The sequence below is a fragment of the Humulus lupulus genome, chromosome 3 (assembly GCF_963169125.1).
Source record: "Humulus lupulus chromosome 3, drHumLupu1.1, whole genome shotgun sequence".
NCBI classification, from domain to species: domain Eukaryota; kingdom Viridiplantae; phylum Streptophyta; class Magnoliopsida; order Rosales; family Cannabaceae; genus Humulus; species Humulus lupulus.
In genome coordinates, this window is record NC_084795.1 from 31,962,086 (window position 1) to 32,034,174 (window position 72,089).

General features: G+C 37.2%; 4 protein-coding genes across 4 annotated transcripts; all 4 read left to right on the forward strand.

Moving 5' to 3' along the window:
* Window positions 1–26,031: 26,031 nt before the first annotated feature.
* LOC133823864 (protein FAR1-RELATED SEQUENCE 5-like) lies at window positions 26,032–26,931 on the forward strand. Its single transcript, XM_062256716.1, has one exon. The coding sequence runs from the start codon at window positions 26,032–26,034 to the stop codon at window positions 26,929–26,931; it is 900 nt and encodes a 299-aa protein (XP_062112700.1).
* Window positions 26,932–27,026: 95 nt separating this feature from the next.
* LOC133823865 (protein FAR1-RELATED SEQUENCE 9-like) lies at window positions 27,027–28,229 on the forward strand. The gene has a single exon (XM_062256717.1). It carries the CDS (start codon window positions 27,027–27,029, stop codon window positions 28,227–28,229), a length of 1,203 nt encoding a protein of 400 aa, XP_062112701.1.
* Window positions 28,230–46,869: 18,640 nt separating this feature from the next.
* Window positions 46,870–47,986, forward strand: LOC133822463 (uncharacterized). The gene is made up of 2 exons (XM_062254804.1): window positions 46,870–47,078; window positions 47,257–47,986. The coding sequence occupies exons 1-2, from the start codon at window positions 46,950–46,952 to the stop codon at window positions 47,749–47,751; spliced, it is 624 nt and encodes a 207-aa protein (XP_062110788.1). The 5' UTR covers window positions 46,870–46,949; the 3' UTR covers window positions 47,752–47,986.
* Window positions 47,987–52,907: 4,921 nt separating this feature from the next.
* On the forward strand, window positions 52,908–54,753 carry LOC133822464 (uncharacterized). The gene is made up of 2 exons (XM_062254805.1): window positions 52,908–53,245; window positions 53,777–54,753. Exons 1-2 carry the CDS (start codon window positions 52,922–52,924, stop codon window positions 54,299–54,301), a joined length of 849 nt encoding a protein of 282 aa, XP_062110789.1. The 5' UTR covers window positions 52,908–52,921; the 3' UTR covers window positions 54,302–54,753.
* Window positions 54,754–72,089: the final 17,336 nt, after the last annotated feature.

Genomic DNA, 72,089 nt, shown 5'->3' on the forward strand with positions numbered 1-72,089 from the left:
AACGAGACCGAATAGGGGGCAAGCATAATCCTAATAACCCTATCAGGAAACATATTTCACTCAACCTTAAGGTTTGGCTTCAAGGCTAGAAATAACGAAGTTGAATATGAGGCACTGTTAGCAGGACTCTGAATAGCTTTCGAGCTAAAAGCTAAGGCCATACATTACTATACTGATTCTCAGTTGGTAGTCAACCAAGTATTAGGGGAATACCATGCTCGGGGGATTAAGATGGCAGCATACCTGGAAAAAGTCAAAAAGGCATTTAAACAATTCGAGTTCTGCGTGATCAAGCAGGTTTCACAAGAACAGAACTCAAATGCAGACACCCTAGCTTGACTCGCCACAACCAGGGAGGTTGACACGCTCAATGTGGTACGAGTGGAATTCTTGCCGGAACCAAGCATAACCGAGCCTGACGAGGTTGAAGTTGACAGATAGATTCACAGCCTACTTGGATGACACCTATAATAGACTACCTCTAAACTGGGAACGAGGCCCAAAAACTAATGTACAAAGTACCAAGGTACACTATCTTAGAAAGGAAATTGTACAGAAGAGGATATTCCATGTCGTTACTACAATGTGTAACCCATCCCGAAGCTAAGAAAATTTTAGAAGAAGTCCATGAAGTATTTTGTGGAGATCACGCTGGGGGGCACAGCCTCTCAAAGAAATTAATAAGACAAGGATACTTCTGTCCAATGGTAAAGGGATACTCGTTTGAATACGTAAAACGTTGCTATAAGTTTCAGCGATTCGCCTCGATACCACGAGCTCCTCCAACCAAGCTCACCAAGATGAGTTCCCCTTGGTCATTCGCAGTATGGGGAATTGATCTCATTGGATCCCTAACAGCGGAAAAAGGTGGGGTCAAATATGCAGTAGTCGTCGTGGACTACTTCACAAAATGGACTGAGGCTAAACCTCTAGCCACAATCACCTCAAAGAAGGTTCTGGATTTTGTGGTAAAAATCATCATTTTCAGGTATAAGATGCCAAGGAAGATAGATTTGGACAATGGAACCCAATTCAACAGCAAGTTGTTCACACAGTTCTGCAAGAAAAATGAGATTATTAAAAGCTTCTCCTCAGCAGCCCATCCCAAGTAAAATGGTCAAGTCGAAGTCGTAAACAAGACTCTCAAGAGTTCTATGAAGAAAAGGCTTGAAGAAGCTAAAGGCAAATGGCTCGAAGAACTACCACAAGTCCTATGGGCCTATAGGACAACCACTCAAACCTCAACTGGACACACACCATTCTCCCTGGCCTACGACTGCGAGGTGATGTTACCAGTTGAGGTCAAAATTCCCACTATAAGGCATGAAGCATATACTGAAGATTCAAACCAATCCCAATGCGAAGAATCCCTAGATCTAATTGAAGAAAAGTGAGATGAAGCCCAACTTAAAAATGTTGCATACCAGCAAAGGGCTACAAGATATTTCTGTTGGGAAAACTTATACAGGGTCTTATTTATTTTCATGTAAATCATATATTAAACACATTAATATAGGACAACCTAGAACATGTTTCTACAATTGAATTTGAACAAAGATAATGATAAGAACACTTACATTATACGCAACGGAATGAATAAGTCCTTCCTTCAGTTTCACTAACCCTTGTATCCTTTCTGCCGCAGGGTATCACCAAGAAACTGAACAAATCTTCAATTTTCTTCATAGCCTTCCAAAGTATCCTTAGAATCACCTAGACAAGAGTGGAAAATTCTCAACAAATGAGACAGATACAGAGAGAAGAAGAGAAAAGAATATTGAGGCTTATAAAATGTTGTAGATAGAATCTAAAACCTAGAGCATCAAGAATAGATCTTCTGATCTTCTCAATCATATGTTTTCAACTCTCACTTAACATTCATTTAATAGACTCAATTAGGTCATTTATTTTAATTAAAATCCAATATAATAATAGATAATATCAGCCATTAGGTCGAAATTATCATGGGCTTTAGGCTCGTGATATTTCCCATTTAATTATAAGCCCGCTGGACTTAAAATCAAGGCATGTATTATTTTCTATTGATTAATTAATTAAATAATTATTTAAATCCTGTATAAAATTAATTATTTATAATTTGAACCTTGATTTAAACTTATCTATTAATTTAGACACCAATATTTCTTAATTAATAAATTTTCCCTAAAATATATTTTCTTCTCTAAATTGTATAACTCTGTGAAACTATCCAAAATTGACCTAGTCAACTTTGATAATTCTAATTGATAATTAAATCAATTAATTGAGACTATCTAGATGGTTTTATCCAAGGTACAGTGGGGACCATGGGCCTATGAAATCAAGCTCCAATAAGTTATCATAAATTTAACAAATAAATTTACTAACTTATTAATTTCTCATGCTCCACTAAAGACTCAGAATTGCACTCTTGAATTCATAGAACGCTCTATAAGTAATATAGATACGTTATTAATAATCCATTGTTACAACTATAATTATCACTAATTGTTACAACCATAATAGACGGTCTATAATGAGATGAGACTAAAATACTGTTTTACCCCTCATTGTATTTTATCCCTAAAACAATAAGTTCCTTGTAAATGATATTTCAATAAACTAATATTAGTTATTGAAATGAGATCTCTATCATTTAGCACCTTGAACCAAACTAAAAGGAAACCATCGTTTTACTTCTTTATCAGAAGTTATAGATGTTCATATCTATGATTAACACTCCCACTCAATTATATTACTGAGTTCCCAAGATGTAAGTGTGGGCTAGTCCGTAGGGTAAGCTAGTAACGAACAAGTCAAAGAACTCAAATAATACAATCAGTTAGAATACTAATCACTCAGAATTGGGATTGAATTGACCTATGGTCAACTATATGATATGACTAGAATAGATAATAACAGTATGTTTACTTATCATTTCTACTGTCAATATCGTTCCAGTCTGATGTAACAAATACATCTGATCTTATCTACTTTGCTAATGTTCTGGAAAGAACATAATACTGCAATGTGTAAGTAGATCATATCGTAGATTGGCAAGTCAGTGTAAATCCTATGCACTGACTAATCTTAGGACTAACTGATGTTTGAACATATAATCATATTTATATTCTACTGTGATTACGTCACTATAAATACAATTAGCTATATGCTCGGGATTTAATAGAAGTTTATATTAAACAAATAGTCATGAAAATAAAACATGTGAGCAAAGTGATTGACCAAGTCAAAAAATGATTTCTATTCTTTTATTGATAATAAAATGAGATTACAGAGAAATTGGATTTTAATTAGGGCATAAAACCCCAACAATTTCAATAAAAGGGTTCGAGATAGACATTTTGGATTGGGAGACTTGGTGCTGAGGAGCGCATTTTCAACCACACGAGACCCCTCTGCAAGTGTGCTCGAACCTAATTGGGAAGGACCTTACCAAATTGAATTTTTCATTCGACCTGGAATCTATAAACTAGCTCAATTGAATGGAGAACTGGTCCCACGAGCTTGGAACGTTGAACATCTACGACCATATTATCATTAAATTATGGAATGATGTTTATTTGGTTATAACCCAGCTTGTATTTTCCCAAAGGCACTCTTTTCCCTTCTTGAGATTTTCCCACAGGGTTTGCTCTTGAAGGTTTTAACGAGGCCTATTATAAATATAATGTTAATTCATTATCATTATTTTTATTTGTTTTTTTCACAAGCTCTCAATGTTCAATAACCTAATATCTCTCAATCATAGGAATTTAATGGGGGCATAAGTGCTACACAATCATACCATAAGCTCGAAAAAATATAGCAAAAATAAAAATAAATATTAAGTGTGTGGATCAATAACCAAGCACAAGTTTAATTTCATTACGAGTCTAGATCAACCAGTACAGAAAAATTGATACGGGGATAAAGTTGTAATTCTAGATTAACTAACAATATTCGTAAACCGAAACAGTACTGGAATTTTTTGTAAAAAGTTTCGTCCTAGCAACCTCGAGACCATACACGAGGATGAGGAAAGCTAATATTATTTAGCAAGAAATAGCTAGACTAACGAGGCTACACGCCAATAAGTGTTTTTAAAACGTATGGTACAAGTAGTATTCAACCATGAAAATAACAAGGTCGAAAATGAGCAGTCAGATAAGATATGTACAAATTACATGGAAATTCAAACTTAAGCTCGAACGTGTACTTGTGTGAGTAAACAAGTATAAAAGAAAGCCCTTAGTAATAGGCTCGAAATATTTCGATATTGAAATATGATGCATAATACTAAGGAAAAAAGTTAAAGGTTGATGATGTGCATAAATATTTTTGAGCCAGAAAATTAAATGAATAAAACTACCATTAAAGGAAAGCATTCACAAGATAATAAAATAGCTCAAGCTCGAGCTATAAATTGTCTTTGCCCTAAGGGCATCAAACATGATTATTACAAAAAAAAAAAAATACCATGGGTCACAGCCCATGTTTGAATCCTCAAGGATTGGAAGCTCTGACATCTCCTAATCCAGCTTGTTCCTTGGCCTTTGCAACCTCTTCGGCTACGAGCTTGGCCTTCTCTGCCTCCAGATGAGCCTGCCAATTCTCCAGATATTCCTCCTCTTTGCCAGAAAGAAAGCTAGTGTCGAGATCAGGATTCATGGCCCAAATTTTTTACATGGCGAGGTTGATGGCACTATCTTTTTTGCCCTTGAACTTCTCCAGAAGACGAGCCTTGTCACCCTCCATGACCTCGAAAGTGGAAGCCTTTTCTTCCTCAAGTTTGGCTTTGAGCTTCTGAACCTTTTTGAGCTCAACTGTCTTGGAGGACAACTCTAGTGTTTTAGCCTCCAGCTCGGACGCCTTCGCTTCTCGCTCCTTCTTGATTTCCTCGACTTCATTTCTCGCCTCCTTAAGAGCATCTTCATCTTGGGTTTGGGTGGATTTGGCCTCATGTACGTGCCAGATTCTGGTGAGTGCTTCATGGCTCAATATTTGGAACTGGTGAATGAAGGCTAAAAGGCTCTGCATAAAGAAAAAGAAAAACACTTTAGGCAAGCAAAGACGAATAAAATTAATTCTGAACTTGATAGACAATGATACTTACTAAGGTGAACAACTCCTCGACCTTATCAAAAAGAGTGGTGGTGTCATCACAACCCCTCAAAAACTCCCAATGGGGACCTTGAAGATTGTTGTAAGCGCGACCCAGGCGGGTGAAGGCCTCAGAACCGAGCTCGACACTAGAGGTGCCAGCCTCGTTGTCAACATCGAATTCAAGCTTGTGGGGGGGGGGGGGGGGGAATGGTATATTTCTGGGCTGTTATTGGAGTGTGAGCGAAGGGGGCTTTCTTCCCTCTGCTGGGAGCTCTACTCGGAGCAGGAAGAGAAGGATGAGTGGAGCTGGGGATAGTCAGAGCCATAATATGTGGCAGAGGAGGGGCCGCCAATGGAACAGCAGCAAGACCCGAGAAGATCCGAGGTTGCAGAGGCAGTCTTAGATTTCTTAAGTATCTTTGAAGCCCTGGTGGTCTTTGAAGATACTCTGCCCCATTTTGAACCCTTCAAGACAGTGGGTTGGCTGAAAAGATTCTCTAGATCGTAGTCCATCTCGCCTGAAAAAAGGAGAACAAACATTAGTATGTAATCATATTTGAGAAAAGATTTGAACATACTTCTAAGCAAATAAACCTAACTGGAAGATCACCTCTGGTTCGAGCTTGGGAACCAAGAAATTCTTCTATCTTTGGAAGAGTCTAAGGGAGTTCCTTCTCAATAAGTAGGGGACATTCTTGACAAATCCCTATAGTTATCAGTCCCGTACTGGACAGCTATACCTTCCCAAACCTCATTTATACTCTACATGGTTTGTTATCTACCTAACCAACTATCGTCCCTATCTACCTTAAGATCTACCACCGACCAGGTCATAAAATTATTATGGGGATCATTAAAAAGGACTACGATGTTGGGCTCTTGTTTTAAAAGGGTCGGAGACCACATAGACAGGTCTAGCACGATTTTACCTCCATCCGACGGGCTAAGAGAAGCCTTTTCCTGTGCTTCAGTCCTCGAGCCTGAAGGTTCAACTAAGCGAGGGACAGAGCTCAAATGCTTCCTTTTAGAGGGGAGCTTGGCAGTTGGAACAGGTACGTCTTCACACTTCACATACTTACGAGTCCCAACATCATCTATAGACTCGCCGACACCCAAGAGACCGCATAAACAGAGCTTATCCTCGTGTAGGAGGTAATTGAGGGACCGTTGACGGTACAGAAGCTTTAGTATTTTCTCCTTATGATCCTTCATGGCCTCGATGGGCTTTAGACGGTGGTAATTGGTTGCACAAGTAACTTGGATGAGCATTTCAAGCTCGAAAGGAAAGAATTCGAGGAAAGTGGGAAAAGATACTTACGGATTCGTTGGAAGAAGTAGAATCTGGACGGATGGAGCCCATATTTCCAGAAGAAGATTGTCTTGAAGTTCAGAGGATGGTTAGGTATGTCCTCAAACAAATTCTCTCCCTAGGATAGCTCGAAAAGTAGTAGAAGCCATCCCCACCATGAGCTCGGGAAGGGTTTCCTTTCAGGCAAAAGAGATATAAAATCCCATGTGTCAAGGGTCCATTTCACTTCTTCTCATGGTAGAGCGACTTCAATGTCGCAAGGACCCTGTAAGAGTTGGACTGGAGCTACAAGGGGACGATACTGACGTAGTCCGTGAAATTCTTGAAATACTCTTTTAAGCGCAGTAGCACCCTAGCTCGCATATGCTCGCGACTCCAAGCCGCGAGCTTGACTTTCCTCTTTGAGTCATCTTTACCCGAAGCAAAACAGCTTCTTTCATCGGAGCTGGCGGGTCGACACACCAATTTTCTAAACAATTTTAATCCATGGCAAGACAGAATGTTCGAAATCTATCTTGTAGAAGTGACGGAACTCCAGTAGCGTTCAGACTCGAAGAATTAACTCTCTGAGGCCGGGACAGAAGGAACTTCGGGAGTTATTTGATTGGATGGTTGGTTTGATGTACCCTCCATGAATTCAAGGGAGAGATCGCCTGGGGGAAATGCTACTGTGACCCTACACTTGGGATCTTGGGGTTAGACGAACCTCGGGATCTGGGTTAGGATACACAGAAAATCGCAATCTCCTCATTTTCCCCTCTTCGACCTCATCAATCTGATGTCGGAAGTGGGCTCGTATGTCTTCCCATTCGAGGCGCTCTTCATGCTCCTCAATCAAACGTTGGTTTTGAGTGAATGGAGACTCAACTCGAGGAGACGGTGGGTGGTAAAGGATCGGAAGCTTAGGCCCCCACTGATTCTCTGAAGACTGGATCATTTAACAAGAAAGAAAAGAGTGAATGTCCATTACTTAGAAAAAATAGGAAGGAAAAATCTTGATGACTCGAGCTCGCAATCTCGAGGTAACAAGATAGAATAAACTGAGCCTGAGGGCTCAAAATAGCGAGACTACTCGAATGTCATAACCGAGTTGTTATAAGCTCGAGGCACCAAGAGTAGATCTACGCATGAGCGGGACAGTCACTTCCAATTTGGGATATCCCAAATTTCTATGAAGAAACAAGCAGTTACCCAAAAATGGGATTTCATCAAATTATGTGCGTTAAAACCCTATTTCTTGTACCACAAGAAACCTAGAACCTATTAACCTATTATTCCATAACCTAAATAAAGATGCCATTGTTACCAATTTTCCACTGAACTTTAGCCTAAATAGATCCTTATCCATCAAGGTTATTCACCCACATAAATCGAAAACCCCCTTTTTACAAGGAAAATCTCAAGAACACATCACGAACCAGGAAAAGTTTTTCTTTCTTTCCTGTGCTTGAAAAGGAAAAGTATGACATACAGAAAAAAGCAAGGTTTAAAAACTTACATAAGGTTGATCGTGGGAATGAATGAATCGTCAATTGAAAGATCGGAAGCAGGAACGATCCTACGAAACCAAGCAATTGAAGATTGCTTTGTTTTTTCGGCTTGGAGAACATATGAGGGTTCAGAGCTTTGGTTCGTGAATATTTTTTGAAAGGTGATGAAATGAAAAGTGAAGATGAAGGAGATGAGAAAAGGGTTTAAATAGGCAAAAAGGTCGCATTCGGGGGGGGGGGGGGGGGGGGATGCTTAGCCCTTCAATCGGATTGGACGTGATCTGATGGACCATGTTTGATCTTGAAACTGGGTGGGAAAAAAGGGGAATAGGAAAAGACGTGTGCAGAAAGAGAGTACTCGAATACTCTTAGCATCCATCCCTGTGATGACACGTTCCCTCACTCAAGTGTGGTAGGTGGGCACGTTTTTCGAAAGTGTAGTTCAAAAGTTTCCTTCTCATAGGATTCAAACCAACACTTTTGAGAGGGCAATTACACCCAAATTTCGAGGATAAATAAACAGCCTTGAAATGTAGGCTCGTAAAATGTAAGCTCAGGATTAACAAGTGGTACCATTGCACTTGTATAATTTGTCACGAAGTTCCAGAGCTACGCCATCAGCGTTCGAGCATGAGTGGCAGGCTCGAAGGCAATAAGGGTCTTCTCCGAAAGATGAGTCTGAAAGACCAACCAAGCAAGGAGGTAGCGACAACTGGAATGATGAGCTTGAAGCTAAGTGAGATCTCGAAAGCGCGTTGGAGTAGCGTTCAAGCTCGAAGACGCGTTAGAATTAATGCATGGAGTTGTTATTGCAAAATTCCTACAATAAGGAGATTTTGTCCAAACCGTGTAATTAACCCTATTGTTTAGGAGTGTTTATTCACAATAAATGCGATCGATTGTGTTTTTACTATGGGATTTGTTATCCCAATTTAGACATGATATGTATCTTGTAATATCCCTAAGATTAAGGGAGAATTCTTGTAACCATGCCTATAAATAGTCTGGGGATAGTCATTTGTAGGGACACGCCATTTTGTACTGAGAAACACTCTGTGAAATTGCTCTTCCTTGAAGCTTTCACGCAAATTTCAATAATAGTGACTCATGGACGTAGGCAGATTTTAACTGCTGAACCATGTTAAAATCTTTGTTATTCTTTTCTTACTATATTATATATTTTCTTAATTGTTCTTATTTTTAGTTGACGAAAAATATCGTCAACAAAAACATACCTCAAAATAAAAAATATATATTTGTTATATATTAATTGCATACAATAAATACTTTCATTTTAATTGTTTCAGTTATACATAATAACTTACATTATATACTATATATTATGCAACAATGTTCAAACAAGAATTGAAATAAACTAATATAGCTAATTGCCACAAAAAAAAAAAAAAAACTAATACAACTAATATTACATAATTAACTAGCCCACGTCCCATGGTGGACAAAAACCATTCGCCCATTTTCAAATTTTAATTTTTTTTTCTTATATACATCATAAATATAATGTGCAAACCTGAATATGAAAGGAGACAAGTTAATTTTTTTTTAAAAAAAGAAGTAATTATATTGTTTAATGTGCAAATCCAAATATCACGTCAAGTCTTGTCAACTTACTTTTTCAATAAATTTTTTTAAAAAAAAATTTGAAAAAAATCACAATAATCATTAATTTATTAAAATTAAACACAAAACAAAGGGGACTTCTTTAGTCCCTCAGTTCCCATTTTCAGGACTTAGTCCAACATTGATTATTAGCCATAAGATATGTTAGTTTTTAGAGTGAATGGTTGGATTTGAATGTGTTGATTTAATGATACAAAAATACACATATACCCTTAGGAACCCCCTTTAACCGGGTACCGATTTCCATTTACCCTTAAGCAAACAAGAAAAAAAAATTATTCCTCTTCAACCGAGTATTACTGAGTAACGTCCTGCTTCTTTCTGCCATTGCAATATCGTTGGAGTGGGTTGTGGGTGGAGCGTGGTTACCTACTGTTTAAAGTGTTCGGCTACGTGAGTTTCAGCTTTTGCAGTGTCGGAGTTGGAGAAAAGAGGTGTTCTGTTACTGGTAAGTTGTTATCTCTCTCAGTGTTGTTTTGTTTTTTTGTCAAAAATCCTCTTTTTGTAATTACTAGTTAAGATATTTGCATGAAAGTTGAGTTTGGGTATTTATGAAACTTTTGATGTTTGGAATTTATTCGGGCAATTTTTTTTCTTGAAATGTAGAAATTAGTGAAATTTGCAGTGGGCATTGGTTCAATTTATGAAATTTTTTGAGTTGTAAAGTTTGAGATGCATTTTCGGAGTTCGATAATGCTAAGATTGTAGGGCTCAATTAAGAACTTCACCACAGAAAACCAACCTCCAAGAATCACAACTAAACAACCAAGTTAAAAGTCACAATAACTCACAAACCAATCAGTAAAACAGAGGTGGAAAAACACTGCAAAACACAATCTTTTACGTGGTTCGAATTAGAGGCAAGACAACTGTAACCTACATCTAGGGGCAGTCACTTTTATTAGAACTTGATCTTCAACTTTATTTGAGTACAGATGTCACTACTCTCTCTTCTAGTATAGAATGTCTCAAATTACAAGTTTTTTCTCTGTTTCTGGACTATATAATAAAAGCTATATATATAGTAATAGCAACTGACTATTAAATGTCAAAAAAGATATAGTAATAGCAAATGATAGAAGGGTGTTATAACAGAATGTTGAGTGAGCCAAATAAGTAACAAATCTCCACCTTGGATCAGTAACACTTCCAGATTTAGTGACTGCACTTCAAGCCCCCTAAAGGGCTTAATCTCCTTTCAGCTGAATCAGATCCAAGTAGTGAAAGAACTTACTGCTTGGAAGAAGTTTGGTGATCATATCTGAAGGGTTATGATAAATAGAAATCTTCTGAACTATAATTGATCCACGAGCTATAACTTCCGTGACAAAGTGTAGTTTAATGTGTACCTGGTTTGTCCTTTCATGATAGACTTGGTTGTTGGAGTGAATGGCACTTTGGTTATCACAATAAACTGTGATGACTTGGTTTTGCAGCTTCAATTCTCTAGCAATGCCTCCTAACCATAGAGCTTCCTTAACAACTTTGGTGAGTGCCATGTATTCTGCCTCAGTGGTAGATAAGGCTACAACCTTTTGCAAGTTTGCTTTCCAGCTGATAGCAGTGCCAAAAGCAGTAAAAACATAGCCAGTGAGTGACTTCCTTGTATCAAGACAGGCAGCATAGTCTGAGTCGACAAACCCTTCAATAACAGTTGTTCTGCTCTTCTCTGTAGCTCCACCATAAAGTAAAACTCTTCCAAGTGATCCTTTGATATACCTAAGAATCCACTTTAGAGCTTGCCAATGAGAGTTTCCAGGGTTTGACATAAATCTACTGACAATACTCACTGCATAAGCTATGTCTGGATGAGTACAAACCATAGCATACATTAGAGATCCCACAATATTTGCATATGGTATACTATCCATATATTCCTTATCTTCATTGGTCTTTGGTGCTTGATACACACTCAGTTTATACTGTTGAGATATTGGAGTTATTGCAGGTTTGGAATTAAACATACCAAACTTACTAAGGATCTTCTTGAGATATATTTCCTGAGACAAATACAGTAGTTTCCTTTCCCTATCTCGACTAATCTCAATTCCAAGATCTTCTTTGCAGCTCGAAGATCCTTCATCTCAAACTCCCTTCTTAGATTTTCTTTTACCTTTTCTATCTCATACTTACTATCACTTGTTATTAGAATATCATCAACATATAACAGTAATATAACAAAATCATTGTTAGAAAGGAACTTGAAATATACACAATTATCATACCTGCTTCTCTGAAACCTGATTTTGGTGATGAAGTCATCAAATCTCCTATTCCACTATCTAAGGGATTGGTTTAATCCATATAAGGACTTATTTAACTTGCATACATGATCTTCTTTTCCTCTGACCTTAAATCCTTCAGGTTGAGCCATTAAAATGTTTTCATCAAGCTCACCATATAAGAATGCAGTTTTTACTTCCATCTGTTCCAATTGTAGATTAAATTCTGCTACCATTGCCAAAATAATTCATATTGATCTATGATTAGCCACAGGTGAAAAAACATCATTAAAATCGATACCCTCTATTTTAGTGAAGCCACAACCAACAAGTCTTGGTTTAAACTGAGCTGGTTCAACTCCATGAATCCATTCCTTCCTTTTGAAAATCCACTTGCAGCTTTCTATTCTAAAGTTTGTAGGGTTTACAATCAAGTCCCAATTATGGTTGTCATGAAGGGACTTTATTTCTTCATTCATAGCCTTAAGCCATTCATGCCCCTCCTTACTAGCTAAAGCTGCCTTCAAACTTCTTGATTCTTCTTCTAGCACTTCACTTGCAGCAATCAAAGAGAATGCAATTAAATCTGCATATCCATATCTTTCAGGAGGCTTAATCTCTCTTCTGCTTCTATCACGTGCTAACCAATAGCTATCAGTTCTTTGCTGCTCTTTATCTGGTTCCTCCTCTCCAAGTAACCAACTTCTAGTTTGTTCTTCTTCAAGTTTTCCATTACGCTCCACCTCAAACTGTACACTTTCAATACTATGAACTTTCTAGGATTTAAACTGGACTGAGTCTTACTTGTAGGATTTAAAAACATCTAGTCGTTCTTACTTGTGGGATTTCATGGAATGAAGCATTGATATAGTTGAATGACTGTATTTGTCCATATTAATCTATTACTTTTATTTTCAACCTTGTTATCTATCGAAGTGGACTGGTTACTTGTACACTAGTCATTGTTACTTGAGAAGGACTGTGTTTGTCTGTAAGAATCTATTACTTGATTACTTGTATATTAGTAAGTATTACGTGAGATTGAAATTAAATATTTGATTGCCATAGTTGTTATATTTTTCAATGTTTGAAATATATATACACAAGTTAATGATAACCAATTGCAGTACCTGAGTTTGAATTAATTTCCACTGTAGATCATTGGTACTTTGTGTATTTATTTTTTTTCCCCATTAATTGAAAAGAATTTTGTTGCCCTATTTCATTGTGTTCTCTTTTATTATTTTAATGGCAGGTGAACATTTTCTTCTAAAGTGGATTTCAAAATGGCTGAACCTGATAAATTAGACTATAGATGCTCTCCTCATAGGATCTTCAGCCTTATTTCCCATATGAATGGGGGTCAAAAAGAGATGCTGAAAGAGTTGGGATTCGGGGCACTATTAGGGTTGAAAGATTGTAACTTGAGAAGAAATCTTATATTTTGGTTGTTGAGTAGGTTCAACGTAGATGATGGATCTTTGGATGTTCATGGGAAGCACTTCAAACTGGACAGTAAAGTTTTTAGTGCTACCATGGGTGTTAATGATGGTGTCGAAGATTTACAAAGATATGGTAAGCCTATTGAACAACCTTTTTACAATAAAGGTGAGAAGAATACTGTTAGTTTGTTGGAGGAGAAATTGAGGCGTCGTGAATTGGCCGACATGTCCTTTGTTCGGCAATTTTTGTTATTTTTGGTTAGTGTTTTTTTGTTGCCTAATACGTCTCTCCATGTTGCTCGAGAGGTTGAGGGTCCTATAATGTCCTTAACTGACGTTGCCGCTGTTTGTCGTGTTAATTGGGCGTCAATGGCATATACGCATCTATGGAAAAGCATAAGACGGTATCATGGCAAAGCATCCAAGTTCGTTGGAGGATGCGTGTATTTTTTACAGGTACTTTTTTCTTTTTAGTTTTTTGCAATAATGTTGGCATTGGTGAATGGTGCATAATAATTTTGTATGTCTTTGCATTTTGTAGGTATTTTACTGTCACCATATTATTTGGAAGGAAGGGTATGTAGATAGGTCCCTATGCCCTATTGGTGTTTGGTGTGACGATAATACTAATGCTTTGCTTGAGTGGGTTGAAGAGGAAGGGGGGTTTGAGTCGAATACAGTAAGCATGGGTTAAAATTTAGTCATTTTTTTCTTTGTTATTATGATGGCAAAGTCTATAATATGTCGGAGTTAATAATATTATGTAAAAAAAATTCAGATCCCCATGTTAGAATTGCAAGAAGGGGTCGATCAATTGAAGTTACCCGCCACGATATCGTCTTTGTGTGTAATGGTTGAATCTTTGGAGAAGAAATTTTTTGCTAAGGAGAATGAAATGGATAAATTTAAAGAGGAGATGAAGATTGAACTGGAAATGGGATTGCAATGCTTACAACAAAGTTTGAGTACTCCAAATCATCACGTCATTCAAATGGACAATTTTAAAGAGGAGATGAAATTGTATTTTGACAAAGGATTTGAACGATTACATCAAAGTTTCAATACTGCGATAGGTTCAATGGTTCCCGGGAATGCTTCCCTCCATATTAGCAAGGAAGAGGCTGCTAAGTGTGTGCAGTTTGGGAAGTTGACTAAAGACCCAATCGAGCCAACCATTTACTTACATGAGAAAACAAAGTTGAGCCAACATAAGATGACAATTGACCCGATGCTTTTGGAGTGCAGCATAGGTCGTCCAAATGAGTTTGAAGATTCTTATAGAAAGGGTTCAATTTCTAATATCGAGAGGGAAAAAGGGGCAATAGAAAATGATTTCAATGATTATGAACCAACTGTTTTACCCTCAGACAAGTACAATGTTGATGTTGGGCCTTACAATGCTATCCAGAATGTTGATGGTGTACTATCATGTTCAGGGAATGAGAAGATAGATGTTGAGAATGAGATTGGTTTGGAAGATGATGCTTCTAAATTTCGCATGGAAGGGAAGGAGAAGGAGAAGGAGGACTTGGGTATTTTGAATTTTGAAGTTATACCAGAAGATGTCATTCCATACGAAGCCAGTGTGTATGGTACCATAGACACTCCTGTTATTCACGAAATAGAGGACGATGACACCGTGAAGATCGATCCTACTATTTTAAGGAGAGACAAAGAGCTTTGCAAAATGGACAAATCATTTCAGGATATGATTCTTAAGTATAACAAAAGCAAAGGCAGGCAGATTGGTGCATTCAATTTGAAAGTAGCCCTACCACAGTCCAAGTTTGAACTTGGACTTTTCCTATTTGACTTTAGTTTGTCGTTGCGGTAGGTGATAAATTCTTATGTGAATAATTTTTTTGGCTATTGACATCACCATTTTTCCTGTGTTTCAATCATGTTAGGACACTTATTTCATTAATGAAGTCAATAATTTTCAGAGACGTGTTGGTCGATAATGTAATGGGACAGTTGGAGCGGTGGTACTTCAGAAGCCTTAGACCTGAAGCTGAGGTGGACATGAAGGTAAATACTGTTCTATTTAAAGTTCACCTTTGTTGAAGTAACAAAATTATGATCTTGTAGCACATTGCCCAAATCTTTTTTTCTTCAATATGAAGAAGTTGAGAAAAATATTTGACACTTCATACTGCTTTGCAGATTATTGATGTTTTTGGGTGTGTATTAAGATATAGAGACAACCCTGATGGTGTAATAGATGACGATGCTCAAACTTTGATTTTCCCAACCTATTGGCCCGGCCTGGTATGTTGTAATACAAATTTGAATTTCCTGGGTTCAATATTCCATTTTTTTGTTTTGAATTTAAAAAGTTATTTCAATAAAATAACTTGAAACAGCGATGTCATAATGGTGCATATTTTTGGGACACTGGCAACACTGCCTTTCTTGGTACCAATGTGAATCTTGATATGCTGCTCAAGAAAGTGCAGAAGGTAGTTATATTAGATTTATTTTACTACTTAGTGCCTTCTCAAAGTGAATTAGCTAATTGAGTTTTATTGTCTTCTTGTTAGATCCTAGTGCCAATGAAGGATGTCGAAAACAATCATTGGATACTAGCTGTTATACACTGCCAAAAAGGTTGTGCAAGCATGTGGGACTCAGTGTCTGGTCGATATAGGACACGGGTCAGGACACATATACTAAGCGAACTGGTATGGGTGTCTCCTGAGTATACTAATAGTGTTGTGACATGTCGTTTTTCATTATATTAAATCTATTTATACTTCTTTGATATAGTTAAAGAAGCTTGACGTGTTGCTTCATACGACCATGGGTAGTGCTCGTGTTGGTGGTCCCGTTTTTTTCCCTTTTTAGTGTAGTGCCCTCTGGTCAAGTACCTCAGCAAGAAAATGGTCACGACTGTGGTATTTTTTTCATGAAGTTTATGGAGTGGATTGTGGATGGGGAATCACCCCCGAAGTCCTATGTAAGTTTTTACTAGTTAATTAATATTTTATAAACACTTTATTAAATAAGTCCTAAAATAGCAGTTTTAGATTTTCGTTTTTCAGCACCTTGTTCTGATTTTGCAGAAAGTTGAGGATGCTGCTAGACTCGACATTGCAATCGATATCTTGACCTGTGAGTCCAATAGGCTTCGATTGGGAGTGAAAGATAACACAGCAACTTATTATAAAGCTTGTTTAAGTAGCGTTGAGAAATCCCCTGACTTAAAAGAACGGTCTTGTTATCCTCCAAAAGCTTCAGCTGTACCTCCCATGCTATCAACGAAAAAGGCTAGAGACAAACACTGGTCCAAGTTGGGTAAGAGAAAGAGGAAGAACTGATTGAACTTAACCACCATCCGCCTGCCTTGTACAATTTTGGCACTACTTTCATTTACCATTAAATTAACTATATTTCGTAGGTGCAACCATCAAAATTAAAACTTTATTACTTTAGTATTTGTTTACAAACAATTTACTCTTTCCTGCACATATTTTTCCTTCACAAATCTGGGAGGGATAATGAGCATAAAGCAGAATGTCACAATATTTGAATTGAGGTCATCAACAAAAACTAACAATATAGGTGACCTCCTTTGACTCCTACAATGCCTATAGTTGAAGAAATGGCCCAGATTGGGGTTATGTGATGATAATATGGAACTTCTTGGAAATTATAATGCCAAGGCATTCGTCTCTTTAACTTTTAATAATGGTAATGTTTGCATTTTAATTTTTGAAGTCAAAACAAACCAATTCTTTAGTTAAGGTTATATGAATGAACAATAATGAAATTTAATAAAAAACAGTTATTATTGGTTCCATTCGAAACACAAGAGTTTGTAAGATTTTATACCAGATAATATAACCAAATTGAGGGTTCAATCTCTGACTCAAAATTGATATCTTAAAATTTCTTATTTTTTATTTTTTTTTTGACATGGTAAACGTGTAGTATGAAGGATTTGTCCTTCAATTGTACTTCACTTTGGTGGCCCCCATAGAAGAATATGAAAATGTTAGATTTGCACCCAAATCCATTGATTTGCCAATGTATCCCACAAAATCAGGTACACCATGAAGAGTAAATATATTCCTGACATTAAGTAAAAACCCTTGTTATTTTGTGTTAGGTCCACCCACTACTACAATAGCCTCCTAATGTATTGATATGTGCTACGAATTGGAACAGTACAAGGTAAGGTGGCAAATGAACTACTCAAAAAAAAAATTAATTTCTAAAAAAAAATCTCATCTTCAATAAGTTATGACCTAGCCAAAATCTAATTTTTGTCTTCCTAATAAAAAATATAGCTCATTATCGTACTCTGACCACTTCAAGACCGGCCTATAGTAGTCATAAAACTCCATGTTGTAGACTAATTTATAATTTACAATAACTTAGTTACAACATCTAACTTAAAGCAAGGAGTTAACAAACAACAATAAGATTACCAAGTATTTCTAATTACCTCAATATTAAAAAAGTAATCGTCCCGAGGTAGATAATATTTGTGGTTATCCCCTTCCATTATCCATGGACACCTCATGGCCGACAAAGTTATTTACTCTTTGCTCTAGGTATTCTTGGTATCGATTTATAGGCTCCTCCATCAGGTGGTGGATCACTTGCAAAAGTTGTTCATATACGATCTTCCACTCCTCATATGAGTACACTGCATCATGGATCAATTCTTGTAGCTTGTTCGTCTTCTCACCAAGCTTTGCCTCCAACTGCAATATCTTCTCTTTGACTGACTTGTTGTGTTCCTCCAATAGGTGCTTGTCCTGGTTGATTGAGAAAATCTCGTGCTCCTTCTCGTGTAATGTCTTCTTTAGATTATTAATGTATCTGATTGGGTCAGGTGGGAGGGTTGTGAGTTTGTACTCACTTGAATGTTCCAAATCCGGGAGATATGCTTCTCCCCATCGTAAGTCGGCTACCACCTTCACATTGCAGGAATTGACAGTAGAGTAAGAATCTATAAGCAATTCCTGCAACCAAAACAAAAAAATAATATTGATATTTGGTTCTGAAATTAAATTATTTTTATCAAGTGAGAAATGTTCAATAAAGGGTCTACTCCAACTACCTGCTCTATATCTTGTAATGATGAATCTGATGACACATCTCAATTATATCCATTATGTGGGCCCTTGTGTACTATTGAACTTCTTCTTATAGCACACGTAACTTGTAAAGGGGGAGAAAGATACAACACATAGAACCATATTAGTTAATTGGCTGGGTGGACCCAACTATGTCTGCCTCCATGTGGTATTATTGAGAATTTAGTTTAATGATGGAAGAGAAGAGATTTAACCACCATTTTTATATATATTGGGCCCATAAGGGGAGCCTTTTATATAAGAAAAAAAAAACTTAACGGTGTGCTAATTACTTTAACTGTACATATTAAAATTTAAATGGCAATCAACGTTTGACTCACTCCCATAACAGGTTACGTGTTTCAGAATTTTTTTGTCAAGTAATGTCATACCTTATGGAAGTAAGTAAGACATACGGACAAGTCAATATGTTAAATATTCAAGTAACTGACTTATTACTTGTGTGTTATCATCTAATTTAGATCATATGCAATCTGTAGTGCCTCGTTTACTGATAAATCAAATATCACTACCAAGTATAACTTGTACACACATTACCATATACTAGCATGCACTACATCAACTCCGTAAGCCACAAGTTATATATATACGTGTAGCCCTTGTGTTATGCTCACCTTTTATCTGAATCATATTACCCTCTCCTCTTTTCAATTTTAGTTTTCTATCTACCATGGATCATGTAGCACCCACATTATTTTGATATAATATAGCCAATAATCACATGATTGCATTGCATTACATATCATACAATATGTATAATTTGAGCATATGCATATTCTTATAAGTGTTTTCATGTATAAGTATAAAAGTTGTGTATGTGATGTCTGTATGTATGCTCAATATTATTAACCTTGTGGCATTTGAGTTGTCTTTTATGGGTGTTTGATGTGCTCAAGATATAAGAAAGTATGAAAAATATGGACAAGGCATGGAATTAAGTGATGAAAGTGAGATATAGAAGGCGAAATAGGTTAAGTAGTGAAAAATAGTACAATGTCGATTACTAGTATTTCGGTATAAAATTGAGTATTTATGGATTTACCAAATGTAATCGAGGTATGATTAAGGTCTCATTGATGATGTAAAAATGGTTTTAGAACCATTAGATCAATTCTTGATGGGAGGTATACATAATCAGTGGTATTGATGCAAAGTCCAAACGAGCTTAGCATAAGTGCGCTACGCTCGATCGGGTAAGCATAACTACTGGGTATGAAGTCATATGGACCTAAGGTTTGGTGTGAGTGTTTTACACATAAGGATAATAGGCCTAGCAGATGATTAAGTCGAAATTATTGAAGTGATAAGGTTTTCATAAGTCAAAAGGTGAAATGATGAGATGAAAGGTGTCAAATTTTGATACAATAAGGCTAAATCATTGAAAATAAGGAATTTTCATCAACCTTATCACTTTGCACGACCATTATTCTGAAAAACAGAGAGAAAAGAAAATCAAAAACCATTTCTTGGCTGGTTTGAAGAAATTCTAAGGAGATCCAAGTGAAAGCAAAGCCAAAGAAGTAGATTAAGCTTAGTTCTAGCCTTTTTATGGTAAGTTCTTGTACTTGGAAGTTAAACTATGTTTTTGAATTTTTCTGAGAGCTTATATATGGTGTTTTATCCTTTTTAAGATATTTCTTGGGGTTTCCAAGTGGTTTGAGGTTTAGAAAAGCTTGAAGAGATTGTTTTCGCCGAAAAGTTGCTCGGTAAGTGAAATTTTGTGTTTTATGAGGTTTTTGGGGTTCTTGGAGTACAAGATGATTTTTGGTTATTTGATTGAGTTTATAAGAGAGTATATATGTTTATAAATGTTTGAATATATGTGGAGACTCATTTAATTTGGGTGATGATCTAGGAGATAAGAATTTTATCAAAATCGGTATATGATAACTTTATGATGAATCATGTTGGTATTTGGGATATATGGTTATGGCAGGTTATTTGATGTTGATTATTGGTTGATTTTGATATTTGAGGATAGCTAAAATTAAGGGGAAACTCTGTCAAAATTTCTCCAAATGTCTAAGATAAATCTAATGCTCGATCTAGGTGGTTTAAGGCATTTTAGGCATGTTTTGGGTATGAAATTTGATATGATGTTTTATGGGTATTTTTAAATGAGAGTTCAATGTATTACTGCCATCATTATGATGAGAAATCCATGCCATTTTCAGGATAAGCACATCAATACCTAAGACACCACTTGTTACACGGTGAACTATATTTTGGACAAAAAGGTAAGTAAAGTACTCAACTGCAACACAAGAATTATGTGTTATGTGAAAGTATGCATTATATGAATATTTTGTGAGTAAGTGGTATTAACATACATTGACACTTCATCATAGATTTGTATGCATGGCATAATAGTGATATGGTAAATTATTATATGATATAAGACCATGCATGATATTATGATGATTAATTATATGATGCATTTGCAAGTTTTGTGCAACATAAAAGAAAGTTGTAATAAGAAGTTTAAGTTCAGTGCCACTGTTTTGAAAAGGCAAATGAAAGTGTTAATAAGTGTAAACGGAGGCCTATAGTAGGCTTATAGTGGCTGCCCAATAATTTGGGCTAGGTTTTAGTGAACCAATAATATTGTTTGCCATGTTTCCATTTTATTTCTCCTCCATATGAGTTATTGTTATATGTATTGACACCATAGTGTGTGGCCGCCTTAACTCTTGAGCCCGACGGGGCAACGATGGAATAAGGTTTTTAATGTGCCCTACTGTGGTGATGGCTAGCCGGAGGAGAACCCATGGGATTTTGTATTATATGTGTAACAAGCCCTGCAGGCATTGACCAATTCAAACAGTGTGCACAATATTAAGGGGCCCAAAATTTAAAAAGAAGTTGTATATGTCCATTGATATTGGGTAATCATTAGCATTGCATGCATTACTTTGCTTACTGAGCTTTAGGCTCACAGTTGTCTTGTGTTACAAGTAGAGAAAGAAATGTCCTGACCCTGATTTGTACATATGAACATATCGACCTTTTTGTGGGTTATTTCAGTTATCAGTGAGATGTTTGTAATAAAGTGTGAAGTTAACAAATTGGGTTATTTAATACTTATGTATAATATGTTTGAGACCCACTTTATGTTTAATGTAAATAATGTGCAATAAGTTTTCAAGTTTAAAAAAAAAATGTCCAGACTTTTGTAGTAATAAATTATGATATAGTTTTAAAACGTAACACCTCAAATATGGTTTTAACTAAAATAAGTGAGGGTGTTACAGATCATACACCCCGTGGAGATGGTAATGTATTTGGGTGCCCATACTTTGATGAATTACGACTTGAGCAAATGGAATACATCAACTACATATTTTTGGAGAACTTGAGGTTGGCAACCGAGCGGAGTGAGTTGGAGAATATGTACAACGCCACAAACATGCAGTACTCTACACTAAATTCAGAGATACATGGGCTAGAAATGGCTTTAGGGATGATGCAGAAGAAGTCCATGGAAATGGCAAGTGAATGGAGAAAAGACCTCCAAGCCATGGTTGCCACGATCGAGGAGCTCCGTACCGGGTACATGGCAAAGAACACAACTATCGTCCCAAGTCAGAAGCCACCCATGCAGTAGTTACATATTTATAATTTTATACTACGTACATTGTAGTGGTGTGTATGTGTTATATTTGATTTTGGGTCCATGGCTCGAACAACCACACTAGTAGAATGTTCTTTTTGGGTTCGCAACTCCTAGTGTTGCTGGTCTGTTTTAATGAGTTCCGAAGACTCTTTTCCTTGATGTGTAAGACCATTGCAACCCTTGTCCATGGTCAATGTTTACTTCTTCCTAATATATGATGTCATGTAACTACTATAAGTATTTAATGTGACTGTTTGTTATGAAGAATCAAGTTTTTTTTTCATGTTTACTTACTCAAAATAGCATCTAACACAATTTATATAAATTACTTAGAATACATTTTTCAACTTATTTACTTAAATAAATGCACTCAATACATCAGTCTGTCCAATTCAATGAATTATTAATGCCACATAACAGGTCACAACAAACAATAACCATCTCATTAAATGACGAAGATAAATTGTATATATAGGTGTCACATGCGTGAACTCAATCTCAAAAAACACTAGCTTAACCCATTGCTCTGATTTTGTTGATGCAGTGTGATAGGAAGCCCCATTGTTTTTTATTCTTCAGTTTTACTTGTAAGTTGTTGAAGATAAATTAAGAGGTATATGTCACCAACTTTCATCAAAAAACATTGCTGCATAAAACACTTACTTATGTTGGCTTCGCTTTTTTTTTTCAAACCTTACACTTTCGCTAGCTCTTATACTTTTCCATTTTTTAGTTATCATATTTTTAATTTAAGCTAACTAAATGTATGATGAAAATGCCATTTTCATTGCGGTTTTTCTAAGTAAACCTATGGTTTGATCTTGAGCATATGCAAAAAATTTAAGGTACGAGGAGGACGTATTAATGACACAAGTGCATTGAACTACTCTCTTAGTTTTTTATACATAAAATCACCTCCTCTCTTGTTGCAGGATGTTCTCAAACTCTATTTCCATGATTTACCGTACACCCTCCACTAAGTGTTAAGGCGCCAAATTATAGCCTCAGTTTGTAATAGTGTCGCCGATATCCACATTGAAGATTGCATGGGGCCACATTGAGATACAGGTCAGAGTTTCTCTTACTGTTCCCATACTTTTATTCAATCATGACCTAGGTGACAAATGAGGTGTCCACTTGATAATGTGCGAAACCATTACAAATTTTCATCTGTTTTGCATATAACATCTTTAAAAACAATTCATTAGTAGAGTTAATTTAAGAATCGGCCATTATTAAGGGTTAATCAAATTATTCTCATTCACTGTTTCCTAGATCCATAGGTAGTGTTTTGGCGGGAATTTAGTGAACACACTGGATCTTTCACAATGCTTACTATATATATGTGTATATATGTATTTATAAGTTGCTTAAGTGAACCAGTGTAAGAGAAAATATACCCCCACGTACTACTATCTTCATTCCTACCATTACCAAACCATGTCACCCTCTAAGTTATGCGTGAATCTATTCCCTGGTGATGTTAAAGTGAAAACAGAGATTGAATCACCAACCAACGACGTGAGAACGTCAAATACGACAAACCTTCAAGAGAAATAAAAACGACACAAACGGTTTTAAACAGGAAAAGTAAATAACACAGAAGATTTTTATAGTGGTTCAGCCCCGATTGTCGGTAATAGCCTAATCCACTTAGAGTTGTGATTTATAGAACTATACTCAAGATCAGATGGAATGAGCCAACTGAGTTTCTTCAGTACAGATTGCAAAAATACAGGAATTCTCTCAAATGCCAGCACTTTCTCTCTCTAGAATACTCAGACCCAATTTTCTCTCTCTAGAAAGAAGAAGCAGAAGAAGTCCCCCTTTCATCCCATAAGCCCTCTATTTATAGGCTTAGAGTCATACATACGGTATCCCCTAGAACCGGGATATTTCATTATATTTATTACATTTAAATTACAAAGAAACATTCAAAATTCAAAATGTAACAAACCCCTCATTTGTGGGAAGAATGAGAGATTCCCGCATATCTTGTTGAAGTTGTTTCTGGGAATCTTGACTTAGTCTCCCCTAACATGTTGATCCACCTCCTACTGACCACCCATGCAAGTGCTGGTCGAACATGTGCATGGTGGTTGGACATGCACTTCTCTCCTCTAACATGGCACTCTCCTCTAGCATGCCATGTTTCTCCTCGGACCAAATCCTTGGGGTCTCCTAGGACCACCCTCTTGGGGTCTCCTAGGACCAAGGTCTCTTGGGCTCTCCTCCTCGGACCTCATCCTTGGGGTCTCCTAGGATCACTCTCTTGGGGTCTCCTAGGACCACATCCTCCTTGGGGTCTCCTAGGACCACTTCCTTGAGTTCTCCTCGGACCTCATCCTTGGGGTCTCCTAGGATCACTCTCTTGGGGTCTCCTAGGACCACACCCTCCTTAGCTCTCCTAGGATGCATTCTCCTTAGCTCTCCTAGAATGCATCTTTTTTAGCCTCCTAGGATGCATTCTCCTTAGCCTCCTCGGACCAAGGTGCACTTGGCTTGGTTATGACATCTTTCAGGCAGTCCAAATTCTTCGTCAGTCTACTGGGTCCCTTTATCACAACTCTGAGGAGTCAATGTATTAATTGACTATTAATGTGTCTTTTACTAACCATGCACTGCCACTTGTCTCCTTTATTACCACGTCATTGATCTCCAATTTTTGGGTATAACACCTTCCTTGTTAATTCCATACCCACTCCACTTCCATCCACACAAACTACTGAAATCACACCCCACCAAAATCAGTCCTCAGTAAGTCTGGGGGACACAATCTCACCAACTCATGCAGGGAAGAAAACACCAAGGGCCGGGTTTAGAGGGAAGTGCAAAAACTGCTTCAAAAAGGACTTAAAGATTGAGAAGCTAACAACTTTAAAAAATGTAGTTGCTAAGAAAGGCAACACTTTAAGGATGGATTCAATGGACATTAGTTCTTTCCTTTTTCAGCAGCGCCAAATCATAGACCATGTTGATTCTATGGTGAAACGCCAACAGGCACTAAGTAGTGAGTTATGTGTTGAAGCTAATAATCAGTCACCAAACGACATAGACATCATCTTCTTGGACTAATCTTTTCTACATGTACTGCATTTTGTTATGTGTTAGTACCTTAGTACATTGGACTACTATGAGTCCCATCTTCATGTTGTAGTATGTTTAAGTCCATTTCCCCTTTCTTATTAATGCTTGTAAGCATTTTCACGTAAGCTTAAGTATCTATCACCTCCAGGTACTGAGATTACCATAATCAATGGTTTTCGGTAATGGAAGTACCCATTGAAGGTCTTTTGAAGTCGGTGCCTTAATTATATGGTCGTACTGATCAATGCCCTTAAAATTTTGATGAATGTATATTTCATATTATGCATTTTGTACATGGCTCAACTATGTTATTGAACTATCTTTTTCAAACCCCTTGTTTTTATTTTACGTGACATAACTAAGAATGGGGTCCGCCTATATAGATCAACTAAATGACCACCGAAAATGGTCATTTTTATAAAAATTAGAAGGACCTTTATTTCTATTGTTTTACAATAACTTTACACTAAGGTCAAGTAAAAGATATGTTTGCCTTGTAAACATAAGGACAACTTTCCAATAAAATAAGTACACAGTATATTTACCTCATCCACCATATTAAGTTGAATGTTAATTAATGTACACTTAAATAACTCTTTCTTTGAGGCAGTGAAATGGTAGGTCAAACCCTTGAATTATAATATTGTATATAACATGTCCCATGATGCAATTAAATAAAATAAGTTATTTGGCCAAAATATACGAAGATGAAAATAAAAATTTCGTCAGTGTATTCATTTACATATTTTTGGTTTTTTATTAATTATTAAGAAAAAAAAAAGTAACCACCTAATGCAGCTTGATGCTTGTTGTATTTACCACCCCAAAAATTCTAACTGATTACCATATCAATTAATTTTTTGAATTACTCAGGTAGACAAATACAAATGTAAGACATGGAGAATAAAATGGTCACAACACTTGTAGAACTTCAAATTTACAATAAGCAGCCACATGATCTGTCAAAAGAAGACATCATAGGCAAACACCTCGAAAGTCTCGATAAATGGGAATAATTTTTTTTCGAATACTCGAAATGGATGGGGTTTAGTGTTCGCAAGGAAGATGCTCAACGTGACCATGAAAACAACCCATGGCAACGTAATTGGGTTTTCTCAAACCAAGGTTTTCGACGCGACAAGTGGACAAACCTTCTAAACCGTAAGAAAAAACCAAGACCTATCACAAGAATGGGGTGTCTCGCACTTCTACGCGTGAACTTGGACAGGACAAAAAACACTTGGGTGGCGAAAGACTTCAATCCGAAACATAATCATGAATTAGCTTCAAAAAGGGAATTGCACTTCTTGCGATCTAATCGAGCCATACCAGAGTCAATCGGAGCCCAGGTAATGTCGATGCGACGATCAGGTATACACACTTGCCACATATTCAACCACCTAGCACAAGAAAGAGGAGGACGTGAGTATGTACCCTTCTTGAAAAAGGATCTTTACAATTGGATTGGTCGGCAAAGACTAGTTCAACACGAAGAAGAAACTGACGCTGAAGGAGCATTGGGGTACTTGGCATGTATGGGCCGCTCTGATGCTGACTTTTTTGAGACACACATAATTGATGTAGAAAATAGGTTGGCAGACCTATTTTGGGCTGATGGAATTTCCCGTCGTGATTATGCTTGTTTTGGGGACATTATGGCTTTTGACTCCACCTACAAGAAGAACTCATACAATAAGCCCCTGCTTATCTTTGTCGGGTTGAATCACCATTACAGGACAATAGTCTTTGCAGTTGCTTTGCTATATGACGAGACCGAGGAGACATATACTTGGGTTTTAGAGGAATTTCTAGAGTGCATGAAAAACAAACCACCTCCTGTGGTGGTCACCGACGGTGATCATGCTATGGCGAAAGCAATACAAAAGTTTTCCCAACTTCTGTTCACCGGTTGTGTGCTTGGCATCTTCAGAATAATGTAACTATTAATGCGCCTCATCCTGTATTCAAGTCCAAGTTCAATGAACTACTTTATCAATACTGTACCGAGGAAGATTTTGAGGATACATGGAATAGAATGGTTTCAGAATTCGAATTTGAGGATAGTCGATGGGCAACAACTACCTACAATAGTAGGAGGAGTTGGGCAGAATGTTTCCTACGAGGGCATTTCTTTGGGGGACTAAGAACTACTCAAAGATCAGAGTCAATTAATTCCTACTTGTCCCACTTCCTGACGAGCAAACTCAAACTTAGAGATCTGGTTGGCCAAGTAGATAAGGCCATACAAAGTATTCTTCACACAGAACGGGAAGACGAATTCATCAGCAACCATAGTACGCCACAATTACCATCGAACATCCTCCGACAGTACTATGAACAGGTGGCTTCGATTTTGACAAGGAACATGTACAAAAAAGTTGAGGAACAGATCATGAGTGCCCTGGCTTACTCAGTGGACTCCACCAACGTATCCATTGACTTCAGGTTCTACTCACTGACGCGGTTTCCAAAGGGACTTGTACGAAGTAGGGTGCGCTACCATATTGTCGATGGTCATATAAACTGTACGTGTATGTTGTTCGAGTCGGATGGAATTCCATGTCGACATATATTTGCAGTTATGAAGCACCTCAACATACCATGCATTCCTGAATCTCTTTATAAGGACCGATGGAAGAAGGATGCGAAAAACAAGATTGGGTTAAAAAAATTATCCCACTCAACGGTGCCACTGGATGTGCTAGTTTGTACAAGATGGGGATCTTTAACTTCGCGTTTCAATGCAATGGGATACTATGCCACAAAACATAATGAAAATTTTGAAGAGGCAATGAATGAAATGTCACGTATGGAACAAAAATTTAAGTCAATGTCAGTGGAGGTCCAATCTATAGACCAAGTTTCAAATGTGGCTCCTACTAACAGCCGCGATCACCCTGCCAACAGAGGAAGCCGAGACCCAACTATGGTAAGAACGAAAGGGAGGGAAACAAACAAGTCAAAATCAAAAGAGAAGGACACAGAAAATGGGAGATCCAGGAAAAATAGGTGTCGCAATTGCAACCAGTTAGGGCATAATAAGGCTACTTGCAAATCTAATCCCGCAGCTCACACAATAGAAAAAGATTACGAACCTTCTTGTAATAGTCCAACCACTGAAGCAGAACCGTGGCTATACCTCATGCCGTCTCAATTGAGCTTCACCGGAGACAAAAATCTTCAATTCCATCAGTGGTATAGTGATATTCCCACTAGTTCTAATATTGGGCCTAACTAGGATGATAGTAGTCACTTCATGTCAGCATGTGAATTAAATCATATATGAAAAAGAGTATGTTATATGTTTCAATGTTTAATAGTAACCTAACGCGATTACCCGTTGGTTGCCCATATTTTTAGACAAAGAACTCTATCACTCCTCACACACTTTCAGTGATTGAGTAATTGTTTTTTGGCATTTAACTTACATTATCGTACCACCCACTATTCATCTATGAAATCAGCTCCATTAACAGTTAATATTTAAAATTGCGCCACACGATGTTTATGTAAGTTTTCAATTAATTATGTAACTTCTACAGACCTATGGACAGTAGGGTCGTAATAGGTGTTCATTTACCTCAAACTAGCGATGTGTCTATTAAGCTAATCCAAGTTTATTTCGACTACAGATATTTTGTACTGAATACCAAAACTAAAAATACTACATAAAAAAATACTCATTGGTCAATATTAAGGATGTATTTGCGATAACTAAAGTCTCTGGAACACATAATTAAAAATTATTAATAAGGGTAGTATCTTCAATAATTAAGTCATTAACATAGATTCCTCATTCACTTTCACTGGAAGTTGAAATGAAAAAATAAACGAGTCCACTACCCTCGTTCTCAATCTTCAACAAAGAGTCACCAACCTAGACGCTCTACAATTTCTCTCGAATAGCTTCAGCATGTTCGTTGATCCACTGGCACATCACATCCCACTATATTCTTCACTTTCATGTGAAGATACTGTTCGTATTTACTAACCGCTTCCTTCTTAAGCTCCTCCACTGCTCGGCATATCTGTTGATACTCGGGCATGAGAAGACCCGACCGTAGTTCCTCTAATTTTTTTGTCTTAACTTCCACCTCTGCTTCCAATTCTGTGATCCTCTCTTCCAGGAAATTGTTTCTTTGTTCCAACATACGATTATCGAAATTTATAAATAAAAAATTCGCTTTCCCTTTGCTCCAATTTCTGATGCAGATCATTGATGTACTGTATAGGCTCTGGGGGGCAGGTTTGTTACTCTGTTGTGACTGAATTCTTCCCACTCCGGCGGGTCTAGACGTTGTCGGTTGAGCTCGGGGAACACCTCAATATTACATGAGTCAATTGATGAATCGGAATCCATTGCCAACGTCTGCAAAGAGAGTTGAAGGTAAATATGTTAAACTAACTGAGAAATCAATATGGAGGAGGTGAGATTTTGAAGAATGGAGTACATGATCATTTATTGTCCAATACGTAGGGTATTGAAGATGTGGGCCCGCAATATCTTCAGGGTATGGACAAGTGATACTTCAATCTTTGGTATTTCCATAATTTTGTTGTATCTGAAGTGAAGAAATTGGTCCCCACCCATTATTTGGCTATTTGGTTGGAGTACTCACTACACTTAATAAGTTCACCCATAATAATGGGTGGAATATTCGGAATTCCATAAGAAAGTGAAAATCGAACACTGAAACAAAAATCTTTTGTTCACCTAACACTTCCCTTTAATAAACTAGTTCACTATCATATACTTGATTATAATGCGACCATATGAACTATTTAACCTTACATATATATTTTCAGTATCTATATGATGGGACGTACTCCAAACTAGTGGTTAACATAATATATATATTTAAGACTATATGGCACATCCGTTTAAATCAAAATTAAGTTGCTAAGCTAAAAATTACTTTCCAAGCACCAATAATTTGAAATGAAAAGGTGGTGGCACGTGTTTTTCCATGATTCGGAATTGTTTTTATTAACAAAGTTATTCTTTGGCGATGTACTCTATATAATGCCCAAAGAACTTGCAATCCCCACTAACTGCACGTACGTAAACAACACAAGCATCCCATTCCAATTTTGTTTCTGACTCTGAGAGGTTAATATAAGATTTTCCCATTGGAGAACGTCATGGCGAGCTCCAACAAAGATTCAACTGAGGTGAAGGATGTCAACATGTCTGAATTCGTCTCAAAGGCCGATGAACGTGTGAAATCAATCTGGGATAGTAGCAGGAATGCCTACCTTCTTCATGTACCCGAGTCATTGAAACTTCAAGTGACCGAAGTGGCACCAGGAATGAAGTTAACTACCCTGGGTCCCCGGGAGGTTGTTCCTAAACCAGCGCACAAAGAACCAGAGAAGAAAGAAGCATTGGACGTTGATCATTTCATTCGTGAGGAGATTCAGAAGTTTGATGAGGCTATGAAGAACGCATAATTCGTCCGTCAAAAAATTGAAAAGAAAGGATTGAACTATAAGAACATTGGTCGAATGCAGGATGCATTAGACACTATGAGTCTTTGCTTCCAAGAGTTTGAGGACATCGAGTTCTGACAACAGGGAAGAAGCCAAAGCTTAAGATGTATCACCTAGTAGTTGAATGTTGTGTATGTGGGTTATCACCTTTTCTCTTTTAGTTGACCTTAGTATGTCATTATCCAATATTTTTGGTATGTCACCTTCTGTATCCTCTCTATTTTCCCAATACTAATGCATGTGTGGTAGCACTTTATTGGAGTTGGCATTATTTGACAAATTTTCCTTGTAAACATAGCGTAATGGTTTAACCGAAGCCGATTTAAATTAATCCTGCTACTAAACCATTTTTGATAGACCACCAACATCAGCAAAAGATATAGACTAAAATGCAACTACCATACTTAAGGGTCAACATCCAACTCCATTCTCTGTCTAGTCGGCTGTCAGTTCATTGGGCAGTGTATGGTATAGTGATGCTTCTGCATTAGGTGGCTTGTAGATGTAACGCCCCAACTCCAGAGGCCGCTACAGTGCACATTGCAAACAGTGCTAACCTCGCTAATCGAGTTGTTTGGCCATAAACGTGTAACTAAGTGTGATTAGTGGTTTAGGGTTTAGAAATTTCGATTGAGGTGTAACGTTTCACTAGAACGTTTAATATTTACATTGGGATCCCAAAAATATAATTTTAGAGTCTACTACAAAAGAATATTTACAACAGGCCGTTCTAAGCGGCAAAACAGGGTTTAACCCTAGTTCCTCTTTCAAACCTCGCCCAAGTATTGGTCGAGCAGCTGCATATGTACACGTCATCACCTAAGCTCTCCAACTCAAGGATGGTTCAGCTTCCTTTTTCCTTTACCTGCACCACATAGCACCCGTGAGCCAAAGCCCAGCAAGAAAACTCATATGCTCATAAACAGTCATATCATGATATCAATTCATATCTGGCATGCCTAGCAATCATAGGTCTATTCAGCATGCAAATGAATTTAAACAGATGCTGGGGTATCCAGGATAAGAAAACCTGGCCTTCTGATTGGAGGACTATCAAGTCAAACCTAATCAGATGAGTGTCGTAACACTAGAGGTTCCGATAAACCATGCTGAGTGACCAACAAGCAAGTCACTGGGGCCTTAGTGCCCAAGCCATGCATATGATGATCAAAATGATCATGCAGAGCTCATAGCTCTGATCAGATGAGTGAATATCACTTGAGGTTCTAGTAAACCATACTGAGTGACTGACAACCAAGTCACTAGGGGCCCAGTGCCCATTTCCCGCAATGGCTCTACATGGCTAGCCCTTGGCTAGATAAATGCTTGTTTATATTCATCAAACTTGAGGTCGGTCCTGCATTAATGCTCTTTGAGTCATTCAATGCAGAGGGTCGATTAGGTCTAATCGACATAGCTTGCACTACACACTAGGGTTGTCATGACTAGTGAGTTAGCACAGTGTGACCAGTGCCCAGCACCACTGCCGAACCTGACTAGTGAGTCACGGCTTCACAGTTGATACTAACACCTTTGCCAAACCTGACTAATTAGTCAGTGCGTGACCAGTGCCCAGCACCACTGCCGAACCTGACTAGTGAGTCACGGCTTCACAGTTGATACTAACACCTTTGCCAAACCTGACTAATTAGTCAGTGCGTGACCAGTGCCCAGCACCACTGCCGAACCTGACTAGTGAGTCACGGCTTCACAGTTGGTACTAGCACCTTTGCCAATTCTGACTAATTAGTCAGAGCCATGCATGAGTAAGCAATGCTACCAATGTGTATCATATGCCAATTATCCAAGAATAGGGCATTCAGCATGCTTACTAAACAGTTGCTAGCATAATTATAATCATGCACAAACACAGAGACTCAAGCTCTGACCAATCTCATATTCATCATTCATGGTATACCCTAATCACATGTTTCTCGTGCATCACATGCATCACACTTAATCATCCAGCATGCCTCAATAATAATCATATGCAAATGGGCAAGATTGCCAAGCATTCATTATGCTATCAATGTTCACATTCAACATCCAACATGCATCAATCATAGCCATGCATGTCACATATGGGGTGCAGTTTTCTTACCTTGGGTCCGAGCGTGAATTAATAAAAGAAACGACCTTTGAGAACGATCAGCTTTTAGTCCTTTAGCGGTCACCTAGTCATAACCAAACATATGGGATACCATTAATAAAAAGAATAATAAAATGTTCCCAAACCAAAACCTAACCTCCGGGACCTCAAATACTACTCAACTAGGAAGTAGGTTCAACCCCGAGGACTAAGGCTTGAATCCCCAAGCTAAAAACCCCATTCTGGCAAAAATGACCTTAAGGGCCGCGGCCCTCCTTGGCCATGCCGCGGCCCGCCCCTCAGACAGAGGCGCCCAAACCCAGTTTACTCCAAGGGCTGCGACTCTCCCTGGCCATGCTGCGGCGCAACCCCCAGTTCAGCCAAAACCCCTGTTTTTCTTCCCCTACGATTTCTCTTGGAACCAACCCATCAAACCCAGTTTAAACACCACTCAAACCTCCAATATAATCCATAAACTTGTTCTATATCACACCCTTAGCAAAACCCAAGACAAACCCCAATTAAAACTTCCTCAAATCCAAACAAGCCACCATAAAACACAAGCTGAAATCTAACACAAAAACAGGGTATAACCAGCAAGTTAGTGGATAAAGCTCACCTTAAACCCAAGCTTGAACCTCCTTTAATGGCTGACACAAGTTCCCTAGCTGCCACCTTGATTATCTAGCTTGTTCCCTCAAGTTGGCTCTCAAAATTTGGAAGAGAATTGGAGGAGAGGCCTTGTACGGGAGAGGAAGGGAGGAAGATAAAGATAGGCTCTGTTTTGGTTCTGTTTTTCCACAGCCTTCCTATGTTATATATATATATCCAAAACCCAAAATGACCAAAATACCCTTAAGCCAACAAAAGCCTCTAAACCATTTCAAGGGTAAAATTGGTACTTTCCGCCTATCCCGTTAATCATAATTAACGCTTCTCGTTTCCCACTAATCTCCTTATTCTCAAATACCAATAAATCACATCCCATTACCCTTTATTTCCCGGTAATGCTCTAATCATTAATATCACCCCGAGACTCACCCCGAGCCCCGAACTTAAGCCCGTTATGACTAGACCGAACACTTACATCTCATGATCGTCTCATGTTGAAAAGCTCGAACCAATCCACATACAATGTGGTAAGATTATAATTAATCTCAACCATGCACCCAAAATATACAATTACGCCCACAGTGGCCAAATTACCTAAATGCCCTTGCATTTAAAATATGAGCCCATATGCATGCATTCACCATCATATAATAATATAACTCACATAAACATGCATATAATCATTAAATATCATAATAAATCAATTATGGCCCTCCCAGCCTCCTAATCAAGGTCCTAAACCTTATTAGGAAATTTGGGGCATTACAGTAGACTCCTACGTTTAGTAGGCTGGTAGTAGCTACTCATTTGGTTAAAAATAAATGTATTCACATGAACCTGAGCAATGAACAAGTATAAGAACAATTACTTACACTTTGTTTAAGTAACTAAAATAAAGTTTATTAAATTAAGATAAATATGTTACAATAGAGTCGATCATCAACATGGGTAGAACTAATAAGATAAATATGTTACAAAATCGTAGTCAACTGAATAGATTATGATTTACAACAAGTTTTGATATAATCGGTCGCGTGAACCTGCCAACTGCATCTGAACGCACATCTAACTTGAACAAGGAAGAACCACATGTACATGAAACAACAGAGTCCTCTCTTTAGCACGGACATCCATCCATTATCACATCACCACCCATGATTTTCTTCACTTTCAGATCCAGAAACTCTTGGTATCTGGTAATGGCTTCTGTCTTAAGTACTTCAATAGCCTGGGATATCCGTTGATAATCAGCCATGATACAACCCGACCTATGATCTTCAAATTCCTTGGTCTTCTCTTCCACCTGGGCTTCCAATTGCGATATCCTATCTTTCAATGAACGGGTCCTTTGTTCCAACCTAAAATTCTCTAAATTTATAAAGAATATTTCGCTTGCCTTCACCTCCAATTTCTCATGAAGATCGTTGATGTATTGTATAGGTTCCGCTGGCAGGGTTGTTATCCTATAATGAGTGAACTCTTCCCACTCCGGCGGGTGTGGTTGGGGTCGTTGTACGTCAGGGATAACTGAGGGATTACACGAGTCTGTTGATGAATCACAATCCATTATATTGCACATGCAACAATAGATAAATAGGAATATATGAGATTTAAAACAAAAATATTCATGCAAATAGCTTTGGCCGAAATTTGCAAGTACTGAACTTCATTTTATGAGTATGAGGGTTTGATGAAGAGAGGTAGGATGACGGTACCAATATGTACCCTATGCGTAGGGTCTATTTAAAATAGTATATTGATAGTATAGGATGAACATGTGGCATAGTTATTGAGTACAACAATAGGATAACTGAATTTTTTAAGTTTATCATGAACATTTTCCAGCTGCAATCTTTTGCTCACCTAACATCCCACAAAATGTGTTGTGTTGACCAATGACCTCAACAATTAAAACAAGTGATAGGATATGATATATTTAGTCTGCCATGCTATTCTATACTTACTCACTACAAGAAAAATAATTTTTACCTACTATAGCTACCAAATATATGTGGTAGCAATTAGTTATATTTTGCTACTAAATTATGGTAGCAAAAGAATTCAGTTGCAAAATCTAAAAATAGAACACCAACTATTTTTACTACCAAAATTATTAGTAGCTAATGAATAATTTTAGCTACTAATTTCTTTTGGTAGCTAAATGTATGGGTGCCAAAATATAAATTTTTTAACTTTATATATTAATTGCTTCCATTTTATTTTGGTAGCAAAACTCAAATTTTTAGCTACTAGTTTTTTGGTAGAAAAAAATAATTTTTTTAATTATATTTTGCTACTAATTATTTTGTAGCAATATAAGTATTTCAACCACTAATATTATTCTACTAAAATATCGATAGTTAAAAGTATAGAATATAAAATCTTAATAAATCATATTTATTTTGAACATATTAATAATTAATTTTTTATAAGATAATTATATATCCATATTTTAATCATCTAAATTTATATATAATAATACATCTATACGTATCCATGTAAAAATTTGTATTCGTATAACATCAAATAAATTAACTATGTATAAAATAAATTAAATAATTTTAAATATATATTACTATTAATATAAATACTTTACTATGTTAATAAAACATAACTAACCATAAAACTATCAATTACTTGCACACTCTCTCTCACACACACTTTATTTCTACTAACACTATCTAACAAACCGCTTGCATATATAAATATATATGTTGGGAATTAATTATAGGATTATCACTGCACCTTAGTTTTTTTTTCTCTCTCTCTCTATTATCATTTCCTGCAATGTTTCTTTCTTTCTCTCTCTCTCTCTCTCTCCCTCTCTTTCATTTATTCATTTGATACTTAATAAATGAATTTGTTTTTTCTTTCTCTTTTACAGGTTTCGCACAGAACTTGGTTGAGCCATTGGAGTTTAGAAGAGATATCTGTTTTACACTTAGGAGTAAAGCCTAAACTGTGTACCATCTTGTACTTTTGTATCAATAAAGCAATTTTAGTTTGAATCTTCAAAGGTGAACACGTGAAATTAAGACTTTAATCACAAATTAAACACCTATTTCCTATTTTCTCATCAACAACCATAAAGTGGACACATTAAACATATGTCTACCATACTAATAACCTTTTGCTGATTATGAACATAAATCATACCACTGAAGTTCCAAAAAAAAAAAATTCCCTTCGATGAAGTGTACGAGTACATTTACTAACTAAAAGTCACTAATAAATATTCACTAACGGAATGCCTGGAAATCCCTAATTACGTCTAAGGGTCAGATTAGTAGGCCGTGAGGGCCGTAACTGATTTATTAACTCATTTAACTATTACATGCATGTTTATGTGAAATATATTCTAAGATGATGTTAAATGCATGCATGGGGGTCAAAATTTCCTCTCAGGGGTATTTTTGTAATTTGCCCCGTTGAGAGCATAATTGTACAATTGTATTCACGTAGGTGAACTGTTGATGAGACCACATTATAATGTGGATTTTTTTAAGCTATTCGGCATGAGACGATCTTCGAATTCAGATTATCGGTTTGGTCATAACAGGGTTGAGTTCGGGGCTCGGGGTGCATGTCGGGGTGATTTGATGATTAGAGAGCTACCGGGAATAAAAGGGTAATGGATATAATTTTATTAGTATTTCATAATAACAGGAATTTGAGAGTATTAATTATGATTAAAGAGATAGGTGGAAAATGACTGTTTTGCCCTTCGGGGTCTTTAAGGATGAATTAAGCATGGATGGTATTTTGGTCATTTGACCTAGCCTATATATAGGTTGAAGGCTGTACAAATAGAACCAAAAACTAAATTTTTAATCATCATTATGAACAAAATTGAGACATTAGTCACAAAATAGAGACATTACTCACAACATAAATTGTATGATTACGCCTTTCATGTACAAAATTAATAATTGTACCACTCAATTATCAACAAATTGACTTTTATGGGTCAACAAACATGAAATCAACCATCAATTTGTTACCTTCTCATTATCTTACATCATTTCTTACAATCCATGATTGTCCATTTTTGACAGTCAAATGCACACTCAGGAGCACGAGTAATAGAACTATTAGGGGACATTTTTTCTGGTTACTGCGCATTCACCCCTACCTGATCCCACAAATGGGGATACCATTTCTTGAGCTTCATGCCCTACGACACTCTCACTCCATGTGTAACGACCCAAAATTGGTAATAGGGTTTAGCACCTTCATTAGCGTGCCGGGAGGGCATAATTGGTTTATGTATGTGTTTATTTGGTTAAATGTGTGACATTGATGGCATGTATGATTAATATGATTATGTGAGTATATTAAATGAATGTTTATGGTTATTAAATATGCATGTGGGCCCTCTACTGTTCATACGGGCATACTTGTAATTTTGGCCCGTTAAGGGAATAAATGCAGTTATATGTGATAAATGGTTGAGACCATATTATTATGTGGATATATTTGCAGTACATGGCTCGAGGGAACACAATGGAGCAGATTAGCAAAGGAGTCACAGCGAGGTTTACTACCCGCCTCTCCCACAAAGGGAAAACAATCTTTGTCTCCCATTTCGCACTAATCCTGAAAAAGTCCTATAAATTCCCAATTAATCCCGACATACCAAAATAATCACTAAATAATTACCCGTTACCTGTTGAATCTCAAATGTACACAAAGTTCCCCAAAATACCACTACGCTCACCCTGATACTACATCAGACCAGCATCTAACTATTCCGCTAATCCACTCTGTAGGATTGCTCTAATGCCTTGAAATCCTTAATGCGGTTTGATGGTTAGATTAGTAGACCGAGGGCCATAATTGATTTATTATGCCATTAAATGATTTCGTGCATATTTATCTCAATTATATTATAATATGATGTTAAATGGATGCATGTGGGTCCACATATCTTGATAGGGGCATTTTTGTAATTTGACCTGTGGAGGGCGTAATTGTGTATTTTCATGCATGTTGGTGAACTATTATTGATGCCACATCACAATGTGGATTTTTTTGAGCCATTTGGCATGACACGATATTTGAATATAAATTAACGGTTTGGTCATAACAGGTTTGAATTCGGGGCTCGGGGTGAGTCTCGGGGTGGTTCGATGATTAGAGCATTTTCGGGAATTAAAGGGTAAAGGGATATGATTTTATTGGTATTTGAGAATAGTGGGAATTGGAGAGTGTTAATTATGATTAACGAGATAAGTGTAAAAGTACGATTTTGCCCTTGGGGCGTGTGAAGAGGTTTTGAAATGAGTTCGAAGGGGGAAAATGGGGATTTTTGCCTGAGTTTCAAGTGGGGCCGCGGATTTGTTCTCGAGCGCCACGACCCAACCTCATTGAAGAGGGAGGGAGAAGCTGCTGGGTCGTTGGGCCACGGCATGAAGAAGGACGGCCACGCCCCGTGTTGGGGAAATGGATTTGTGGCCGTCTCTGTTTGGGGAGGCGGGCCGCGGCATGGTTTTCCACCTTAACCTATTAATAAAAGCTACAACCACGTTTATAGCCAAATAGCTCGATTAGCGAGTTAAGCACGATTCAAAGTTCACAGTAGCGGTCCTGGAGTAACCAGGGCGTTACAATCGCCTCAAGCCAACATCACAAATGCATTCACAAAATAATCAGATCCTCAATCATTGAACACATATACTCAAATTTATACCCTCAACAAGTCAAAATTACAAACATGGCCTTATTAACAATAACGAACCCACATGCATATGTAATACACGTAAACATGCACATATCCACATATTGAACCACGTAAATCATGTATGTGACGTACTCACACATTTATTCAATTAATTCCACATAATTAATCTAATTATTCTCTCCAGCACCGTAAACAAGGCACTCGGCCTTAATACTAAATTCGAGACGTTACAGACTTACTCACTAATTCCTTTTACCAGTACGATACCCAAAGAAACTCTTACCAACACCTCACACCCTTCTCTCTCGTTTATCTATCCTGAACTTGGAGCTTTTGGGATTTGGTTTGGAGCAACTTAAAGCTTCACTTACACAATTGAGGTAAGGTTATGCTCTGTTTATTTTTTTTATATGAATTACATGCAGTTGTTTAAGTTTTAGCAGAGTTTTAAACCAATGGCTAGGTTTTTATTTGGGTTAGAGATTGGGTTTGGTTTTTAAATAATTTTTTAATTAAATTTACTATAATATATGTTAATTTATTTTATTTTATCAATCATTTAGTAATATCTTTGTGGGGAACTCATTTACTAATCTATATTTTCAACAATTGAGGAAAATATATTAATTTATATATTCAATGGGACCTATGTATTTTTTTATAAAATATTATCATATAAATTTAGCGAATTATTAATTTACGACACAGTCCCCGACTCGGGACCAGACAATAGTATAATTTAAGCGAGTTGATTAATTAATCGGGTATGAATTTGTAGATATTTTACTATATATATAAAACAATATATACATGCTAATAAATTATAATAATTTTTCATGTCGCCATTTAGAAAATTAAATTATACATCGTAATAATTGAAATCATAATCAAAATATTTAGTTTATTTAACTTTGATATTAATCCTTCTACTAATTTATGTTAAATGTTGTTCGAAGTGGTATTTTTGAAATGCAAAAATATTTTTTCGGTATACCATATTGGGTCCATTACAAAAAAATAAATAAATGTATATCATATTAGGCCCATTAAAGCCCAAACTCTTCCTAAGCCTCCAAACTCCAACAATGAAAGCATCAGCACTCTCCCATATGACTTCAACATTCAAGATAATTTAATGCAAAAAACGTGTGTTGCAAGCAATACATTTCTTATGCCAGGGCAATGCTGTCACATACATTATAAAGAGGTATGTGATTCGACAGCTCCACAGAGTAGCCATCATTCCCTAGGGTCTTACATCTAAGACCAACTATTCCATTTGTAAACACCTCAGGCAATTCATTAAGTTTAGTTCAGTTATCCATTTCAAAAGGCTTCCCATTTCATATTCTCCATCTTCAGAAATAGTTATTCCGACAAAAAAAAAATATGCGCTTTAAGACCTTCGCTAACCACCGACGAACAAATGTCGGTGAACGGCGGGAGGAGGAAGGTGACTCGTATCCGCCTGCGTCGGTGGTCTGTGAAACGTTGGAACAGAAGAAGCCTCGTCGAAGGCCAGGAAAAAAAGTGGTTCCTCCACTACCGAAAGCTCAACCATCGGAAGGTGACTGTATGACTCAACCTTTGCCCAAGCGAGGTCATAAGTTTATTCTTTTTTTAAAAAAACCAAAAAATGTAGTTTTAGGTGTAATAAGTAGTGATTTGGTGTTTAAGTGGCCTTTTCACAGTGCTATTTAAGTCTCTTCGTTTAGTCACTACTTTTTTTGTTTTAATTATTTCGGTGTAATGAAGGACGACCAAGAAGAAATGAACATGTTGCATTCGAAGGACCATCTGCTCCAAGGACCAAACGAAATGCGTCGCCGGTGACCATATCGTCTTCCGACTTGGAGGTTTCAGATGCAGAGATAATCATGAGCCGAACCACTTTCCAAAATCTGACTTTCAGCATGTTGTTTAATCTACGTACTGATGTGGAGGAAATCAAAAACAAAGGGTGTTGCCATTGTTGTACTGACAAATCAAAGGAGCCTCATACCGAAGTTCTTTCTCCATCTCCACCACATCGCCCCTCTAAGACCAAGTAAGCCATGTCCAGAGAAGACTGCTTTTGTGTATAGTCTAGTGATGTTTAATCAAGTGAAATCCTTTTACCTTATGTCTGTTTTTGAAAAGGAAAAAAATATCTAGTTTATATCTTATATCAGGTTGTAATGTAAACATGTATTACAGACAACATCCTTATGTGAAACTCTTTAAATCGGTTCAAATTATAAAAGTAAAGTAATTTTGTGTTGTTTATGATTTCGATTGCATGCTTCAATTAACACCTTATACAATTTTTATTTCGTATTTAAAAACAAAATGAATTCATATTAATATTATTCACATGAACATATCCTTAATTGAATCAACCCTAAATTTCACCCTAAGAAACATGGTTATGAAACGAGACAGAAAATATTTGTTTTCATAAAATATGATAGTGAAAATGAATTTGAATTAAATTTATGTTCAACTTTATCAACTTATGCATCTGGAGTTTAGGGAGGATGACATACGACATACACGTTCCTACATAGAATGCATGAGCAAATATTTGGTTCCCACCGTCCCATGGGATTAAACTTTGGAGGATGCAAGACAAACTTAATACCAAATACATATACCAACTTTTAATATCAGCCAAGAATCAACTTTAAATTGTACAAATATATTGTTATTTCTATGGGGGCATAAATTAACTTAGTATGCTGGATCTTTCCTATATTACTTATGAATGAGGCAGGCCACTAAAACAAAATTTGGGCCAACAAAAATTAATTGCTATGTGCTAGTAGAGGTTCTGCACTCCAACTTATTTAAAGCTCCCAATTTGTAAAGAACAAGTTGCACACAACATACTTCTTCCATAAATATTAGCAAAGCAATAAGAAAACAAAATCCTCTCCATTGGGGTAAGATTGAGCTGCATATGGTCATGTTGATGGTCCAACAACCATCCATTGAAACTGAATCAATTGGGCTCATTTCTGAAGGAAGCTAAGCGACCACTCCAAATACAAAAGGTAATTTCAAAATAACTACCCATATCTACTACATTCAACCTTGGTCAGTACTTTACACTTTCATCTCACCTCATTTCCCAATTTCAAAATCTTATATTTCATTTCATTTTATTTCTCATTTGCAAAATCTCAATCTTCGTTGTATTTTTCCAACTCCAAATTTTATTTAGTGTCATCAAAAAATTATGAAAAAAAAACTTTTCAGAAAAGGACTTGATTAATCACTGTACTATTAATTTCAAAATGGGTATTACTTTGGTAGCCCATATATATATATATTCCAAAGTTGTTCACAATAAAAGCAAAATAAGTAGCCTTCCTGGTCTGGGCTAAGAAAAAAAAGGCATTTTCTAAACAAATTTCGTGTGGTAGATCATACTCATCAATTGAATCCAAAAACTTTTTTTTGTTACACTGCAATACGTTATTCCCCTCCTTATGAGATAATTTTAATCGATTTATAGGTCCTAATAATTTTTTTCTTTGCCTGACAATATTAATGCATCACTAATTTATTCAAGTTAGAGTAAGTACGAACATTCCAATCTCAACAAGATTAAATAATGTCCAAAGACGAAACAAATTTTCAGGACATTAAACCAATTCAATTAATTGATAGTATAAAAATAGAGAATTGAGCTTATGACCCACAAAAGGACAAGATCCCAACACACCTATTGCGACATGTCTCACTTGCAAAGTGTCACACAGAGCCATGTCCGCTGCCATTTCCAACTGCGAGATGCTCAAGATTTAGAAATGCTAACGGAAGACATGCAAATTTTTGTATTTGACGAAGGACAATGTGGTGTATATGATATTGTTACAAATTCGGTAAGTTGCTAAACTCACCCCTTAATATTCAAATTATTAATTGTCATTCACATTTTCAACAACATTTTATCTAGCTATTCAATAATTTACTTTATGATAAATGGCCTTGCAGGTGAAACTCTCTGTGTTCAAAAAAAGTTTTTGAGAAGGTATTCTACGAAAAAACTCCTACCATCTGCTATATCGAATGGAGTAGCCATCACAACGACAGGATGCTCTGATCAATATGAAACTATAACTATGTACACAAATGGCTTCCACAAAATTGCTGGATTTGCAAGCTGGGAAGACCACCCATTCTCATGCCTATTCACATATGTGCACAAAAATTGTACAGATCAAAACCAACCTCAACAGGAGACGTACCACTGCCACGCGACCAGTCGGAACCTTTTGTTGTACGGAAACATCGAAGATAAATTCATAAAATTTATTGATCTAAGAAATGGGGATATTAAAATGCACAACGATGTTGGACTTCCCATACAACCAATCCAATTCTCAAAACCAATTACATGGAGTACCAATGAATGTGTTATACTACACTGTAGCCACGGATTACGAATATGGGACTTGTTTTGTAATAGGGTCGTACAAATAAGACATCTTCCATCAGTGGGAAACACAATTAAGGCATTCACAACCATTAAAGACTTCAACGACAACCAAATCCATCTTCATAACAGGTACTACTTTTTTCTTAACCTAATCTTCGATATTCATCATTACTCTCTTCGAGTTTTATATTGTTCAACTAACTTGACTTGAAATTGTGTACATTGTGAAATTGTCTTTTGGGTCTTTGTAGAGTGTGAACTAATGAACAGTTTTGATGTACAAAAACTACAAATTAGATGTATTATGCATTCCTCGACATCAACTGATTGGACTAAAACTCTCATCATTGTATCATGTAAGGTTAAAATCTCTTGACCTACTATTTGCTCCCGAACTTTCTAAAATTGGACTTAAGCACAGTTCAACTGTCACAATACAAAGTAGTAATAACTGCAGTTTCAATATTTGCCAATTTTAGTGGTTCAAAACGATCTTTACACTCAAGCTAGTAAATAGACTCATCTTAGACGTCATCTTCTATTCAACATTGACAAATGTTGTTCTGGGTTCTTGTATTATGTTGGTGAGAGTTTGATAATTAAAAACAAACTTCTTATTCAAATTATATAACTTTGTATTCATCTAGATTTGTGCTTACTAAAGAGTGTTAGTCCCATCCACTTGATTTAGGTCATACTTGTTTGAACCAAGTAAATTTCTTATGTTGTTAACATGAGTATCATTTATCTAATTCTCATTTTGTCTAAAAATGTATTACTACTGCACTATTGTCAACATGAGTAATGAAGTGAATAAAGCTCTCTATGATGATCATGAGACAACTAAGGCTCATGAGGTGTGCTCATTCAATTCCATTCATTGTTGGATATTTTTTACTCTTTTACTTTTAGCTAAAACATTATTACTCACCACTCAATTAAATATTACTTACTAGCATACAAATGTTACTTATACGCAAAAAAAAAAACAAAATTACTTCAAGGTTTTTTACTTTTTCATAAAACGTTATTACTGACCATTTCATTATACATTACTTAGCCGCATAAAAAAATTACTTACCCAATATAATAAATAAGTTCAAACACAATATATATTTTATCTTATTGCCCTCGATTGTACAATTTTTGGACTGCAAATTACTTTATTGTCCTTACTTTTTATAGTCATGCCAGCACAACTTCTTTCATCCCGTTTACATAACCAGTTCATCAAGTATAAAGTTTAAAAAAGAAAAACACCAAAATTGTTCAAAACTTGACAATTGGAAAATTAATTGGGTCCTACTATAATTTTGTAAGTTCAAAGCTTAGATTACACAACCGTGATTGGGGATGTTCTACTATAACACATATTCGTACAATCGACACATCCCAATTACTTGACTCCATCTTCCATGCAATCAATAACAAATTATTAATTTCCTCGTCAACTAAGCCGCCAATGTGGTTTGCAATTTAAACCTATGTACTTCACCGTACAAGTCAAATGAAGTTACAAAAGTATAGTATGAATGATTCATCCATTGATCATCTTTTTATATTGTATGAGATTAAATTTTTAGTCTCCATTTATGATAGAAATATTTTAATCACACTTTTTTTAACGAAGTAGTGACTCCTAATCGAGCAACCATACAAATATTATAACTTAAATATGGTACGTTTAGTGGTATTATTATTATTATACTCTAATTGTGTTACACATCAGGAGATTATAAAATAACTTATGCAAAGGGAAAGTCTTACATACCAAATACCATATAATGGCCAAAATTCATTCTAAATTAACTATACAACCTAAAGCTACATAATCAATGGTAATTCATTCTTCTAACCATTAAACAAAGTCAAACAAAACTGAGATATTCACTAAGACAATTCATTTGTTACTCACAAAAAAACAAACAATAATTACTTTCAGTTTTTTTACTTTAAGCTATTATGTTATTACTAACCACTCTATTTAATATTACTTACTGACATCAAAATGTTACTTATATGCAGATAAGTTACTGGAAATTCATTACTTTTACATGCAATATTATTCCTGACTACTCCTTTAAAAATTACTAAGTGACTCTTAAACATTACTTTCCCAATTTCGTAAATATGTTTGAACACAATACTAATTTTACATTATTGCCCTCCACTGTAGACTTTTTATACCTGCAAATTACTATTTTGCCCATACTTTTCAGACCATGATTCAATATTTTTTTACAACTGGTTTACATCACCGGCTCATCAAGTAAAATCATGTAATAATAAAAACACCAAATAATTCAATAGCTTGACACTTGACAATTTTTTTGGGTCCCACTTTGTTGGACTAAGTCCGGTGAGGGACTTAATAACTTGCCCAAAACAAATATAAAATTATAGGGAATTTTTCATATAGGGACTTCACTTTAAGTCCTACCGGTGGGTGGGGCTCTCAGTATTCTTGACCTTTGAATAGTTTTCGGCGCGATTTTTTTTTTATGATCGTGTATATTGTAGCTATTTAGAACATCAATACGATTTTTAAAAAATTCTGAATAGTTTACAGTATCGAAAACTAGGTTCAAACATGTTGTTGCACGCGTAACTATTTTTTTTATGTGTGTGAGAATCAACATGTTTGAACCTAGTTTTCGGTACTGTAATCTATTCGGAATTTTATGAAAATTTGCAGGATGCTCTAAACAACTATAATATACACGGTCATAAAAAAAATCGCGCCGAAAACTGTTCACGAGTCGAAAACACTAAAGAGCCCCACCGATAGGGCTTAAAGTGAAGCCCCAGTAGGAAAATTGTCCTAAAATTATATACTACAATATATATAAAACAATTCTTCTATAGAGGCTTCACTTTAAGCCCTACCGGTGGGGCTCTCAGTGTTCTCGACCCGTGAATAGTTTTCGGAAAAAAAAAATTATGACCGTGTATATTGTAGCTATTTAGAGCATCCTGCGAATTTTCAAAAAATTCCGAATAGTTTACAGTACCGAAAATTATGTTCAAACATGTTGATTTCTATGCGCATAAAAAAAATTAGTCACGCGTGCAATGACATGTTTGAATCTAGTTTTCGGTACTGTAAAAAAGTGAAGCCCCTATAGGAGAATTCCTAGGCTTCACTTTAAGCCCTACTGGTGGGGCTCTTAATGTTCTCCACCCGTGAACAGTTTTCTGCATAATTCTTTTTATGACCGTGTATATTGTAGCTATTTAGAGCATCCTACAACTTTTCAGAAAATTTTGAATAGTTTACAGTACTGAAAACTAGGTTTAAACATATCATTGCACGCGTAACTAATATTTTTTTTTTCACGTACGCGAATCCTGATGTTATACAGCTAAAAATAAGTTATGGAGGTCGCCTTTTGAGTTTCCGTTTAAGAAATTTCCATACATACTTTATTTTGTGAAAAGGAAAGTGAATATTGTCCTTGTCTAATAATGGAAGAGACGAAAGAAGATAAATGGGAGTGATGAGTACACGTGGATTTTGATCTTAATCAATACCATGTGTCCAGCTGTAAACAAGCCACGTGGTACCTATAAAGAACCATGCCTGGCTCTCATCTGAAATTCATTACTGAAACTGAAACGCACACAGAAAGAAAAATCCAAAATTTTCTGAGAGCAAACCAGAGCTATGGATTCAGAAGATCCCAACTTGGAGCTCGTCAATGTTGCCATCCAGAAGCTCAAGGAGGAGAGACGAATCAAAGAAATCGCTCGAGACGACGACGATGAGCTCTTGCTCTCCCGATTGCTCTCTCAGGTGTTTCCATTCAAATACACTTTTTTTTTTAATTTATATATATATGTATGCATGTATATTCTTGCTATAAAGGTTTTGAATTTAAACTCAATCGTTATTGTTTTTTAATCGAATAATTAATCGGGTATTGGCTTGGTTAAACTTAACTCTAATCTCTTGTTTATTTGTTTATTAACAGTTGGAATCACTAAAAGGAGAAAGCAATCTAGAGCAACAAGAGGCTTTAAAGGAATTAGGAGAAGGTGATAATGATATAGATGAAGAGATAAAGAGTGAGACTTCAAATGAATCGGATAGTAATGGCTCCTCTGATATTATGGATAAAGAGGAGATTGTAAAAGAACTTAAGAAGGTCAAGAAACAGAACCGTGTCACTCACTGGCTTCTTTCAACCATGATTGTTCTCACAATTGCTTGGCAAATATCTGAGTTGTCTATCCTTTTGAAAATTAAAGAGGGATTTAACCACCCTTTTAAGTCCTTGGGTGGTATGTTGACATGGGTGTTGAAAGGCCCAGGTGGTACAATTGGGAATAATAATGGCAAAGATGAAGAAAACCACAACAACCAGACTGAATTTGAAGCTCCCTCACTCCCTCCTCTCAAAATTCCTGAGCTTCCCCATGTGGAACTACCGGATTTAACTACTACTTCTAACCATGAAGAACATTGAATCCTTATTATTTGTTTCACTTCTTTATCTATATATATATATATATGCAGTTGTCTTGTTGTGAACCCCTTTTTATTGTTCCATCTATTGAAAAAAAATCGAGACCCATTATTCTAGTTTTTTTTTTCCTTTTTGGCTCCTATTATCATTTCTGGCTCTACATACTAGAGGGGTTGTAGTCAGGTAGATAATGTTTTGTTACATGAATGAGCTCAAACCAGAGCACTATTATCAACTTGAGATGACTTCAGCAGAGCCGTTGTGATTGTGATTGAAATCATTTGAAAACAATGAAAATGGAATAAAGAAACGAAACGTCGAAGTACAGAATCTGTTGACAGTGCTAACCAATCGTTGGAAACAAAGTTTGTCTAAAGTTATTCCCCTTCTTTTTTTCTTTTTCTTTATATAGGGTGAAAAAAGCTATATACTTCGATTCGCTCTTTTATGCATTTTTCTCTACTTAATTGTTTGGCCGGGTAAAACGTTGTCAATACTTATAAACGTAGGCAAATCTCAACCTTTGGCCAATTGTTAGATGATTCCTGTTGAACGAAAAAAAAAAAGAGCAGCAACAAATTATTATTATTATTATTATTAATATATAAATATTTCTTTTATAAATTAGTTAAAACCTAAAAGGAATATTTAGTTATTAAAATAATAATAATATATAAAAAAGAGATGAGTCAGTTAAAAGAGCAAATAAAAGAGATATTTTCTCCACTTCCACCACTTTTATGTTGAGTGGGTTTTTATTAAAAATAAAAATAATAAAAATAAAAAGCTCTATAAAAAAGTAGAGAGCAGAACAGTTACAGGGATTTTTTTTTTGGAGGTTTTGGACAAAAAAATTGATACGCCCAGAGAAATTGAGAAGAAAAGAACACTGCATATTCTAAAGTCTTCCTTCAAGCTTTACAAGGGTAAGTGAAGATTCATAAAAATGATCTATATCTTCTTCTTTTGACTCTTTTATTTTTAATCTATGGTGATAAAGAGTCATTCTAATCCCCTTTGATTCACTAGACTTCAGAAAATAAGTTGATGTGATATATAATCAAAGGGGAAATGAGAAGACTAATATTTTTATGTTGCCAATTTCATCATGAATTCTTATATTTCTCTTTGATGCATTAGACTTCAGAAAATAAGTCAACATGTGATACATCATCAAAGAAAATATATATATATATATATATATGAATTTTTCATGGTTTTATGCTGCTTGATTTATTGTGAATCTTCATGGCTTCCTTTTGGTTCACTAGACTTCAGAAAATAAGTCAATATGTGGTACGTAACCAAAGGAAATAATAGGAGATTTAAAGAAATAGTTATGCTGCCAAAATTATCACTAAGTGTGGGTTTTAATGAACAATAATAAAAGCAAGATAAAAAAACTTGATTGAATATCTCATACCTCACTGAAATTGCAAATAATCAAAGTATTTGTCTAAACAGTATTGGGATTGGCTAGTCAATTTCCTGATCAAGTTCAAAAGAGATAAAATCACTCTGAAAATTTGAATGAATATTGACATATATTTGTATACCCCAAAAGAAATAATGGGCTCATGATTCTTAGAAGACAGAAGGAAATCGCCTGGTCTCGTATACATATATATCAAAATTTATATGATATTCAGATTTATAAATGACAGAAGAAATCGTCCGGTCTCGTATGCATATATATATTTATATGCACTAATTTTTGCTTAATATCTTTGTATGGTATATATATATATATATGTATAGGGAAATTTGATAAATCATGCTTACATTAGCTTAATAATTAAAATTTGAACCAAAGTTAACCACCCTATGATACAAATGCTTATCTTTCATTTAATACCAAAAATACCCCTCTCATAACAAAATCCCATACCTTTCCTCTCTAAAATCTTGCAAAAAAGATACACATGGGTAAGTAATTTTCTTTGATTCTTGTTGTTGTTGGTTGTTTTTATGATTTAGATTGCTGTTTAGATGTTGGATCTGTAGTTTGTTGGTATTTTTTGCTGTTTTTTTGGTGAAAATCGTGGTCTGTGAAAATCTGCGTTTTTTTGGGTTCCTTGAATTTTTTTCTAAATGCCCGATAGTGTCCGATATAGGCCCGATGCAGGGACGATAGTTGTTGGGTTTCAAGGTTAGTGATGAGGTCCGATGGCCACCCGATGCTTGCCCGATATGTTTTGGTTACCCGATGGTCATTAAGGTTCGATGGCTACCCGATGGTTGCCCGATATTTATTTTCATTCTACAAACCCTTTAAGTACGATAATGGATCGATACGAGTCCGATGCATGCCCGATAGTTGTTATTAAGTTAATGCAGACCTATTAGTACGATTGTACACGATGGTACCCGATAAGTGCCCGATGCTTGCCCAATAGTACGATGGTACACGATTGTACCCGATGGTACACGATAGTGATAAAAAAACTTGATAAAAACCGTACCTTTCGGCTTTTCCCCTGCCCATTTCCCGTTCCCTCCCAAATCCCAACTCTTCACTCCCACAAAACCATCGAGCAACATAAGTACTCACACCCGACGCTTCTCTCTCCCTCACCCACCATCACCCGACGCTGCTCTCTCCCTCACCCGACGGTCGGAAAAACCCCCACCGGAGACGTAGAAAAACCAAGCCCCAACCCCCACTGGAGACGAAGAAAAACCAAGCCCCAACCCCCACCGGAGACGAAGAAAAACCAAGCTCCAACCCCTCACCGGAGAAGAAAAACCGACACCCCATTGCGCAAAAATGTCTAGGGTATGTGTTTTTTTTAATCTCTTCTCCATTAAAAAATGTTATAGTATGTATTGTTGAATTTGACTGTGTTAAATCTGACTGTGTGACATCTGATAAACCGTAAAATTTTGAAAAAAAATTCTGGGTTTTTTTAGAGGTACGATAAGGTACGATAGTGGGTCGATATGGGTACGATAGTATTTGTGTTTCTCATAACTTCAGGTTGAAGATGAGTGTACGATAGGGGTACGATAGTGGTTCGATGGTGGTACGATAGGTTGTGTTTTCTGATAACTTGAGGTTGAAGATGGAGGTACGATAGGGTACGATGTTGGGTACGATGTGTGCCCGATAGTGGGAACAAATTGTTGTGTATGTTATAATACGATGGTGTACGATGTGAGGTACGATTGTGCACGATAATGTTATAGTTCCAGTTTTCCATTGGTGTCCGATATGGTGCGATAGATTCCGATAGTTGCTCGATAGTATATTGCAGAATATAAAATTTGATGTTTTTTTTTGTTATTCTATTTAATTGGGTATTTATTTGTTTTATGCAGAACTTAAGACCTCCACAACTGATAGTTCCAGTAGAGGAACATTTTACGGGACGTATCACTTGGCGCGGCAGTTGGTACTTTCCAAAGATTAAAGCAAAATTTATACAGTGTGGTTTATTGGATAGGGTGAAGGAATCCCCTTTCAAACAGTTCTTCATGGCGGAACCATTAAATTTTTCTGGTGCCTTAGTCCATCAATTGTTGTTGCACAAATTCAGAGGGGAGAAGACTGACGAAGTCCAGTTTTATATTGGGAAAAAAAGATGTAGATTTAGCCAATTGGAGTTCGCTTTAGTTACTGGTTTAAATTTTGAGGCCGGACCGTCTGAAGCTGAGATTAAAGCGAAGACCACTTCGGATCGGTTAATTCTTGAGTACTTCAATGGTCATTCCCAAGTGAGCATAGGGCAACTGCGCAGAACTTTTGAGAGTTGTCAAATAGTTGATGATGTGTACAAGATGGGTTTGTGCTTATTAGTTGAGGGTGTTTTGAAAGGTCGTGAGGAGAAGTTGATGGTTTGGACTGACATGCTGAAGATGGTAGACGATGTTGACTTCTTTTTCCAGTACCCGTGGGGGAAGATATCATACCAGAAGTTGTTACAAACTTGTCAAAAAGACTTTGTTGAAATGAAGAAGCATTTACAGAAGAAGATTGAGAAAGGAAAGACTCAAAAGGAGGCCAAGTACTCTATTTATGGGTATGCTGCAGCATTGCAGTATTGGGCTTTTGAGTCCATCATTGAGTTGGGTCAGGATCATGCTGTGAGATTGGGCCAAGGCATACCAAGAATGATCAACTGGCAGAGCAAGGAGAAAGTAGAGATACACAAAGAGCAACTTATTAAGTTGTTTGCCAAAAAGGTGAGCTTTTACTTTACTTTTGAATGTTCTATATTTTTTTCTAGATATGCAATTTTATGGGTACTGCACGATAGGAATACGATAGAGTACGATTTGAGTACGATTATGGGGTTATTTTGTGGTTTTTTGTCAACTGTTTGAAAACTGACTAAGTGGTACGATTTGGTACGATGATGGTCCGATGGGGGTACGATATGTATTCTTTGTTAATGTAGTAGTAGTGGTACGATATTGGTACGATGTTGTACGATGATGGTACGATAGTTAGCAAGCAATTCTCACTTACGGGTACGATATTGTTATGTTATGGGTACGATATGGGTACGATAATTGCATGATATGGGTACGATATGGGTACGATTGGGGTACGATAGTTTACCAATTGACATGATATATTGTTTTACTTTCCAATCTAAATATGCATTGTTTTTTGTGGCAGTTGACAGTATACCCCTACCTGTGTGCCCGACCTGCTGAAGAACAGTATGTGAGGACCCTTACAGACAATGAAGCCCCATTGTATGTGGACATGGGGTTAGAGGAACTAGAGGTGGGTCCCGATGGACAGCCTACACAGGAAGCCTTACAGAGCCAGGCTGAAAAGCTTGCTGAAAAGTTAGCTGAGCAAGCAGAAGCAGCAAATATTTTTAAGGAGGTTCCACCAGCTCAACCTGAGGCACCTGAGGTTCCCCCATCAACACCTCATGCCAGCACCTCCTCCCAAGCTGAGCAACCAGGCTACTCTATGATTTTGGCCAGGTTGGAAAAGGTTGAAGGGCAACAAAGTGCCCTTATTAAAGGTCAGTCCGAGATCTTGGGTCAATTGCAGAAGCTTATGACAATGATGGAAGATCTTAGTAGGCCAGTTCCAGATCCACACCCTCAGTCCACTGAAGAAGGCCCTCAGTCTCCTGTAGATGAAGACATTCTCCCTAACGATTACAGACCTGATGATGTAGATGATCACATTTTTCGCACACCAGAGGATATGCAAATTACTGTAATCGGAGATACTGAAGATTCTGAAGTACAATTCTTAAACATAGCTCCACCAGCACCGGAGAAGAGGAGAGAAAGAAAGAGGCCTAGGTGGTTCGATGAGTACACTGCAATGAGGAAAAGGAATAAGAAATCGAAGACAGCAGTGAATGTGGATCCATTGAGGGTTGTTGATGGTAAATTACTTATGACCTTTCACAAGTGGTTGCTTGGCACCATTGGGAATAAATATCCGAGGGAATGCTTCTCAGGGACACACGATGCTGCTTGGTTCCTGAAACTGCATACTCCGAGGACATGGCTTTCTGACTCTGTAAGTTTTCTATAACTTCATAATTAAATAATGTTGAAAATTTATTTAAATGTTTCTATATATAGTGGTACGATATGGGTACGATATGGTACGAAAGTAGTACGATAATTATAAGTGTCAAATTATAAACTGTTTATGTCAATGGTACGATGGTGGTACGACATTAGCACGATAGTGGTACGATATAATTTGTTAAGTAGTTACTATTACCATCATAAATTTAGAATTTGTAGTGGGACAATTTAGGTACGATGGTAGTACGATAATGTACGATGATGGTACGACAGTGGGACGCTAGTGGGTACGATGGTGTATAATACTAGTTTTTGCCATAAAGGTACGATGATGGTACGACATTAACACGATATTGGTACGATAGAAGGTTTTATTGTTAATATATTCATGTACGATTGGGGTACGATAATGGTACGATTGGGGTACGATAGTTACTATATTCATGTCTGATAGTTTTTTTGTTTGTTTATTTTGGTACGATATTGTGGTTACTGACTTAATTTTCCTTTAATGTAGCATTTAGATGCAGCATTTCATCTCATGAGGAGGCGTCTAGAATTTTATCCTAACGTGTACCCTCAGAAATGTGTTGTTATGCCTACAATTTTTCCCGAATCATTGAAGGGTCGGTGGGACGCTTTTCCAGGTTCTGACTACTCTAGATTTAGTTGGGATGACAGTATATTGGACCTGGTTAGGGGTGATGCAGTCCAGTTCTTACCGAGTTGGCAGAACAAGGAGTTCATTTATTTTGCCCTCTTCTTGAAAGACCAAATGCATTGGGTAGCTGTAGAGGCAGACCTGAATGGGTGGATGCTCAACATCTTTGACTCCAGTATTGGATCAATTTCCGAAAACGATTTGATCAGCTTGATGGTTGACTGGTGTACCATTTTCCCGTCGGTCTTGCGACAGTCCGGTTTATTTGAGAACCATGACGTTATACTCGCGCCTCAGTTGACAGCATCAGAGAGTCAGGTCAGACCCTTCGATTGGAAACTCATTCCACGTGAATTCGTACCGCAAACAAAATCCAGGTGAACTTTATTAAATATCACATATTAATTATTATTTCTTAATTACAAAACTTTATTAAATTATTGTTTATTTTCTAATGCAGTGGCGATTGCGGATGTTACGTAATTGAGCATATTGAACATAAGCTTCTACAACTACCATTTGATAATGTAACTGACAATAATATGAAACTTTTTAGGCAAAGGTGGTGTGTAGACTTATTCTACCAAAACTTATGTTGAACGGTCTTAATTTTTTTGAATTGTATAATTTTTTTGATTGCTCTTTTTGTAATTACTACATTTTAATGTGCTTAATCTTTGCATCGTACTATCATCGATCACTATCGTACTCTATCGTACCCTCACTTGCCTCACAAATTTCACGAACAGTCCTGAAACCATACCATCGTACCATTATCGGACAAATATCGTACATTATCGTACCCTAATGTCGTACATTAACTATCGTACTACATCGAGCAACGTCGTACCATATTGTAAGATACATTTAAATAATCCTACAACAAACAATATCGTGCATTGTCGTACCGGCATCGTGCACTATCGAACCAACACTGGATTATTACATATTTAAGAGTTTCATAATGGAGAAAAAAATAGAAAAAAACCTGCAAAATCCAGCACATAACAAATATTACTAGTTCAAGCAGAAATAAAACATAATAGGTCAACTAGAATACAAACAAAACAAGTTAACCTCGGTACTTGCAAGACGCTTTGTTGTGCCCTTTACCACCACACTTGCTACAACATCGTTGTATCACAACCTTGTCTCCATTAGAAGGATATCGATTTTTCCTAATTCGTCCGACCTTTTGCTTCTTCGGTCGGCCTATAGGTTTCTTCTCAATCGGTACTCCAACTTGGATGTTCTTAATGTCTTCAGGCAATTCCCAATCATCCTCATCACCAACTGGCATAATTGTCCCCTCATATGTGCTCTTCCAACTCTCTCTTGTGTAATATTGAGAGCACAATGCGTACATGCTAATATTTCGTTCTTGAGCAGCAGCACATGCATGTGGACAAGGAATCTTCATGATTTGGAATAGGCCGCAACTGCATTGTCGTGCCTCCAAATCAACTATACCACCGCTCTGAACTGTTCCTCCGGGGTGGACATTAAATGTATAAGGTCCAGCTCTGTCGACGCTTAAGAACCGAGATTTCTCAAATTGACATGACAAGTCCCCCTCCATAACTGGTGATAGAGTCGTGCTACACTTTTCAGCGTTTTCCTTTCGAGTAGCAAACCATGTTTGAATAGTAAACCTGATGAATTCAACAAAAGCAGTGATCGGGAAGGCTCTTGCGTCCTTAGTTTTGCTGTTGAAACTTTCAGCCCAATTACTTGTCATTACATTGTAACGGTCCCCTGGAAAGTACGCACGAACCCATCTTTCAAATCCAATGCCCTCAAGATATAGTGCAACTCGAACATCCATTGCTTTTATCTTTTCAAATTCTCTTTCAAAATTTGTCTTCTTATACGAGTATGCACAACTGTAAATATGATCCGTGAAGCAATCAGTCTTGAACTTGCTAGCCACGTTCATAATAATGTGGTGGTAGCATGCGCCATGGGGTGCATCAGGGAAGACAAGTTCCAAAGCATGAACAATGCTTTGATGCCTATCCGATACGAATGCTAAGTTCTCAACATCACCAATCGCTTGTTTCAACTTCCTCATGAAATAGGTCCAAGAGTCGTGGTTCTCACTGTCAACCATTGCGAAAGCAATCGGAAATATGTGGCTGTCTGAATCCAATGCCACGGCACACAACATTTGGCCACCATACCTAGTTTTCAAGAAGGACCCATCAATACATATAACAGGTCGACAAAACTTGAATCCCCGCCTACAAGCACCCAGAGAAAAAAAGCAATACTTGAAGCGACCCTCGTCTACCTTGAAATCAGTAATGGAATCGGGATTGTTCAACCGCAGCATGTGCAAGTACCCAGGTAACTTCGAATATGAAGCTTCAGGCGTACCCCTAACTATGTGGAGTGCTTTCTCTCTGCATCTCCAAGCCTTCTCATAACTCATTTCGATCCCGAAAGAATTCTTCATATCTTCTCTTATTTTGGAGGCTAAATAATCTGAACCGTTAACTGAGAATTTATCCTTGATCAGTTCGGCAACTACCAAAGGTGATGCTTGACGGTTATCTTTTTTTCGAACATCGAGGGAACATGTGTGTACATTTTCAAATGCTGTCACCTCGAACATGTTAGAAAGTTGCTTCTTCTTCCCTCTTAACCTCCACCCACAATCAGGATCCTTGCATGTAATATACCAAACATCAGTACCAGACTTCTTAACTATAAAGTCGAATCCCTTCTTCATTGCAAACAAGCCAGCAACCTTTTTTAAATGTTCCTTGTCTCTGAAAAACTTTCCTAAATGAATCTCCCCGCCCGATGTGCCACCCATAGATATATAGTGACTATTATCCTCAATGTCTTCTCTTGTAAACATCTGAGCTTTGAATTTACTATAATATGTCGAAGAAGAGAGTGGATCACTAAATTCTCTAGCATCATTTGTTCCGTCTGGACGACTACTACTAGTACCAGGTGTTTGGCGATCTTCTCTACGGGGTCTACTTCTACATGTTGTTTGCCTCGGTATTTGGTACGACAGTGGACTCAGGCTCAAAGCTTGAGAACGGACCTCTGTTTCTTGGTCGTCATTGCCCTCAAAATCATTTTCAGGGTCAGGACAATCAGGAAAATCATCATGAAATGGCATCTGTGCTACATGGTCAACTGTTGGTATGAAAGGGTTTGATTCAGGTACAGCAGTGGCTACCAGCACCTCCGGATTTGTTTCTGGAACATAAGTCCCAACCTCACTACGAGTATCCTTAACAGTACTTGGTGGAGGATTACGATAAACAATGATATTCTTCTCCACCAAAGTCACAAAAAGGGGAACAAATTCATCTGGCTTCTTCAAAAGCATTGACAAATATAAGCTTACACCCTTGTCATTCCTTATAAGTTCAGGCCGATACATTAACCCTTTCATGTACTTATAATTCACTTCTAATTTCAGGTCATACTGCACTTTGTCAACCTCCAGCTCTGAGTACAGAAGTTCAACAAGTTGTGAGTAAGTTATGTCCTTCTCCAACTCGAACGTTAAATTTTCGGCTCCATTAAAAACCCAATCTCTACCTTCACGCTCCCAAACACCATTATACATTAAGTACGCGAACAAAGTTGACCCTATCATGTACAAAGAAAAAAAATCAGTAAATGGCAACAAAATGTCGAAATTTAGTTCAAATGTTTGGGAATCGTACCAGTATCGGGCCATATCGGGCGGTATCGGGCAAAGTTTTATTTATGTTTTTTGATCACTTAAAACACTAATATCGGGCAAGTATCGGGTAACATCGAGTACCATCGTACTATTAGGTCAGCAGTAACTTAATAATAACTATCGGGCATATATCGGACTACTATCGATCCATTATCGTACTTAAAAGGATGTGTAGATTTAAAATAATAATCGGGGCAACCATCGGGTAGCCATCGTACCCTTATAACCATCGGGTAACCAAACTATCGGGCAACCATCGGGTTGCCATCGGACCTTCATCCCTAACCTTGAAACTCAACAAATATCGTGCCTGTATCGGGTCTCTATCGGACACTATCGGGCATTTAGAAAAAAACTCAGGGAACCCAAGAAAACGCAGATTTTCACATGACACGATTTTCACCCAAAAAAACAGCAAAAAATACCAACAAACTATAGATCCAACATATAAACAGCATTATGAATCATAAAAGCAACCAACAACAACAAGAATCAAAGAAAATCACTTACCCATTTAATATCTTCACTATGAGCAAAAATAACACAAAGCTTGGTGTTTCTCCTCAAACAATCCACAATGTCCGAATGTGTATCTTTCTTGCAAGATTTTAGTATAAAAATTTTGTGTGTAAAACGTATGGTGAAGAGAGAGTGAGAGAGAATGTATGGTGAAGAGAGGTATGGTGAAGAGAGGTAGAGAGGAAGAGGGAGAATAGAGAGGAAAGGTGTTATGAGAGGGGTATTTTTGGTATTAAATGAAAGATGAGCATTGATATCATATGGTGGTTAACTTTGGTTCAAATTTTAATTATTAAGCTAATGTAAGTATGATTAATCAAATTTCCCTATGTATATCATATATATAAAAAATGACCCACTAAAAGTTATTATATATGTATTTTGTTTTATATGGCAAAAGCAAAGTTGGTAACAAAAATGACTCAGTGAAATATGTGATGCATATGTACTATAGTAGGCAAAAGCAAAAACAAAGATATGTGTGATGCATTTTGTTTTATACGGCAAAAAAAAATTTCAAAGTATTTGATCATTATATATATATGAAAAACAGTCTCAGAGATGTTAAATATGGACTCAAAATATATATATATATATATATGTACATATGTATATATGCATGTTTTCATGGATCAGTGCCAACGTAGATAAAAGTGTTCGCAGCGCATACCGAAAGGGTACCAATGAAGCCGACCATGTGTTTGTCTGTGTGTGGTTTCTGAGCTAGGAGCGCTTGGAATTTCAGTCCTATATATATATATGTATATATGATTTTAGCATCAGTCGAATAAGCTAAATTCAAAAAATATATATACAAATATATATTAGATTAAATCAAGAAAGAGACTGTATATATATATGATACTTTCAAAAAAAAAAAAATTAAGTATCATGCATATACAATATATATATAAAGGGATTTACCTTGAGAAAAAATTGTGCGTATGCTCTGTCAAAGAATCGCAACTCATCATACAATTCTTACTTTATCTCTGTAAGTCTATTAAATAGATTCAGAGATATATCTAATAATCAAATAATATATAATAAAAATATCTTGAATTTGAAACCAAATTTAAATTCAAATTTTAAGATATTTATATTATTTGAAAAATTCAAAACATAAATACAGTCAGATTTTTATCTCAAAATTTAAAATTTAAATTTTTTAAATAATAAAATTTGAATTTTGAAATAATGATATTAACTGATATAAAATTTTAGATTATTCCCCACAAATTTTGGAATAATCAATTAAAATATTAGTCAAATAATCTCTTTATATAAAATAAATTATTAAAAATATATATAAATAAAGAGATTTCAAGACATAAAATTGTCACCAAAATGACAAAATTCCAAAACCATGAGAAATGGTATAAAATTCCAAATGAGCTCATCAAAATCAATTCAAATGATGAAATATCATTCCAAAATTTCAAAGAGGTCATTAACCTCACAAAATCTCAAAAAATGGTAATTTTACCTTAAAATCAAAAGTGCACTAAAATTCAAAGCCATAATAAATGGTACCTCAAAAAGAGATCATTTACCTCTTAACTTTCAAAGCATGACAAAATGTGTTGGAACTACGTTAGACTTGATTCCTAAAAAGGGATACGTAGGCAACTTAGTTGCTAAGACTAAGTGCAGTCGTCGATACCGCAAAATGGTATAAAAACACAAATCTCAAAATTCCATAAAAGGTCATCCACCTAGGAATCTTTTTTTCTTTCAAATTTTCGAATGGCAAAGAATTCCTGAAAATGGTCATATACCGGAATTCTTATATTCAACTTCTAAAATATCTCAATCTGAACTACAAGTGACTTGATCCTTCACAAAGAAGGTATGTAGGCAACTCAGTTAGCCAAAAGTACTGAGTTCAGCTGCAATTCCAAACTCATCTCAGTTCTCCCTAAATTATTTCAAATTATTTAATATCATCGTAATTGGAATCAAAGGGTATTTCCTTTAAATAAAAGGATTGTAATTAAGAAGTTATTCTTATAATCTCGGATGGGTCGAACTTAAATAAATAAAATCTTATGCTATAAATTTGGCATAGGTGAAATTGTGTTTCGCATTTATTTTTTTATTTTCTAAATATGAAATTTTTGCTTAGCATAATTTTTGGCACGCCCAGTGGGACCCATTCTCTTTTTCATCTCCAACTATGATGACTATTCTTGAACTTAAAAATTTTGGTGCTAATTTTGTTAACCCTTTTCAGGAAAAATGGCACCACAAGTGACAGTTTACTTCCACAAGTTACCAACGACCTCTTCTAACCAAGGAGAGAAAGAGAATCGCTTCCTGGCAGCATTCTCTATTGATCGGGTACCCATCTCATGTAGTGTACCCAAACATGTAGAGGATGCGAAGAAAGCTACACCAGCTAGAAAGGCTGGAAAAGGAAAAGTTGTAAAAGAGGTCTCTAAGACTCGGCAAGCCTTGAGAGGTAAAGCTGCGAAAGGCTTTAAAAAGAGGCAAACCCGGTCAATGAAGAGGTCAATTTCAAAGGTTGATAAGGCGGAAGGGAAGCCAACAACGAATGTTTGTCCCATAACTATCCAGAGGGAATGGGGCCAGCAATGTATCATGATTGGTTCCATCCCAATTTTCTTGCCCACTGTTGCTTCAGTGATGGTTATTTCCGCAAAGGAAACCGAAGCAACACCGGCGTCTCAAACTCTGAGAGGCAGGAAGGCAACGAGAGGCAGGAAGGGGACAACAACATCACCCTCACCAAATCCTCTTGAAACACGGGAATTGATAAGGGATATGACAATCAAGCCTACGGTCGTGATACCTGACAACCGCCAAAGCCAACAGGGGGCATCTGTTGAGAACAATGAACACCCTTTATTACGTCTAAGACTAGATAAGGGGTGTATGACGCCTTTCACCCTCTCAAAGAAGGCTAGAAGTGACAATGTACGAGTTCCCAAAGCAAGCCCTAATCTGTTCCTAAAAGAACATGGTGAATGGATGTTCCTTCAGGGATATCGACCAACAAGAGTCACTTCAAATGTCGAGCCTACATCCTATACGGGACCTGTAACTCGATCGAAAGCCCGTGCCATGCATTCAATTCCCGTTCAGGAATCGACGAACCCCCTTGTTCAAGAAGTTCAGGAAGAGGGGAGTTGCACATCTGAACACTCTCTAGGAGACACCCCCTTTGTCGAACATAGTAAGGGGGTGTCCGATGACCTCATTACTCAGTTTGAAGCACTAACCATTGGCAATGACAAAAATATGCCAGTATTAGTAACTGGGGCAATCAGTAGTGAAGAAAAGATCCTGGAACTTCAAAGACTACTGGGCGAGAGGGATGAAGAAGTAGCCCGACTCTCAACGCAATTAGCTCATCAAGCTAACGTGAGACAAAAAGAGAGTGAGATCGGGCAAAATTCCTCGTCTTCAGCACCGCCCGTAGGCAATACACAACCATCACCGTCTGGTGTGCAACCACCACTAAACGGTGTTCAACCTCAACAAGATCTAAAGACTCTTATCATGGAGAGTATTCGAGAATACTAGGCTGCAACAAGTATGTCGATTCTGGGATATCATAAGCCATACCCGGCTTACTATGACCAAATCCCGTTTCCACCAAACTATGTCAGACAAAAGTTCGAAAAGTTTGATGGAATTAACGGTTCTCCCCATGAGCATTTGGCATATTTTACTTCTGCATGTGGTGAATCTGCCCAATCAGATGCACTGTTGATTAGACAATTCGTGCAATCGCTAAAAGAGGCAGTGTTCACCTGGTACACTCAATTGCCCCCAGGATCCATAAATACCTGGGACGACATGCAAAAAGCCTTTCTGGCATAGTTTGTGAGTTCAAAAAAGACCATAAGCATCCATGACCTGGTGGAAACGAAGCAACGAGCCAGTGAAAATGCTAATGAATTCATAACGAGATGGAGAAATCTTAACCTCCAATGTCCGGAGAGGTTATCAGAACAAGCTGCGATTTCGATGTGTGCCAAAAACCTTAACCCTGAGGTGGCAACCTTCGTGGGCACAGCAGAGCCCAAAACTTTCAATGAGCTTGTCTCAAAGGCATGTAACGTTGAAATACAAATTGCTCAGCAAAAGGGTGGAAAACCCTTACTGAAATACGAAAACAAAAAGCCATTAAAGAAGGGAGAATCAATGGCCACTTTTATCCATACCGGCAACAATAAAGATAAAGGGAAGGCACAAGAGCCACAAAAGAAATTAACTCTCAAAGAAAGGAAAGAAGTCAAATATTCATTCGACGATGATGACGTTGACCAAATTTTCGACGAGTTGTTAAAGGCTAAAGCAATAAGACTTCCTGAGCCTAAACGACCCAACGAGGTTGATATGAAAAATGACCCAAATTATTGCCGGTATCATCGAATTGTGAGCCATCCACTGACAGATTGCTACATCGTCAAAAACATTATCGAAGGCATGATCAAGAGAAAAGAAATTGAAATTGACTCTTCTCTTGGAAAAGCGGCGACAAATACGACTTCCTTAACGGAGAATGACCAAATACCAAACGATCCCACACAAAAGGACATAATTTATGTGGCATTTGAAGTTGATAAGGAAGTTTCAATAGTTCAAGCCCACTCAGACATGCCGAAGCCAGGAAATCCAAATATTCCTACTTTGTATGAGCTCATGACAGAGCCCAATTTAGAAATTTGGGATGATTGGTATGATAGTGAAGAGGATTCGGAAAGTACATGGCAAACATGTACTCGAAGAAAACCTACAAAAAGTAAAAGTCCATCTCGGAAACCATCTGGAAACTCTGGAGTCAAATCATGGGGTACACCAGAAACAAAGAATCACAAGAATAAGAGAAGGACTGGAAAGCAAAAAATTGCTTTAAAAAGAAATGAACTTGAACAACCAAAACGAAACCTAGTAACTCTGGGAGAGTTTTTACCAAAAGAGTTACGGGAAAAGGCAATTGTTGGTGACGACAGTGTGTCAGATTGCTGCATGACTTTACTGGCAGAAGAAGGTCCTGAATCTACCTTGCCCGAAAGTGAAAAAGAGGTAGATGAAATTACCTTGCAAGATATGCGGCAGAAAATTGTTGCAAAGAAGGCAAAAGAAGCAAAAGAGCTTGAAAAGGCTAAACAAGACCTTCAAAAGCCTTCATCTTCGACCAACAAAGAATTCGCTAATGACGGTCGAAGAGACAAAATCACTGGTGAAAATGAAATGACACGAGCAAAATATGATATATTGGCTCATCTAAAGCGCATCCCTGCTCTCTTGAGCGTTTATGATGCACTGCAAATGTCTCCTGAGCATAGAAATGCACTTGTTGTTGCATTAACAAGTCCTGAATTTTATACAGAGAAGATAGAGCCAATAAAACCTACATCACTCGAGATGCATACCTCTTGTATGGCATGCATAACCTTTGATGATAAAGACCGTCAGTTGGGAGCCGCCTTGCATAATCGGCCTCTCTACGTGACGGGTATGGTTGCTAATGTTCGCGTGAGCCGCATCATGTTGGATTGTGGATCAGCTGTGAATGTACTCCCCTTAAAAACCTTGAGAGATGTTGGTTTACACCCACGTCAATTGTCTCCGTCATCATTGACAATTCAAGGTTTTAACCAAGTTGGAGAAAAAGTAAGGGGAAGTATCACGTTGAAAGTTGAAATAGGCGAGCTTAATTCTGAAGCCTTATTTCATGTCATTGATTCAGACACATCCTATAATGTGTTGTTAGGGCGACCTTGGCTTCATGAATATGGGGTCATTCCTTCAACACTTCACCAATGCTGTAAGTTTTGCAAAGAAGGCAAAGTCAGAAGTGTTAATGCAGACCCAAATCCCTTTTACGGGGAACAGGTGAATTACGCTGATGCAAAATTTTACAAGTCGGCTAATGTCACGATTTTGAAAGATAAACTTGAGGAGGGCAAATGTCATGAAAGCTCAACCTCACAGAAATCCTTGCAAGTTAAGCAACTATCCCCTGTGAAATCTTCGCAGCCTAAAGAGGAGGACTTGAAGGTATCTAATCAAAAACGAACCTTCAAGTACATCCCTAAAAGTCAACGAGGAGTGGGGCAAAAAGCTTTGACGCCGATTGAAGACTCGATGACAGCCCTTATGACGAGCTTTACTTTACCGCTAAGGAAAATTGATCAGTCACTACCCAAGGGTAAAATGCAAATTTCAATTACTTTTGGTGAAAATAGCAGGAAAAATAAAAGGGTTGTTACTCTTAATAAAAAATCTTCAACTTCTGTAACTCCTAAAGTCTTCAAAGTGGGAAAGAAAACGTTCCATGTCAAGAAGCAAAAAGGAATCACAATCCATCAAAATAGTGATTGTTTAAAAGCTTCTTTTGAACCAGACGAGTTAACAAAAGAGGAACAAAAAATGTTTCGCAATGACGATGTACCCACACCTTCCCTGCGGGTGTCGGTGTTTGACAGACTTGAAGCAAGCACATCCACCCCACGAGTATCAGCATTCGAAAGGCTTGTTTTCCCAAGTGCTCCACAGCCAAAGGGAACTAAAAAGCAAAGATAGTGGGTGCCAAAACAAAAGAAACCCTTGAGAATTACTATTCTTCAGGGGCATGAAACACAAGAAGATGAAGAAAATATTGCTCAAGTCAATTACCTTTCTTTTGAAGAAAGTTTGACCGTAAAAGATGAAGGCTCGAGCTCAAACCCTTCGGAAGATTTTATAGACATTTTTCAACCAGCACCTCAAGAATTCGAAGACGGAGGACAAGCAACAGTGGATGATTTAATAGAGATCAACCTTGGGACCAAGGACGATCCAAAGCCTGTATTTTTCAGTGCTTTATTAACCGAAGAAGAATTACCACAATACGAACAAGTCCTTCGTGAAAATAAAGATGTATTTGCTTGGGGATATCAAGACATGCCAGGGTTGGATCCAAAGGTTGTCGTACACAGGTTGGCAGTATCGAAAGACGCTACCCCTGTTAAACAATCTCAAAGAAGAATTCGACCAGAGCTGCTTCCCAAAATTGAGGCAGAAATTGACAAGTTAAGAAATTGCTGGTTTATTCGGGAAGTTAAGTATCCCATTTGGCTCGCAAACATTGTCATTGTGATGAAGAAAAATGGGCAACTCCGCATATGTGTGGATTACCGAGATCTTAATCGGGCTTGCCCAAAAGATGAATTCTCACTCCCCATCACTGAGTTATTGGTAGATGCTACCACTGGTTTCGATGCCTTATCATTCATGGATGGGTTTTCTGGGTACAACCAAATCAAGATGGCACCTGAAGATGAAGAGCTCACTGCTTTTCGGACACCAAAAGGCATATTTTTCTATACAGTTATGCTATTTGGCCTCAAGAATGCAGGGGCAACCTACCAAAGAGCAATGGCCACAATTTTTGAAGACATGATGCATAATACTGTTGAATGTTATGTTGATGATTTAGTGGTCAAAACAAAAGAAAGGGCAAATCATCTTGATGATTTAAAACGAGTCTTTGATAGGCTCAGGCAACACAATCTCAAGATGAACCCTTTAAAATGTGCATTTGGGGTAACATCAGGAAAATTCCTCGGGTTTATCGTCAGACACCGAGGAATTGAAATCGACCTTGCAAAAATCAAAGCAATTTTGGAAATGCCTCCCCCACGTAACTTACGTCAACTACGTGGACTACAAGGAAGACTTGCATACATCCGAAGGTTCATCTCAAACCTGTCCGGTAGATGTCAACCTTTTTCGAGATTGATGCAGAAAAATGTCCCATTCATTTGGGATGAGGCAAGCCAAAATGCTTTTAAAAGTATTAAGAAATACCTGTTACACCCACCAGTGTTGAGAGCTCCAATCTTAGGAAAGCCATTGATATTATATATCACCTCACTTGACCGCTCCTTGGGAGCCTTGCTGGCGCAGAACAATGAGGAGGGAAAAGAAGTGGCCCTTTACTACCTAAGTAGAACTTTAGCAGGGGCAGAACAAAACTACCCTCCAATCGAGAAGGTGTGCTTGGCTTTAATTTTTGCCGTCACAAAATTACGACATTATTTACTCTCACACCCTGTGACTTTAGTGTCAAAAGCTGCCCCTTAAGATATATTCTATCAAAGCCCGTGTTGTCTGGACGATTGGCCAAATGGTCTATGATTTTGTCAGAATTTGAAATCAACTTTGTCCCGCAAAAAGCAATAAAAGGGCAAGCATTGGCGGATTTTCTGGCAGCACACCCAATTCCAAACGATATGGAGTTGCGAGAAGATCTTCCAGACGAAGAAGTGTTCACAGTTGATACTTCATCATGGCAATTATACTTTGATGGGGCAGCAAGAAATAGTGGGGCAGGTGCTGGAATTGTCTTTGTGACACCATTGGGAGGCTTGATACCTTACTCTTTCCATATTCTAGCTATATGCACCAATAATGTAGACGAAGCGTTAGTTATCGGCCTCGAAGTTGCACTCGAAATGAAAATACAATCATTGGAAGTATTTGGCGATTCTCTCTTGGTCATTAAACAAATGAGTGGTGAATTTGCAGTCAAGCACGAGAATTTAATCCCCTACCATGAAAAGGCTAAATATTTGCTTGGTCAATTTCAAGATATAACTCTAAATCATATCCCTAGATCAAAAAATGGTAAAGCTGATGCGTTAGCTAATTTAGCTGCTTCGCTAACACTTCCTGAAGAAAGGGATATCCAAATTACCATAGGGGAGCTCCATGTACTATCCCAATCCATGGAAAGAGTTGAAGAAGAAAATACAATCAACTTGATAACTTTCCTGGACAACGCAAATGAAAACGACTGGCATCAACCAATCAAAGACTACATCCAAAAAGGAGTCTTGCCAGAAGACTTGAAGAAAAGAGTGGACGTAAGAAGAAGAGCGCCTCGATTTGTGGTCTTTAATGACACATTGTACAAGCGTTCATTCGATGGGATATTGTTGAGATGTCTCTCGAAAGAAGAGGCAGCACATGCACTTGAAGAAACTCATGCCGGTACATGTGGCGCCCATCAAGCTGGCCCAAAACTGTCAGCTCAATTAAAGCGGTTGGGTTACTATTGGCCTACTATGGTTCAAGATGCGATTAATTTCGCTAAATGCTGTAAGTTATGCCCATTGCATGGAGATTTCATCCACCAACCCCCTCAACCACTCCATCCTTCTATACTGTCATGGCCTTTCGAAACATGGGGAATGGACGTTATTGGTTCCTTTACACCACCTTCTTCCAAAGCCCACAAATACATCCTGGCCATTACAGATTACTTCTCCAAATGGGCCGAAGCTATACCATTAAAAGAAGTACGAGCAGAGGATGTCGCGGATTTTATAAGGACTCACGTAATTTATCGATACGGGGTTCCTTCAAAAATAATCTCCGACAATGCCCTTTATTTCAAATGTAAGGCACTGGTCAAATTGATGGACAAGTACAAATTCAAGCACAGTTTTTCAGCTAGTTATAACCCGTCTTCAAATGGTCAAGCAGAAGCATTTAATAAGGTGTTATGAAAAATCATAAAGAAGACAGTGACAAAGAATAAAATGGACTGGCACGAGCGCCTCCCAGAAGCTTTATGGGCTTATAGAACTACTGTAAGGACTGCGACTGGTTGTACACCTTATAACTTGGTGTTTGGGTCTGAAGCAGTTTTACCTTTGGAGGTTCAAATACCTTCATTAAGAATTACTACTCAATTAACGACCCCAGATGAAAATGTGCAAGTCCGTCTAGCTGAGCTTGAAGCATTAGACGAAAAATGACTTGCTGTTCAACAAAAGCTTGAAATTTACCAAGCCCAAGTAGCTGGGGCATTCAACAAGAAAGTTAAATTCCGATCTTTTTCAGTTGGAGACCTAGTGCTTACCGTAAAAAGACCAGTTGTCATAACTAGAAGGATGAAAGGAAAATTTGAGGCAAAATGGGAAGGACCGTATGTTGTCACTAAGGTCTTCCTAAGAGGGGCATATGAACTTTCAGACTCAGAAGGCCGACGCATTTATCCATGTGTTAACGGGAAGTTCATCAAAAAGTTCTACACTTAAACAAAAGGGTATTTACCCATGGTGTAGACTGTGCACTTAAAAGAGAAAAAAATGTAATGAACTACGTGAGGCTTGATCCCATTACGGGTACGTAGGAAATCTAGTTTATAACTAGGCCCAGCCGCAAAACAAAAAAAAATATTATTATCTTCCAAAAAAAAAATGTAAAGAACTACGAATGGCTTGATCCCTTAAAAGGGTACGTAGGCAATCTAAACAAAAAAATTGGATGCAGCCACAAAAATAAAAAAAACAAAATATTCCTCCCAACAAAGGAATCAAAGTTCTAAAAAGTCTGAATGACAAAATACTATTAGTCCTCAAGGCTAATAAACAAGAAATTAACAAAAACTAAAACTAAAACTAAAAGTTTCAGAAACAAAATGATGAAATCTTCAAACCATCTGGAGAAATAAAGTCAAAGCACCAAGTTTTTTTCGGAATTCTTCTTCTTGAACCTTGAGTGTCGTTTTTGCCCTTTCGGCTTCATAGAATTTTTCTACACCAGCTTGGTCCTTTGATTGACTTATCTCCTCAGCAAGATGTTGATGTTTCTTCAAAGAGTCATTAAGACTAGAAAGATCTTCTTCAAACGATGCTTTTCCAGCTTCAAACTTAGCTCGTCGTTGTTGTATGGCCAGCTCTGCTGCAATAATCTCTGCCTCCTCTGCTTTAAAATCTTCAAAGGCCTTTCTCTTGTTGGAGACAGATATAGACACATGATTCATAGCTGCCGAATTGTCTTCATCACGACGAAGAAGGTCATGGATAAGAGATTCATCAAGGTTAAGGGCACTTTCAACAATCTTGGTAGAAGCGACAGATTTTTCTTTTGCTTTGAACGAATCATTGACAGTGTCAATAAACCACGTAACCTCTGCTAAGTTACATTTGAACTTCTCACAAACGGTACTCAATATGTCAATTTTTGTGTCCATTTCAGCACGATGTCCCAGAATATCATCTAGTAGCAAAGGAGAAGATAACAAATGGAGAATGTCTTTCATGATATCAATCACAAACCTTTTGGTATACTCATTTAAATGAGAGTTGGTGATTGCTGAAGCTAACATTGTCGGTACCGTACCTAGCAGAGGAATAGTTGAGCGAGGAATAGGTGGATCTGGTGGAAGAACAAGCTCTTGTGAAACAATTGGTTCTGCTGAAATAGCATCTCCATGTGACACCCCATCATCAAACCCAATATCAACATGACCATCAGACCCATCAAAGTCAACAAGTTCCTCAACTCTGGAGCTAGAGGTGTCAAAGCAACCATCAGATGGCCTAATCCCTAAATTCTGAGTAACTGGGAACGAAATACTTTCATTATGACTATGCTCATCATGCTTTGCACGCTTTACTCTTTTGAAATATGGGTCTAAAGTATCGTCACTGTCTGACTCTCTGTCAGCATAACTAGCACTGGCGAAGTCATCAGTCTGAGAAGTCCGTTTCACAAAAACCTCATCAAGGGTGGAGTAAATTTCGCGGATGTCTTGGATTACATACTTTGACTCGTCCTCTTCATAGGGTTGTTTTAATTATGTATGAATCTTCTTGACAGATCCCCCTAAGTACAGAAGGCTACTCCTCACCCACCAACGACAATACCACCATGTACATTGACCTATACGAGTAATCTTAGGTATATGAAAACGAATGTTGGTATTCCTCCTTAAAATCAAAACCCAAGCTTTAGCGATATCTTCTATTCCACATTGCGTCCTCCTAGGGACACTCAAGCAAAAGTTCTCTGAGGGAACACCTTGGTCAAAACCAAACTGGCGAGCAAATCGGTTGGGATAATAAGGCTCCATATATATATCACTGCCAACTCTCACGGGTAATAAAGCAGAGTGCATTGACACTAAAAATTCAAATTTTTCATCAGACAAATCTTCATTATCCAAACAATCATGATCTTCCTCTGAAGGGAAATAATATGGTCGGTGAATAACATAATCCTCCCCCCTCAAAATATGCCTAGCCATATTCAAAGTCTGGTATCTAGCAGGAACCCCAGCATATTTACTCAAATAAGGCAAACCGGGAGTAAGATCCCAACCACGATAAAGATCACGAAAGTGCTCAGCTAACCACCCCAACACATAATGCACAGGTAAAAAACCTTCACCTCGTTCTTGACAATGCAGAGCAGAATTATGTAAAGCATGATATATATAGCCCAAAACAGAAGGCGCAAGTGAAACTCTGACTCCATGTGCCATGACTGAAGCCATATAAAAAGATTCAGGTCTAATGTTCTGACCCGGGGTAGGAAAAACAAAGCGGCTTAGCCATAAAGACAAGAATGCTGCAAGACCACCCTCCTTTGATACATTTAAGGGGATAGAATGGAGATCATAAACTTCACCAATGTTCTGCTGGCTAAATTTTCTGGAGGTCTTAACAGTTGAGTTTGTTTTTACCCCTTCAAAGATAATTGGCCCTCGGTAAAAAAATTCAATCCATTGCTTCCAGGATACACCCATACCTTTAGAACAACTATATGCACCCTTGTTTTTTAAGTAATCACATATTTGGGCATGGATTCTTAAAAGCTCCGCAGTAGTGGAACAATAGGGATCACCATTCACCAACTTCTCATTAAGAGGGATGAACTCCTCATAAGGAACTCCTAAAATGGGCAAACCACCAATAACCTTCAAGTCATATAAAGAAATACCCATCTCACCACTACTATGATGGAAGGTATTAGACAAAGGACCCCAAAGTTCTGAAAAAGCTCTCCAAACATGAAAAACCCATAAGAAAGGGTACCTGGACACAGAAATGGCACCATAAATCCCAGCTTTGTTCAAAACACTTTGGTGGTGGAGCAACACCTGTTCGGTCCACTCCATGAGGCACCGTATAAACTCAGCTCGCCCCCAAAAGACAAAATTGTTATTCGCTTTCCTGTCCTTTAAATAACGATAAAGACCTGGAAAGAAATCTTCATTCACTTGGTAAGCCCAATCCCCATCCTCTTTATTATCAACATCTCCTAAGACATTTGCTCGAAAAATGGCACCATAACCTCTGACATGGTGAACAGCGTTATCATCATCAGAAGAATGGTATCTTAAGTCCCCTGAGCTGACAGTCTCAATCTTAAAAAGAGAGATAGGATCCTGGTGGTTATTAGATGCCTGAACGTCTGTTAATGACATAGAACAATGATAACGTGGCCCAATCCCGACTTCTTTCCCAAATTCATCTGGTGCTCTTTGAGAGCCTAGAGCCCCAAACGTAGACATACTGCACAAGAAACAAAATTTAGTGTGTCAAACAAAAGAATATAGGAAAAATTCTCAAGCAAGGTACGTTTACATAAATGACACACACTTGCTTGAGGGGGCATCTGTTGAACGAAAAAAAAAGAGCAGCAACAAATTATTATTATTATTATTAATATATAAATATTTCCTTTATAAATTAGTTAAAACCTGAAAGGAATATTTAGTTATTAAAATAATAATAATACATAAAAAAGGGATGAGTCAGTCAAAAGAGCAAATAAAGGAGATATTTTCTCCACTTCCACCACTTTTACGTTGAGTGGGTTTTTATTAAAAATAAAAATAAAAGGCTCTATAAAAAGGTAGAGAGCAGAACAGTTACGGGGATTTTTTTTGGAGGTTTTGGACAGAAAAATTGATACGCAAAAGTGAACCAGAGAAATTGAGAAGAAAAGAACACTGCATATTCTAAAGTCTTCCTTCAAGCTTTACAAGGGTAAGTGAAGATTCATAAAAATGATCTATATCTTCTTCTTTTGACTCTTTTATTTTTAATCTATGGTGATAAAGAGTCATTCTAATCCCCTTTGATTCACTAGACTTCAGAAAATAAGTTGATGTGATATATAATC

Excerpts from the sequence above, each read along its gene's own strand:
- LOC133823864 (XM_062256716.1), top strand. The coding sequence starts at position 26,032 with ATGGGGTTTAGTGTTCGCAAGGAAGATGCTCAACGTGACCATGAAAAC.
- LOC133823865 (XM_062256717.1), top strand. The coding sequence starts at position 27,027 with ATGGTTTCAGAATTCGAATTTGAGGATAGTCGATGGGCAACAACTACC.
- LOC133822463 (XM_062254804.1), top strand. The coding sequence starts at position 46,950 with ATGGATTCAGAAGATCCCAACTTGGAGCTCGTCAATGTTGCCATCCAG. Across the intron at positions 47,079-47,256 it reads TCTCCCGATTGCTCTCTCAG|TTGGAATCACTAAAAGGAGA; the intron begins GTGTTTCCATTC and ends GTTTATTAACAG.
- LOC133822464 (XM_062254805.1), top strand. The coding sequence starts at position 52,922 with ATGCAAATTACTGTAATCGGAGATACTGAAGATTCTGAAGTACAATTC. Across the intron at positions 53,246-53,776 it reads GGACATGGCTTTCTGACTCT|CATTTAGATGCAGCATTTCA; the intron begins GTAAGTTTTCTA and ends CCTTTAATGTAG.